The sequence below is a fragment of the Cavia porcellus genome, unplaced genomic scaffold, assembly GCF_034190915.1.
Source record: "Cavia porcellus strain 051 isolate PalLab524CR breed Dunkin Hartley unplaced genomic scaffold, mCavPor4.1 scaffold_31, whole genome shotgun sequence".
Classification (NCBI taxonomy): Eukaryota; Metazoa; Chordata; class Mammalia; order Rodentia; family Caviidae; genus Cavia; species Cavia porcellus.
Window position 1 is genome coordinate 18109352 of NW_026947514.1, and position 72089 is coordinate 18181440.

The window sequence follows — 72089 nt, forward strand, 5'->3', positions numbered from 1 at the left end:
ACACAGAGAAATGGAAGGCCTAGGTCATTTATCTGCTGTAGATGAGCTATTACCTTGTTGGAGACATGGTAGCAATGGACACAGGAATAAAAATATAATTACCACTATGAGACTTTCTCCAACTACATGGTTGACTTTCGCTTCTAATGCAAAACAAAAAGCATATGTTTCTTGTTTTAACAAGTTTAGAGAAACTGAACAAATTTAGATTATGGAAGATTTGCAGTTAGATAGGAAGGTTAAAACTTGCATGAATTCATCTGTTATATTTAATGCACTGTCCAGTTTTCTCACCTTTACAATATTAATCTTGTCTTTGTTTTCTGTCAGAGGAAGCAGTATGGATAATCAGGATAAATCTAGAGACTGATAGCAAACCAAATCATAAATTCAATATTCCATTAGTTGTTTTATACAAAAAATAGTAGGAATAATTATGTAGAAATGAATTCATCATACTTATGAGTACAAGTAAGATAGTAAATATGCATAAGCATTTAAAAATATAAACAAATATTAAAACATATTTAGTATACTATTAAATACTCAGCAGATGTCATGTGTCAATATTTGTTGAATGAAAGTCTAAATCTATAACATCCTTTTAAATTAGAAAGCAGTTAATTAGGATGTAAAAATTCAGGAAATTAAAATTAAATATCTACTTTGAAAGAAAGTGTTATGGGAAATTAACTTCATGGGAAATTATTGATTCATTGATTTAAATTCATTGAGTTGATTAGAAAATTCTCTATATTTTTGTCAAGTTCATATGTTTCATCCAATAAGAAAAACAAAACAAAACAAAAAAACAAGTTTTTTGAAGGCTACTGCATGATTATAAAGTAACATTTTAAAACAGTATTAGAGGTAATTGTATGAATTTTATAATTGCAATAATATTATCATGTACTAATATGATAATGAAATGAATCTATTATCTTGCTAAATTTTTATGTTGTTCTCCTAATATATGAATTCCCTTTTCCCCACACATCACTGAAAAAATACTCTGTTTCGATCTTCTCACACATCAGTGAAAATGTTCTGATTAGATCTTTTGACATCGCAAAACTCCTGAGTTCAGACATAAAGTCAGTGACATCCAATCATGGGCTTCATTAAAACATATTCAAGTCACAAGCACTTTACTTAATACATTTTTTCTAATGATTGTCTACATGTGTTAATTTCATTGGATAGACTTCATTTGTGTTCTCCATCTTTTTTCCAGTGAGATTACCTTGTTGTTTAACTTCAAGTTGGGAATGGCCAATGAGAAGCACTGACAGAAATTTGGAAAGAAGAAAGAGAATGAAGTAATAAATTTGTGGTCATTTCTCCAAAGCAACACTGCTGGCACACAGATTAGACTTGGCTGTGCTTTCCGTCAGTGATCAAGCACCCGTTAAGGACCTATCTCCATTGTTCTCTGGGTCCCACTGACCACTCTATTCCTGTTTTTTTCAAACCTAAGGACTGTAACAGGACATAGCTCTTGCTAACACTCCCATACTCGAAATAATTTTAAATACATTTTTCTTTCATTCACCTCAATTTTATTAGATTTTTCTCATTCCTTTTATAATGAGATATTTCAAAAGGAATGCATTCCAGTGCCATATACTGGGCATTTTAAAGGCCCAAGAATATATATACAAGAAGAATGAGTCTTAAATGATTGTTCTAGGTAATTTGGAACTCATGGATAAAAGCTCAAGAAAGAGTCTTGTGAATATTCATTTCAAATGCATCAGGAGCTCTGTAAAAGAGGAGGTCATGAAAGCTGGAATCATTACAATTACATTATTCTTCAGATCTCAGAATCATAATCTCTTTTCAAGCAAGTGTTTCTCGAACTTTAAAAATAAAATAAAACTATCAGATGTTGTCATGGCATGGAGTGTCTGTAATTTGTAGCTGCAGTTGGATACTGCATGTCTTTATTTGGTTAATATTGGTTTTACCCTTGGATATTAAGCTCTGAAGCAGAGAATGTTTCTTTCTTTTTTTTTTTTTTAACATTTATCACTGTGCATAGCACACAGGTATATCGAGAATTTCCCTTGTTGAATATTTAACTGAGAAAATAGATGATAAAGTAAAATGCACATGGTGAAAAATTTTAATAAAGGCATACTGGAATAAATAATTGCTTAACACAATGTCCTAAATGCATGCCCGCACTTCACATTGGCTATCCCAATGGACAACTTTCTCCTCAGAAAAAGACCAATCAGTTAGGAGTACACTGATCAATACTCAATAATTTGTTCTGTGTCCAAATCAGAATTTCAGCATCATTAAATGGTAAGGATTCCAGATCATATTTTCATTAACATGATTGATTTCATTGTGGAGTGAGGTCTGATGACAACCACAGACCCTTCCTTTGGCTGAAGACATCTGACATCTTTTAAGGCTAATTCAGATTTGCATACTTCCTCTCAAAAGCATGAGCCCCCAAGGGAATGGATGGCTGTGGTCTGAATAGGCAATGGCTGTCCTGTCTTCTATAACAGTTCCCTCTGTTACATGGTTAACAGTTACTTGTCTGTAACTGTTAACCCCGCCTTGTGTTTCTAATCCTATAGATCTACTGATGACCCTAGGTGGAACTCTGACTTCTGTATGCATAAGTTCTGCATTTGCATCTTCACCCACCTTCTGATGAACAATTTAACAACAACAACAAAAAAAGTGTTCATGCTGAACACGTAGAGACTTACTTCCTTGTCATTATTCCTGAGCAACACAGTATAACAACTATATACTGTTATAATATACAAGCCATTATGAATAGTCCAGAATTGATTTCAAGTATTCAGGAAGAGGTATATATGTTATACACAAATACTATATTCTGGGGAAGGGATTTAGATTTTAGTTCCCATGAGAGGTTCTGGATTCACCCTCTCACGAATAAAGAGCAACTTTATGAGAACCCCTGCACTGAGAGAGTTGTTTTCTTCAGAATTCCTATGTATTTATGTACAACTGTTTTCATAACTAATATTATTCATTCACAGAGTTTGTAGTTTTCTTTTAGTCTGTTACTTTGCTCTTGAATATTGAATTTCTGCTAACATTTATGGCAAGATTTCAGTTAATGAACCACACAAAAACAGAAGAAAAATTTCTAACTTTATAAGGAAGACTAAAATAATGTTTTGTGCTTAGTTTTAGAACTTTCTGTGGACATGTTTTTGAAAATTATTCTTGGTGATGTCTTTTCATCCAATTCACTCACTGTCCACTTGTAAGTTTATTAGAAAAATGAAGAACTATTGAAACTAAATATGTTTTTATCATGAAAAAATTCCCTTGATGGGTATACACTGAATTTATTGAATACTTCTTTGAAATATACTCAGATATTTTTTTCCACATAAATGTTTGGTAAAACCAAAGACAGTGTTTAAGTTTCTCTACCTCCCATAAAAAATAGTGTAAACCCACATTCCTCAGGCCGCTCTTAATGCTTGATATTAAACTATTGTGGAAAATCTTACATAAATCAATATGGAAAATATACAGCTATTAATTATAGAATCAGCTTTATGGAAAATTTGCATTAAACAACAACTACTTGATTTGCTTCCAAAGTGATTAAAGCTAGCGTGATCAAAAAACTTGTCTTGGTATATTGTTTATACTATTTTTGCTATTTTTACTTCCACACATAGAAAACTTCTTGCACCTCTCTGTAAGTATTTCCTTAGTAGGACATTATATTGAGATCTTTATACATTGCAATTTGAAGTTTTTAGGAATACTGATTATCTAGTTAATTAGAATGACAAGAACCTCATGCTCTTTCTCATACATGGAAGTTAAAAGAAATTTGACTCAAAAGTAGAGTAGTGCTTGCTTGAGACAAAGGAAGCATGAGTGGATTGTGTAGGGGTTAGAAAGTATGTAGATAAAGATCTACATTTAATAAGGGTCCACTTCAGTGTGCAAATATAGATAGCACACTTCCTTGTTTAATATCTCCAGTTAGTATGTATTAATTTCGCTGTTAGCCATCTATTTTGAGAGCCTACACTCATTCATTTCTATGACAGTAGTATCATACTTCAGTAATGTGCTAACAAATGTCTAAGTTTTTTTATTCCCAATTGATATATGGAGGGAGTAAGATAAAAATGGTTGGTGTCACAGTGATGACAGTGAGACTCCAAAAGTAAAATCCTCTCAGAAAGTGAAGGATTTCTTCACAAGCTTTGCTAAATATTTGAACTCTGGCATTACGATGGGATAACCTTGAGTCCCTATCTGAGTTCCCCCCATTAAGTAACCAGGTGACTTTGGGTTCTCGCTTAACCTCTGCAATTTTCAATTTCCTTGCCTATAATACTAGGTCGATAACAACTCTTCAAAGGATTACTTTGAACTAAATCAGGTATAAAATCTCATACAAAATCCATCGCACAGGGTTGTAACCGATGTTACCTTTGTAATATCGAGACACATTAATTATACACCGTTAAATCTGTTGGCACAGTAAGAAAACTGGAAAAAATAAAGAGGGAGAAACAGAGAACCCTAAAACATTTCCATCCAGTGTTTCAATTTGTGTGTAAAGAGCTACCTGTTTAGAAAGATACCATAAGAAGCAGTGACTCTGGGTCAAAGGCATCTAGGAAACATCTCATGTCTTTTAGGGCATTGAAGTTTTTTATTTTTTAATTAACAAATTTGTGGTGCATAGTAAATACATGCATTGTGGGGAGTTGTAGCACATACTCATCCTATCTTGATCCTTTTTACTTCCCTTTTTCTCCTCTTTCTCCCATAACCCACACACTGATGTCCCCTTCACATCTGCACAAAGTCTGTTTTCCTACGTCTGTCTTTTATTTTGCTGTTTAAAACACTTACACATTGGGCTTGTCCTATAAGATAATCAATGTAGTATTTAACCATATATATTTGATTTATTATGGAATCAAAGTGAATCTCTTTTCCTACAAATGTCTCAAATCTTATCAATATGGTCGAGTAGTACCCCATTATGTAATGTATAATACATGTTCTTTATCCATTCATCTGTTCACGAACATAGGCCACCTCCAAGATTTAGCCACTGTGAGTTGTGCTGCGCATCAGAATGCATACATCAGCCCGGCATGGTAGCACACACTTGTAATCCAGCAGTCGGGAGGTTGAGGCAAGAGGATTGCTGCAAATTCAAGACTAGCCTAGGCTACAAAGTGAACTCAAGGCCAGTTTGAACTGCATAGTGAGACCCTGTCTCAGAAAGACAGGATGAATGCATCATTGCAATATGTCTTTAAATCTTGGGAGAAGATGTACAAAAGAGATATAGCTGAGACAGATGGAATTTCTATTTTTATCCTTTGGAGGAAATCTCCCTACTGTCTTCCCTAGTGATATTACCAGTTTATCTTCCTACCAATGATATAGCAGCATTCCTTTTTCGCAACAAGCTTTCCAGTCTTTGTTATTTCTTTAGTTCTTGATGTTATCCTTTCTTCCTGGAGTAAGATGAGATCTCAGTGTTGTTTTGCCTTGCTGAATAGTTTTTTCATGTAATTATTGAACTTTTGCGCTTATTTTTTTGAGAAATGCATATTCATTACAAATGCTCATTTTGGATTGAATGTTTTGTTTTGGGGCAAGACTAATGTTTTGAGTTTTTATGTATCCTATTTATTAATCCTCTGTGTGAAGAGGAACTGGCAAAAATTTTGTATATTTCTGGGTATGCTTATTTGAATTTTAATATATATGAAGTGTTCTGGAAAATCTTCAAGATATCTTCCAGCCTTTCCAATACTTCTTAAACATGCATCTCATACAGTATCAATTATATTAGAGAGAGTTTTGGTAAAGCACGCCGACCATATCTGACTTCCTGGGTGAAAGTGGGAAAAGAATTACCAAATAATGATGCAAGAAAATTAGAGATAAAACACATAAGAAATTCACAAGCAGAAGGGCCATCCTGACATGCTGCACAATATACCCATCAATACACACACGTTATTCTTCTTTGATTTAAACAGCAATGGAAGCTTTAAAAAATGTAAAAGGCAATTTTATAAGCTTTGGCATGTGTCTGAAATGGTGGGATAAGACAGTGTCGGCACATTGTGCATGGTTAATTGATTGTCATTGTGTATGTTCATTGCAAATGGGGCCTTTTGCTCCTAATCTAAACACCCATTTTTGCCTAATTATATTGTGTATTTACATTTCACATTATCTTTGTTAATGCGTGGAAACCCAGCTGGTGACCTAGCAGGAAGTCCCTTGAAGCCATAACTCTTAATTACCTACCCTGGAGCCAGAGTGGTTTGAATTGAGAGGTAGTCAGAATGTGTTAGAGAAGGATGCTACAAAATTGCACAGATGCGCCAGCCCCAATGCTTTTGATTTGTAAGTCCTTGCTCCACAGTCATGGTAGTTAGTAGGACAGGCGTTAGATCCAGATAGAGCTGGGTTAAAACACAAGCTCTAGTGTTAACAAGCTTATATGACTGGGACAGTTTCCTTGATCTTTCTGTGCCTCAGTTGCTCTATATTAAAATGGAAAAATAATAGTATCTAATACCCCTAGCTATACAAGTTCAGAAAAGTAAAAATATAGGTTATGCTTACTTATGGAAGGTGTTATTTTTATAATTTTAAAAGTGATTTCCTTATAGTGAGAAATGGTTAGTTATAGCCAAACTATTATGCATATTTAAGGGAAGCTTTCATTATTAATAACCAAATGACTAAGTTCAGATCTCATCAAAATGATTTGTCCATTGAAGTCTTCTGTTCTTAACAAAAGTACTATTGCATTAGCTCTTTATTTAATAGTTAATTTTAAAATGTGTTTTCTGTATATTTTAACAACATTCTAAAAAATACAGAATTTTCCCGGGGAAAACTTTTAATTTTTAATTTAAATTTAAATTATTAAAGTAAAAATTAAATATTTAAATTAAAATTTTTAATGTTAATTTAAAATATTATTAAATAAATCACTGAAGTGAAAACCAGTATGCCATCAGAAACATTATCTCTTAGGCAATGATTATTGAAAATTAAATTTCAGGAATGAAGTAAAATCACATAAGGTTTCTGAAAAAAATCAAGAGTTATGACTGATAATGTTATTTTTTTATGGTAGAATTCAAATAATATAATTGTAGGCAGTAACTCCACAGATGCTCTTACAGTGGCTTGTGTTCCATGACAATTTAGAAATTATCAGAATTTAGAAATGTTAAAATAAGCTACATAGCATCATAGCTTAGCCTATGTAAAAGGGATCAGAATAAATATAGCAACCTATAATTATGAAGCCTGTTTTAAAATATAGTGTTGAATAAATTATGTAATTTACTAAATGCTGTTTGGAGAATGAAAAACAGAATGCATCCTTGTTTTTGCACCAGTATAAGCTAAAAGTTATAAACTAAACCATTGTAAGTCAGGAGCCACTTGTATTTATATCTATTATCTTATGTAGTAAAGCCTTGGTCTTTTGAGAATGATATTTTTCATGATTGTCTCAGCTTAGACACTCAATTTTACTGGCCGAGGATTGTGTTAATGACCCTTCGTATTACACTGCTTAAGAGACTTCATAGAACAAACACTGTTTAACCTAATTTTCAGCCAAAAAAAAAAAATCAGGAAGAAAACAAAACAAAACAACACACAGTGCTGAAATTATCTCAACCAAGTACTTCTTTCTTTGGCTTCATTCTGGAAAAAGAATGTGTCCCACTAGACATAGGGTAGTTTTATAAAATTTATGGGAATATTTGTGAGCCTCAACCATTTCCATTTCCTTGGAAATTTTTCATAGGTGGACATTTTCAATTGCTAGATGTGAGACTCTGGTGGATTACCCTCTGTAGTGCTAGTATAGAATGGGTTAGTCCTCTTTCTGAATGTAATTTTTGTGTTGTGTATCTGTAGTGTTTTGTGATATATTTCTTGTCTTGAGAAACTTGCCTGAATTTTCAATGAATGAATTCAAATTGAAGAGATAAAACAGAGAAATGCACATTTTCTTCTTAAAGTTAGCTTCTCCTCTGTTTTTTTGTTCTTGTCATGTCACTCATTATTTTTACTCATCTTGAAAATAACTACAGGCACACTTTTCCATTGTGCTTTCATTTAAATCAAGGTGATTAACCATTCTATCAATGATTTGCATGGGTGAGTAGTTGCAGAAGTAAGAAGTAAGAATAACCCTAAGCCAGTTAACATAAAGTTCCATTCTTGTTCAAAGGAAGCTAAACATACTTGGACTAATAAAAATATCCAACCATCATTTGATTTAGGCTGTTTGTTATCTTGTTACTAAGTCCCTGAGTTTCTTATATATTCTTATATATTTTCCCTTTTATAGGTTGTCTTTTCAACTTTAATTTTATCCATCTTCATACAGAAGTGTCTCAATTTGTTGCAAAACTATTTATCTGTTTTTTGTTTTATTGCTTATATTTCAGGGTCAAGTATTTTTAAAAAAACTCATTGCCTATATCAATGCAGAGAAAGATATCCCTGTGTTATTTTACAAGTCTTAGAATTCCAGATGTTGATTGATTATATTTGATTGTCTTTAATACATTATTAATTGGACTTTATGAATGGTGTGAAATGATGTTAGATGTCTTTATTCCATTTTTATTTTTTTACTAATACTGTACACATTTGCAGTACGTACCTACTACATTCCTTGCATGGAGTTGTGTCATGTTCATAACAAATCTTAAGTATTGATTTCATTTCTCCCTCCCAGCTCATGGTGACTTTTCCTTGGCAAAAGATGTGGTACCCTAATTCCTATTATCTATACTTTACTTTGCTCTTTATTTGTATTTTTGCCTATGTGATATGTAAGCTTGCATGTATGACTTCTTTCAATTAACATTATGGTCTCGAGGATATTTATGTTCCTATGGACATCCATGCATGTCCACTTTTAGGCCAAAGTAGTACTCCATTACATACACATATCACATTTTCTTATATCCATTCATCTGTTCTTCATCCATTCATCTCTTAGTGAACATAATAGTCCACTTCCAACATATTATGCATTTTGCTTCTCTGAGTATGCATAGATCACTACCATATTCTATCTTTAACATTTTTGAGAAGATTCTTAGAAGAGGAATAACTGGATTGAGTGGAATTTCTATTTTTTAGGGTTTTTTTTTTTTTTGAGGACTCTCCATATGGATTTCCAAGTGGGTACACCAGATTACTTTCCCAACAGTAATGTAGAACAGTTCTTTTTCTCTGCTAGCAGTTTTCATTAATTGGTTTCTTGATGACAGCCATTCTTTATGGAATAAGATAAGCATTGTTTTGCTTTTTGTTTTTCTAAGACCAGAAATAATGAACGTTTTTCATATATCATCAGTCATTTGTATTTCTGAAAAATAACTATTCATTTCATTTGCCTGATTTTTAAATTGGGTCTTTTATTTTGAGGCATCCAGGTTTTTTGTTGTTGTTCTTTATAAATTTTAGATATTAATCCTCAGTGTAAAGAACAGCTGGAAATTTTTTTCACATTCTATATCACGATCTCTTCATTCTGTTGGTTGTTTCTTTTGCTTTTAGGAAGTTTTTTAATATGATATGATCCCATTTGATAGGTTTTGTTCATCTGTATACAGATATATCCAGTTTCTCAACATTACTCAAAAGTATCCTTTTCTTCCTATGTGCTTTTGGGACTTCCATTGAAAATCAATTAATAATAAATATTGTGAACGTTTTTCTGGGTCCTTTTTGCAGTGGTAATCATGTATGTTGCCATACTAAAGTTGTGTTGATTTGTATACTATAGCTTTGCAAGAAAATAAACACCCTGATTTAACAAAGAACAAAAATCTGAAGATATATTTCTCAAAGGAAGGAATACAAATGGTTACTGAGTATATGAAAAAATGTTTGGCATTTAATTATCAGGGAAATACAAATTAAACCCACAATGAGATATCACCTCAGATGTTCCAGAATGATTATTGTGAAAAACACATCATAAAGTAACAAATATTGACAAGGTGTAAGGAAAAATTGGTTGTAATCCCTTGATGGAAATGTAAATGACTACAGCCATTGCAGAATTATCATATGATCCATTATCTGGGTTTCATTTCTAATTATACATCCCAAGGACGTGAAACTAGTTCATCAAAGAGATTTCTAGACTCCCATGCTCATTGAATCATTATTAAAAGTAAACAAGATGTGAATTCAAACTAAATGTCCATCAATAGATGAATGAATGAAGAAGATGTGATAAATTTAAATCATGGAATATTACATAGTTTTCAAAAGGAAGGAAATTCTTTCATTCCTGAAAATATCGATGTTCCTGGAAGGTAGAATGCTAAGTTAAATAAGCAAAGACCAGGAAGTCAAACATGATTACATTTACATGTAAAATACAAACAACCATATGTATAGAAGCAAAGAGCAAAATAATGGTTACTAGAGGCTGGAAGATAGGGGTGGAAGTAAGTAATGCTGGTCATTGAATGGAAAGCTTCAGCTGGGGGAACTAATGCACAATTGCCATAGTTAATAACAATATATATTCCATTTCAGTTATTGCTTAGACAATAAATTTAGGGCTAAGGTTCTAATTATTAATGATCATAATTATGTGTGGTTGTAAATATGTTAGGTAGATTGATTTAATCATGCTACATTGTACACATCTATAGTAATATCACATTATATCCCATAAATAGACGTCACCCTATTGCCATTTAATATTAAAAATTTTAAAAATAGCCAAGATAGTGAAGATGAATATATATTAAGAATTCTTAGACATGCTTTTAACATCCCAACTAGCAAAGAAACAAAGGCATAAAATGTAGCTTTAAACTTTAATTCTAGTAGCTACTTGCAGATTAAGATCTTTTAACTTGCTTAAAATTGATTTTATCATAGATGATTGAACAACCAGCCCAATCAAGTGACTTTGTCTAACCAAATCATCAGTTGTGATGATGAAAGATAGATTATACTTATACAGCTCTACGTTTGCTTTGTGAAAATGCCCTTTCTAGACTAATGGTATCCGTGCTCATTTGCATCTATAGAAACGAAACAGTCAGTGAGCTATAAAGCTAATAAATAAACCACTGTTGTTTCTCCAAGCTGTGAGAAATAATACATAAACTACTCAACGAGAAGTTATTGATGAAGATGCACTAGTAAACTGTTAGTCTATAGTTTATTTTAATTCACTGTGAACTTTTTTCCAAAGGTGCAGCTGATAATAAATTGTGTATACTAGCATGTAGATATAGAAGTTATCCTCGTATTTTGTTTTCAATACAATTTATATCATTAAATCCAATAATTCACATAAACAGTGGACACTAATCCTACTCTCCTATGCAGGAACATCAAAAGGATACCTTAAGTAAAACCAGTTTTAAATTATGGAATCATAATTGTCTACAGTGGCTGGAGTTGACATTTTCCCAAATGGTAGATGCTATGACTCTCCGCACTATCTTAAAAGGTTCACTGCTGCCAGAATATTTCATGGGGTGCTCTTAAACATCACCCAACATGGACCAATATATCACATTAACTACAGTTCTGGGAAACAGAAATGGAGATGTTGGGCTGGAAATATACGAGGTGTAGTGGACAGGGGGTGTTCTGATTTTGAATCCAGAAGATCACAGGAAATACACACTGCTCTGAAACTATTTCCGTATGTTTCCTGATCCATAACTTTCAGGACAGGAGACATGATGTTATCTTGATTAATGCCTTCACTATAAATATATGATAAATGGGAACTTGCATTGATTGTGACCCTTTCTCAGTGTAGCAAGATCAAAGCAAGTATATTTTACTTTGCTGTTAATTTTTCATTTTTTTATCTTTTGTAATGCAAAAACATGACCCACTTTTATAAAAGCTCTACTATTATGTAAATCTAAAAAGAAAGAAAAAGATATTTTCTATGGTAAAAGCCTCTTTTCTTTCTTACAATATATTTTTCCCTCTTAATGGGAAAGGATTGTAGAAATCATATCATTTCTTTCTTTTTTATTTATTTATAGTGTGTTTTGGAAAATATAAGAGGTAACATTTATCATTTAGGTCAAAACTGTTTTTTCCTAAATTTCTGCATTCAAAGGTTATTCTGTACTTGCTTATTCTTTAAATATATAAAAATATTTCATAACTTTCTATCAAAAATAATTCTCCAGTGAACATTTATGTACCCATTTACAGATAAATTCTTAGCAATGGGTACCTCTAACTAAACAGAAGGTACGTTTATGTTTGTTATATCTTGAATTCATACTTGACATTAAAGCAATTTGTTTTTTTTTCCTGCATACTCAAGAACTTGATTTAGTCAAAAATATAAAACTTGTTAATGTTTTTGTGTTTTATAACTATGAAATGGCATTTAGTTTAATTTTATTCACTTTTGAAAACTTTTCTACTTGCCTTTTCTTTATCCATCTTTTCCCTATGATCTCTTGAATATTTGTTTTTGGGTTTTTCATCTTTGTGTATTTAACAACTATTTATATAGTATGAAAAAATATGTTCTCATTATTTGTAGTTTTTAAAACAAATTAGATTAAGCTAATTAGGTAATTGATCATTACAAGTGCCCCTTGAAGTTTTGTTTCAAAGAAATTTTTTGTAAGCATACATATACTGTAAATATTTATATAACTTAATCACCTATATTCATTTAGGCAACTTAATGGTTTTATTTTGAAATTTTTATGCAAGAAGAGTTTATCATTACAAAAATATTAAAGGGTAAAATAATCTAAGTATGCACATTAGTATGCACATTTTTAACTCAAAGAAAATTGTTTTTTGCATAAGAAAGGCAGAATAATAAATTTAATTTTCCCTCAAAATGTGTAGCTCCTTTACCCAACAATATTTATCTAATTGCTTATAAAACAGAAACATTGTATTTGGTGAAAATTTCTTAAGGACCCTGAGTGCCAGTTATCCATAAAGTTACTATGATGCTTCTTCACTGGTAAGAGTAAATATGTAATAAAAGAGTCAGTGTGAAAACAACAGTTATCACATAACATTTCTAAATTTTAGTCTAATTTTTCAAATTTTCAAGACTTTTTTATTAAATGAGAAAATTAAATTCAAAGAAGTGATTTTAGTTCAGGAAAAGCTGTATCCTGTATATCAAATTTTTTCCACATGGGAATTTTCACTCTTCTCTAGAAAGATGATTTCCTAGGTAACAATTATTTACTTGCTTCTGCTAACTACTGTCATGGTAGTATAAGGTGATACTACTGATCCATCCTGTGTTGAACACGTGGTTTTATTTAATGACTATGCAATAAAAATTTTCTGAGCCGTTTTCCCTTGTGATATACACTTTGCAACTGAATCAGGAGGCAGGAGATATCCGAGTCATTTTATTCAACTGGATCTCCATGACAAAGTTTGTCCAGCTAATCTCTTGACTATAAAGACACAAGAAGTTGGTAAATAACCATCATTATGATAGTTTCTAAGCTTTTACGATTAAATACCAGGTCTCATTTTACCAGACACTTTTAGTTAAAAATACTTAGAAAACCATTGGACTGTTACAGGGATGGTTAGCTACGAAACTGGGTAAGGTTACATAGACTTTAAAATGCTGAAACGCAGCAGGGTCAGTAACATTCACAATCTATCTATGCATCACATTCTGACTGCCAAAAAGACACAGGCTTTGCAATGCCTTAAGGGAGTTGGAGAGAGACATTGTATAGAAAGGAGCAAGCTAGTGGCCCTCAGGGATATAAGCGCCTGTTATGGATATTGTGATACACACAGTACTGAAGGACATAAATAAAATGTGATGGAAATAGAAAGGCAAGAGAAAGGCTCCATTTCCATGGGGACATATAAATATAGTGATAATATCCTAACAGCAGTTATATAACTTTTTGTGAAAAGCCATTGTAAAGTAGAAAACTAGAACTGAATCTTGTTGAAAACTGAAAGTCATGCTACCCATCAGGTTTTAAAATAGGTGACAGATTAAAAGCTAAATGCTTCTATTTTTAAATTTAAAACCAAATGGCTGGGGTGATAAGCTAAACATGAGGTTGAATGTTAATAAACATTGCTTTATTCTAACAATAGGAATCTGAAATTTGGGTGTGCTGTGCTCTGAGTGGTGTATACTATCCAAACTCGATGTGTTGAAACTTAATCCTCATTGTGACAGTATTACAAGGTGCAGCTTTTTAAAATGTGATAAGGTTATAGGACCATGACTTCATGAATAGATTAACTCCATTAGGAAACAGTATCAGAAAGCTGCTTTCTTTCTCTTGTCTCTCTCTCTCTCTCCTGACTTCTGCCCCATGAGGATTAAACATTAACAAGTCACCACAAGTTAGGAACAGCACCTCTCCAGACATCAAAGCTGTCCTTGCCTGACCTTGAACTTCCCAGCCTTCATATAGTTAAAAGAAAGTTTTTTTTTTTTTTTTTCAAGCTACTCAAATTTGGGAATTCTGTTTAGCAGCATAAGAGGACAAGACAAAGTTTATAAAATGAGCTAATATCGTAGGAGTCATCCAAGTGACTGTATTCTTGTAAGAGATTCAGACAAATTCACCAAGGAAAGACCACATGAAGACATAGAAGATGGATATTTCTAAGACATAGAGAGGGGATCCAATACAAACTAATCCTGCTAACTCCTTAATCCTGTATGTATGGCTTCCAGAATGGTGACACAACAATTTCTGTTACTTAATACGGTCAGGAGTGTTTTCTTTTAGCACCCTTTACAAGTTAATATATCTAGATTCACACATAATTTTATGTGAAGCCTTTACTTTTATATTCAGCATAATATGTCTTCTTTTAGGTTCAGTTATGCTGAAAACTCCTCTATGAAGGTGAATTCTGTTTTATGATTATCAAAATAATAGAGGTTATCATTTTTCTTATGGAGATCAGCACTGTAACAATTGCTTTGTACATCTTACTTCTGATAACTATGAATTATGCATTATTGTTTTTAACTTACTATGAAAATGACAGTAAGATTGCTTAAGTAATTTACCATGGTCACATAGCTTATAAATCACCAAGACAAACACTGAAACTAGACATACCTCACTCCAAAACATTTATTTAAATTACTTTGTTGTATTCATAATTGAATATTGCTTACAAAAGATAGTAGGAAGTTCAAATGGTAGACTGAAAAGCTCAACTGAAAACAAGTTAAGGCTACTAGTTAAATGAAATATCCAAGGATTGCTGCCTGTAGAATTCCAATATAAAGGATTACTGACACACTTGGAAATAAGAACACAAGTTTAAGGCTAGAAGTTTCCTAAGCAAAGCTCTTGTGTTAATTAATTATAATATATTTTGTAGTTAGAGTTTGCAAGGAACACAATGTAATACAGGACACATAATTTATACAATCATTTTATAATACTCACACAAAGAGTCAAATACAAAAAAATGTACAGGAAATCTGTTCACATACTAATGACCCAAAGAATCCAGCTGAGGGGTTGGATCTCATGGTAATGTCCTGCCTGAGTTCAGATGAAGACCTAGAGTCCATGACAATATCAAATGCAAGTCTCCTTCACAAATATGAGCTGGGAAGGCCCAATGATTAGGAGGGGAAGCTAAAAAGTCTGTGACAGCAGAATGAGGGATCTGTGCACAAGGCTAAGGGATCTGCCCTGAACCAGGAAGCAAGGCTCAAACTAAGGACCAAAGCTCTCCCTAACAGTATCACAGACATCTTCAGTGACAAGAAGGCCACAAGCTCCTCCAAAGATGAGAACAGCCAAGTTCTTGTGAGGAAAGAAGCTCAACAAGCTCCTTCAGGACAACCAACACCTCTTCTTCCTCTTTAGTTTCCTTTTTATATTGCTGGCAAAATCCTCAGGTGGGCCTCCCAGGCCCAGAACCATGCTGATTCTGTTCAGCTGGATGTTACAAATTGACAACCAGTTGTCAATCAACCATAATAAACTTTCTATCAGTTCCAATAACTGTGATGAATTTGAACCGCTTTTCCCAAATTGTTTTCAATGTCAGAGTTGCTTCCAAAAAGGACTATGAAATTCTTAGAAAGGCACATGTTAAATATTTCCCCCAATGGATTTTTATTATAATTTTAAGTAGTTGCTAAAAGTTAATATTCTGTCCTCAAAAATACACACTAGAAAAAATAAGCATAAGTACCACAACTAGAATGTTAGTGTTCAAAAAGTTGTATGTCATACTGGATTTCTTCAGTAGTTAAACATAAACTTCACAGAGTTTACAGCATAATTGCAGATAATAGGCAAATGAAATTTTCAATGCACAAGTACACAAGATACAGCAACTAAATGTGACATCTTGCTCATATTTTCAGTAAGAATTCGTGTGAGAAATGGAGGAAATAGCAGCAAAATGAATTAAATCCAGATGACAAAGATGGAAACATAGAGACATAAATAAGATACAAAAAGTGTTGTATGAGTGGGAATTTCTGGTTAGGCTCAATTCTGAGCATGTTTTGAATTTTTATATAAGACCTGCTGCATTTATATCCTTAGTTGTAGGAATTAAAGCCCTTCTTGCTAATATCAAATATGCTCTTTTCTTTATAAGACATATGTAAATTCCTGGGCCTTAGGCAAGGATTATGTCTCTATTTCATCCTTTTCTTGTAAAAGTCTTGAAGTTTCTAAAATTATTGATTTTTTATCACACATGATTTTGTTATCATTGCTATAACTAAATCCCACAAAGTAGGTGAATTCAAGAAACAGAAATTTGCAGTTGCAGGGGTAGTAATCTGAGATCAAGGAGTCAGTCATGTTGGTTCCTACTAGAGGATGAGAAGAAGCTACTCAGTCTTTGTCCATTAGCGTTTGTGGGGTATGGGCATTCTTAGTACCCCCTGATTTGTGAGCATATCATTCCACTCTCTGCCTCAGTCTCCCTGAGGTATTTTTTCCATCACTTTTTCATTTCCTTTTCAGGCACCAATTATATTGAACCAAAGCTCATCTTAATGAATCCATTTTATTTGATTACATCTGCTGGTTTCTATTTCCAAAAAAGGTCATATCCACAGGTACTGAGATTAGAACACCAACATACACTTTTGGAGACACAAATAAGCACCATCTGTCTTTACAGAGAGTATCTTTGTTTTCCACATTTATGTCAGTGATTTTTAAACAAAAATAAAAGAAGGAAGGAAGAAGGAAAACTGAAACAAAAAAGCTTAAAATGCAAACAAAGATTTTTAAATAAGGGAAGGAGAGGGATTAAAGGGAGGAGGAAGGTTGGGGAATAAACAGGGATCAAAATGTATCATATAATGATACTAATTCTCTATGATTAATATGATCATTATGCATATTTAAAATGTACCAATAAACTTAATTAAAATGTAATAATTTTATTTTACAATACAAACCTCCCTGACATCCCTTACCCCCCCCCCATGCTTTATTTTTCATGAGTTAGAAGTTACTTGGCCAGTTCTGCAGTCCTTAAAAGGACACTGAATTCTCACATTACCTCATACACCTGTGGTCAACTGCAGATGGAAAATGTATCTCTATTGTTCTTGGTTGTGTTCTTTCACTTGTCTGGATAATAACTGGTGTTTCTGAGCTCTGTAATTCTGCTCCCCATGTGTCATCCTTGAGTAGGCCAGAATGGAGACAAAGATAGAACCAGAGGCATACAAGTACTTTTCAAGTTTGTGTGTGTCAAATTTATTACCGTCCTATTGGCTAAGAGAAGTTATGTAACCAATCAGAGTGAGAGGACAGCACCGAAAGGCAGAGAGAGACAGGGAATTCTGGGATTCCAACAAGCTTCATAGGTTACCCATTTCATGAATTCTTGTGTTTTCTGTCAGAAGCATCAAATAGGAGCACTGTGGCACAGGAAGAATGCACTATTCTTGTGCTAGAGCACAAGAAGTCAGCATGCAGGAGACAGAAATCTCAGTTTTTATAGTATCTACACGGTACACAGGGGCCTTGTCTCTGGATGTCTTCACATGCAGAGGTGACATTTTAAGTGAGCCTGTGGTCTCCTTTAGCATGCCTCTTTGTGCTACTTATTTTTATCATCTTATGTCTCTGCTTCAGGGTGTATTTTCTACTCGGTTAATAAAGGTAACTATAGTTACTTTCAAACTATTCTATGTATCTATTTTTTGCTTACCACCTGGAATTTGCCCTTTATGTATGGGGAGACTCTTAACTAACATTCGGATCAGAGCTGCCTGCTCATTCGTCTCAGTGGGTTTTATTTCAATGATCTGCCTTTTTATTCTCTTGTTTTTAATTAAAGTTTTTGGTACAATTTAGATATTGCTTTCTTTGGCTCTGGCTCTTTGGTATCTCCAATGAACACACAGTGTTTGAAAGGTGAGCTGATTTTTAACCTTTCGTCACCTGGTGAATTACTGTAATGTTGTAGTCTTGAGCATGGATGTACTTTGTAACTCACCATTCTGCACAGCACAAAGGACTAGCTTAGTTGTCTTAGTTCCGCTAGTTTTCTATAATATTCTAGACTTGTTATTTACCTTTCCTTATGTCTGCTCTTTGGGTTTTTTTTTTTTTTAACTGAAAATTCATCAAGTTTTAATTTTTGCAGGCTGGTGTCCCTGGAGTTATCTTTCAGTTCCTCTCTGTCCTTCTTTATATCCACTCAGATATTTTATTTATGCTGTATTCTTTTAAGAAATATTTAGCTTACATTGACTGTAGGACACTGAGTGTAGCACAATTTATGTCGAAAAGTGAATTTAACATCCTTTCAAATGAGTCTCTCAATCCCTCTCCAATTACTGCCAATGCGACTGCTATTTCTTATCCGGAAGAGCATGTTTAGAGCTGATTTTAGACACAAGAAGTATTGCTTCTTTTAAATACATTTTAGATTTCTCTCCTTTTTTTCCATTTTTTGTGTGTCAAGCTCATGCTCTAATATTTGAAATATTTCTTCCTCTAAATCTAGTGCACACTCTTTCATTCAATACCTTAGCTTAATATCACTTTCACTTTGAGACTTCCTTTCCAAAGCAGCAGTTAAATGGCTCTCCATTACTTTCCTTACTGTTTAATCCCTCTAGCTCTTTACTGCTTGTAAGACTTCGACCTATAAGACTTACCAATTAGTATTTTCCTATGTAAATTAGAACAAATATTTTATGTGTTCTATATTTCAAGGAAATAGATACTATCTTGCCATACAAGGTGTAGAGTTCAATATATATATATATATATATATATATATATAGAGAGAGAGAGAGAGAGAGAGAGAGAGAGATAATTTTTTTTCACAAAATCAAGATGACTTACTGCTTTTTTCTAATTAAAATAATATATAATTAAAATAATATATTTTGCTTTGGCCTGCATGAACCTAGAAAATCTTCCAATTATAAACTATTCCTCAGGGGGATATCTGGAGCACAAAAGAATGTCCTATTGGAGTCCCCTGTCGTGGATTCCTGTCTCCTGCCAGGTGTTACAGTACTGAGGAAGAAGAAATAGCAAGTTGAAATAGCACAGTAGCAGGGATCCGGGCTGACCAGCTGTTTGCTGGGAACAAAAGGCCACGAGGCAGACAGAACCTTGGGACTTATTGGTTACCTCTGTGTCAAGGACAGTGGGTGAAGGGCAGTGAGTGCTTCTGGGAACAATCGTGGCCATAGTGGTGGGTTAGTAAGAATAAAGACTTCTTGCAAGGACAAGCCAGGGGCAATGAGGAAGCTGCAGTGTCCCCAGCTGCCTCATGTCCTCAGCAGGTCTCCTCTTGCCCTGTGCACAGCAGAGCAGTCACTAGCGTTAGAGCTGTGTAAGTACCGAGCGCTGACCGATTCCATCACTGGAGCTCCTGCATTAGGGTTTTGAGCTGCGACCTGGGTCCTGTCTGTCTCTATCCGCCAGACTCAATTCATAATTGATGGCCTCTGACAACCTTTTTCTCAGCATGCTTGTAATTTATGGGAAGAAAAGCATAGGAACAAATGACTAAAATGATAATTTCCAGGACTGAAACATTTGTTAAAACCGTGAGAATATCGAGAGGGTTGCATATTTCACTGGGAGGTGTTCCCTCACAAAGAGAGAGACCAGAATTCTTCAAGCGGAGAAGGAGAGAACATGTGTAGAAGTGTGGAATGATTTGGCTGTGACAGAGACCCCAAACTGGAAATTACAGAACGGTTCATGTTCCTGAGTGCTGATAGAGACCCACAGGAAATGCAGTAGTCTGGAAGCAGGTCTTTGTACCATGGCGATGAAGTTGGACTTGACTTTGGAGGTGATTTAAAGCAGGTATGACAAGGAGACTAACAGGTGCACCTTTTGAAATCTGGAATGAAGCTTAAGTCCCAGTTTCCAAGCTTTATGTGGCGATTAAATCTCATCCACTTTCTCAGTCCCTTACTTTTAAATGTAACAGCTATTCTGAAAGAGTCTGCTGTGTTTTTGTATTAATGGCTTAAAAATATACTTAGTGGACATTTCTGTTTTTCTGTGTGTTTTTGACTGATGGTCTTGTACAGCCAAAGCATCAGCACAAAGAATGGAAAAAAAAAAAAAAAAACTTAAATCTTTGCAGTAGCATCTCAATAACATGAGGAATATTTTTCTAACAAATGTTGAATTTGGTATCATTTAAATCCTAGTGAGGAAGACACTGCAGGCTAAGGGAGCATAATTTTATAAGGTCATTTAAGATACACACAGAATGAAAGTGCCTCTTTGTTAAATTATTTTCAAGAACATTGATTTAAAAAAGCAATTGTAAATAAATCGATATGCTTTTTTCTAAGAACAACAAAGAAGATAAAGTATGTTTTGTACTTTGGAAGATACAGTGCAATTTTTACATTTATTTAAGTCTATAAAATATGGAAAAAAAGGATTTGAAATCTACAGAAGTACAGGCCTGGAAATTAGAAACTGGAAGCAGAATTTATAGAAAAAGTCTACACTTATTTAAAAAACTAGATTAATTTTCACATGCTTATGCATGAAATGCAATTGCCTAACTATTCCATTATATGTACATAATAAAATAATCCATATGTCCCAAATGGACATGTCACACCAATAGAAAATATTTACAATGCCAAGTAAATACCACAATAAATGTATGAAAAAATGCTTTACTGATGGTTTTACTTTGCAAATTCTTTTGATGTTTCTTTCTTTTATTTTATTGGAACACAAAAAGAACAGAGGTTCTATTCTTTAGAGAAGAATTTGGTTGTGGTACAATGTCACAACTGTTCAGTTTATATTTAACCAGAAAGTTAATTTATTCTCATTTGTAATTTTTAAAAATAGGTGGTTAGAAACATGTGTGGCTGAGACTTATTTTCAGAGCAGTGTGTCCTTGAAAATATCTTAAAGGGTAGTACCTGATCTTCCTTTGTAATAAATTAAGCTTTTCCTTTTTCAGTTTGCATCACTTGGAATAAAATTTTGGAAGACTGAATAGCAGTCCAGTTTTTCAATACAATGTTTTTCTTCTTGGCAAGAATTCTTTATCAATCTCTTCTTATTTGAGTCTCAAAAACATTTCAATATGCATTGGTTCAGTGATACACAATTGGGGTGCACATTACCTCTGGAATTAATTTTTGAACGTGTTAATTTCCACTTTTGTTTAGGATTCCTTTAGCCTTGAGGAAGACTTAGTTGACTGCTGACTTGATTTCCTTAATGTTGCATAATCTTTTTCTGTTCACCATACTAACTGACCAGCTTTTCTTTTTTAATTAATTTTTATTTGTACGTGTTTGCCATACATAATGGTCACATTCACCATATTTTAATTCTTATTTTTCCCATTCCTCCTACCTCCCTTCAGCGCTTCTTCTCCTCCCCATTTACTGTGCTTCTTTTGTTTTTCCTCCCATCCTTCTTTTTATCCCTTTTCCTTTCCTTCCCTTGTGTCCTCTCCTGGATTGGTCCCTTTCCCCTTTGAAAATGCTCTTCCTACTCCCCAAATGGTTTCCTCCATTGTGCTCTGCTTTAGACTTCTCACATGAAAGAAGCAATGCAATATTTAAACATGCATCTGATTTATTTCACTTAAAATTATTCTTTCAAGGTGCATCCCTTTACTAAAAATGTCTCATTTTGCCTTCTTTATGGTAGTGTAGTAATCCAGGGTATATAAAAACCACATTTTCTTTATCCATCAATCTGTTGATGTTCATAGGGACTGTTTTGAAGATTTCATTATTATAAATTTCAATACTATAAATATGGGTGTATATGACTGTGGTATGATGCTTAAATTTTGGGGGGGAAATACTTATAAGGGAAATAACTGGGTCAGATGGAACCACTAGTTTTAGTCTTTTCAGGCATCTCCAAACTGGTTTCTATATTGCTTGTACCAGTTTACCCTCCCATCTATAGTGGAGTAGGGTTTCTTTTACATCACTACTTTGTCAACATTTGTTATTGGTTGAATTCTTAATGATAAGCATTTATTGAAAGTGAAATGGAATCTTATAGATGCTTTAATTTGTATTTTTCAAATGAGCAGTGAAGCTGAAAAATTTTTCTCATATATTTATTTGTCATTTGTAATTCTTCATTTCGGAAGTATCTATTTATTTCATATGTCCATTTTTGGGTTAGAATTAGATCTTTAAATTTGGGTGTCTGATGCTTGATGTTCTTTATATATTCTAGATATTAGTCCTATGTCTGAGGAATGGCTGTTTAAAAATTCTTTCTGATTGTATATATTCTCTCTTTACCCTGCTGGTAGTTCCTTTTGCTGTGCAAAGCTTTTAAACATGATGTGATTCCAGTTCTTGATTCTTTATAACATTTCCTATGCAATCAGGGATTTATTCACAAAGTCTTTGCATATAGCTACGTCTTTAAGAGTTTTACTTATTCTATTCTACAGTAGATGAAACATTTCTGTTTTAAAATTTAGAGCTTGGATTCATTTCAACTTTAGTTTAGCACATAGTGCAAGAAAAGTGTTTAGGTTTCATTCTTGGCATGTGCAAGGCCAGTTTTCTCAGCACCATTTGTCAAAGAGGCTATCTTTCTTCCAAGGAAGGTGTTTGGACTATTGTCAAAGATAAGGTACCTGACTACACTTGGAGTAGTTTCTGTATCTTCTCTTTTGATCCGTTGTACTGTACTTTTGCCAGCACCATCTGTTTTTATCACGGTAGGTTTGTAGTTTATGTCAAGAATTGCGATTCCTGCTGCCTTGCCTTTGTTATTCAGAATTGCTTCTTCTATTCTAGTTCTTTTCTGATTTTACATGAATTTGAGATCATTTTCTCTAGTTCTGGGAGGCAAGCAATTATTTTGATCAGGATTGCATTAAAGCTTTGTAACAGATTAGGAAGTGTGACCTTTTTAATTATATTGGTCTATTACAGGATATATTTTTATTTTCTGATGTCCTCTTCTTTCAGTGTACTGTAGTTTTCAATGTAAATGTCTTTTACTTCTTTATTAAACTGCTACATATTTCTTAATACTATTGTGAAAAATGCTGCTACCCACATTCCTCTCTTAGTGAGTGTATTATTCTTGTACAGGAATACTGTTGAGTTTTGAGTGTTGACTGCTATATCACCAAATTTGATTATTCAATTTAGGAGTTTTTAGTGGGATTTTTTTGGGTCTTTTATGTAGAATATCATCTGATCACCTTTTAGAAGATAACGAAGATTTGAATGTATTTGTCATGATGTTGTTTTGCTATCAGTCTCTCTTTTTTCTGTTCTGACCATCTTCCTATCTCAAAGCTCAGCAGAAGAGGGATGTCCAAGTTGAAGTTAAGATATCTTTGTACCATCATTTCCAATTAATAATAATTACTTATCATGTATAAATTGCCTGTAGCCCTGGAACAGTCGCTTTGGCAGGGATAGTCACCTACATTTCCTCTACTGGTGCTATCCTGAGGAGTATCAGTCACTTTGTAGCCAAATTGTTTTTAAAGTATTGTGTTAAGAAATCTATGGGAGGGCTGGGGATTTAGCTCAGCGGCATAAGCGCCTGCCTTGCAAGCACATAGTCCTGAGTTTCATCCCTGGCACAAAACAAACAAGCAAACAAACAAAACCCAAAAACAACAACAACAAAGAAATCTATGGGAGTAGAATTTGTTCCAGAGTTCTTGTTATACCTGTTTACATTTTCTAGAACCTTCAGGTAACTCCTGGAGTAGCATTTACTGATATTTAAAGAACATTTGGTTTGAAATTGATGAGGAAGACTTAGTTCTAACATCAGCTCCATCATTTATGACATGAATGATTAAATTATGTATTCTTTTGAGATAAAGAAGAAAATTGTCAATACTTCTATATTTTTCAATTCTGGAGTAGGTTAATTTAGTAAAAATGTCTGAATTCATAGCGTAGTAAAAATCAAAGTGAAATACACAAAGATATTAAAGAAAGTAAGGGTTGTGGTGGCTCCTGAAATAAAGATCCAGGAGAAAAGTGAGGTAAGTTTGAAATCTGTGGGATCTTTTACTTTTGGCATTTGTCAATGTTGGAAAAGCCACGCTAGCACCGTCGGATCTGAGCAGCTCTTTGAGTGTTTTCAAGGGGTATGGTAATCACAAAATTGATGTCCTTTCATTATTAAGAAAAAATCTGATAAGCTACCTACATTTCTGGGTAGAATCACAACAGGTAACATCAAAAAAGAAGAGTTAAATGAAAAAAAAAAAAAACCAGAAAAGTTGACATTTGCAAGCTCTGAAGTTGACCTACTCTGCAACTTGTCCTGAGCAAAATTTAATCTCCAGGAGACTGACTTTCAGAGACTTAAAATACTTCTAAAATTTTTTAAATTGTATCTAACACCTAATAATATTGATAATAATACTAATAGGACACTAAAGTCAATGGTGTTGTCCTTGAAAGGAAAGATAGTGTTCTTGACCTGAGAGGTCAGCTTGGCCAACAAGTGGTAGAAGTCAGGAAATATTACAGTTTGTAGAGCCTTGTGGGGTCTTATAAGTATTTTAGAAAATGCAGGGTAAAAGTTGGTGCAAAAAGCAAGAGGGCACTAAACAGGGGTATCAGGTTCTACGAGCAATCTCTCTGCCATGGCTTCAATGTCTAGGTCCAGGGACTCAGATTATCTTAATTGAAAAGCCTGAGTGGTCAATACTGGTGTCCTATAGCTGTGTTCAGATGGTGACTGAACATCATATTATCCCAGCTCAGCCTCACACCATCTGCTGTCACACTACAGTTACAACAAGCCCTGAGCTGGGATGAAAAGTCCAGGTGTGACTACGCCACTAGAGAGTGAGCCACTGGCCCACAAATCTTTGAAAATAGTGAGAATGCTTCATGCAAAGTTTATGAAGATATTCATCTATGGTCATGAAAACCAGCCCTATGGACACCTTGCTTCTGGCCACATGTTTTACATTTATCTCTGTCTTCTTTCAGCAATGGCAGCAATAACTATTGATATGGATGGATTCCTTCTGTTGAGAAAAAAATTACACTGAAGGACATGTGGTGTCACTCATTCATAGAGTATTACAAAGACATGTCACACAAATTAAGAAACATAATTAGCAAAATCAGAGGTAAGCAAGTGTCTGCAGAGTGTAAAGGAGAGTTATATCACCAGGGAAGTTCACAAAAGAGCTTTCGTAGTGTCGCTAATTATTGTACTTCATTGCATAAATGAGATGATTTATGTACTTGTGAGTATTTTCACATTTAAATTTTTTGGAAATCAGTATGTTCTTAAATGTTTTAGGTTTAATTGTAGAAACATCTTAACAAATTTGTTTTAGCAAAAGATTACATTTTATGGCTCAGATTACATGTTGAAACTCAAAATTTTAAATTCCTTTTTTATTTAAGGTACAATAAAATATTAAACTACCAAGAAAAAAAATAAATAGTAAGGTATTCAAGAGGAATTTCCTTCAGGGAAAACAAACAAACAAAAAAAGTTCAAATATAGACACATAGGGCGTTCCAGTAAGTCAACTAAAATTTAACTGAAGTAGTAAATTTTTAATGAAATATTTGAGTGGAAAACTCATGACTTTAAAAAAGAAATACGTAAAAATAAGCACCTGCCTTGCAAGCAGGCAGTCGTGAGTTTTATCCCTGGTACCGATAAAAACGAAAAAGACAAAAAAAAAAAAAAAAAAAAAAAAAAAAAAAAAAAAAAAAAAGAAAGAAAGAAAGAAAGAAAGAAAGAAATACGTAAAATTATGGAATGGATAAAAAAGAAAATGACAGACAAGTAAGGTTAGCATATTATAGTGATAGCAGATGAAATTTGAAACGCAGGAAAATTTGATTCTCAGGCAAAAAACAAACATTACGTTATATTATTCATGTAGTACTTTTGGCATTCATGTACTAAAAATTCTTCCATGTAGTATTTCAGACATGCAAAAAAATTGCACCTTACAAGAAATTTAAACTTCACTGAGAATTTTCTATTTTTATATAATAATTGTAGACCTCTCTAAGAGGGATAACTTTTAAAGCTTTAACACAGGTAAAAATAAAGTCAAATATAGGAAAATTTTTGAGAAAGAATTATGGAAGTTTTAAGGAAATAAAATATACAAGAATATGAATAAGATAAGGGACAGCTGACCAGGTTTGATACATGTATGACAGATGTCCAGAATTAAACACAAGAGAGAGTGGAACAGAACAGTACTTGAAATGATAGTCATTGAGAACTAGGAAACATTAGCCATTAGATTCAAGAAAGTCTAGGCATCTCTAGTGGCATAAATAAAAAGACAACTACACTTTCACATCTAGTTAACTTGCTAAAATCCACATTCAAAAGGAAACATATTAAAACATCATGAGAAAAGAGTATGTGCTTAAAAGACGTATACCATGAGGCAAAACAAGTTAAAATTATTGCAAACTAAAACAAATGGAGTATCTTAAGAGTACTGAAAAGAAATGGCAATTTACTAGCTTATACCCATTGTAAAGACAATTTGAGAATAAAGTAAATTAAAAGCATTCAGAACAATACAAAAAAATACTATTGGAAACAAGTAGCCTCCCACTAAAGGAAATCTTAACAATGTTTTTAGGTAAAACAAATACTATTGCCAATAGAATGTCAGAAATAAAAAGAATGAATTGAAGTGCAAAGGATAAATTGGTAATATCTTCTATTATATAAATTTTGGTGTATAAGATAATAAGTCTATTGAAATTTACAAACTATAATGAATTAAAATACAAAACAAAATAACAAATGCAATTAGATGTTTCAAATGCCTCAATTGTTTAGAAACAAAGTAAACATAGCAAAATTATTTTTGATGAGGCAAGGAGTGCTCTAATGTTTTAAAGAAATAACATGGAAATGTATAATGACTCCATTAATATATGTGGATGATCGAATGACTCTCTTCATGATGATGATCAACATCACTATCTTCATAATTAAGTCAAAACAATGTAAGAAAAAACAGAAAGATACAAACAATATAAAGCATGTAATGCTGTTAAATATGCCTGAGTCATTTATATTTATTTGTTTGAAAAATTGTCAGATGAGGAAACAAGAACTAATGTACAGAAAAACTTCAATCAGTCCAGAACCTCTAGGAATTTTAAATTTGTAAAGCTATAAAAATAGCCTGAGAACACATAAAGCAAAAATTGATAGACCTGAAAAAAAGAAATAACAGAAAAAAAGACAAACATCCAAACATTATGAGAAATCTTCCAGCTATTGACAGAAAAATCAGAAAAAAAAAAAAACATTAAGGATAAAGGTGAGTTCAGCGATATAATGAACACATTTAATTGAGCATTTAAAAATTTTACTATGTAGTTAGACCTGAGGAATGTTTTCACTACATTACACATTTTCCTTTTTTTTAAAATTAATTTTATTTATGGAGAAAAAAAAAGCAGAGAAAGGGTACAAGTTATACAGATTTATAGAAAAAAATAAACAGTAGGAAATCACTAGTTAATGGATTACATATTGTCATCTTAGAAATAATTGTTCAAGTCACAAAATTACAAATCTCATTTCTGTATGGTGTTCAGACAAATTAAAAGGCAAATGTTTAAAAAATCTTCATATATTTTGAAAAGGAGAGACAAGCTTTCAAGTCATAAATACAATAGGAAACCACACAAACGAAGCTAGAAAACATGACAACTAAATGAGAACACAATATCAAATCATATGGAAAGCATGCAATGCTGTGCTTAGACAAAAACTTGCAATTTGATAAAATAAAAAGCAAAGAGAGGTTAAGAATCACTAAGAGGAGCATCTATTTTTAAGAAAATATATCAAGAGCACCAAGTCAAGTCTAGAGCAGAAATACTACCACTCTTGATGTTTGAATGTAAATATTTAACTCTAACAAGAAGGATCCCTAAGCAATATTTACTAACCAATCTGAAAACATAAACAAACAAAAAAACCTAAACTGGCACACTCTCTTATTACATTATTTGTTTGGCAAATCCTAAAAAGTCTTCCAACATCTTGTTCTTGATGTTTATACTTTGCATATTTTTTTCTTTTTGAATATGCCTGGAATTGTGTTTTTGATGGATTACACCTTCCACAAGCAGTTTATGTTCCACCGTATAGTTAACATGTCTTGCATGTATAAAGATACTAATTAATTGATAACAAGTCAATAAAAGTGCGAGCACACTCAAAGGGCCTAGACTAAAGAAGTGAATCATTTAAAAGAAGGTCCATGCCTTGCTTGCAAAGAGATTAGAAGTACCTTGACGATTCTTTTGTTAGTCTTGAAGAAATATGCTGCCTATTGAAAAAGGGACTATCAGAGTTTATGTTCCAGGACTTTTTGATGAATTGCCTCTTTGAATTCTAGTGGTCTCCAGCTGACAACTAGAATGACAGTGGGACCTGAGTCTTGCTGTGAAAGGTACGGAGTTCTGGGGAAAACAGTATGATTTTGGCAGAGGACCTCAAGAGCTTGCTAGAATCACTAAATTAAAACAAATATGACGCCATAGATAGGGTTTGTCTTATGCTGCTAAATTTGTGGTAATCGGTTATATAGTATAGGAAAGTAATGTTACTCCAATTGGTTTGTATTTTCTGATGGATTCTTTTGACTTTTAGAATATAGAAACACATTTCTAGAATTGAAAGTCATTCTTTTGCTTGGCTCTAGGGCTTTGAGATTATGTATCCCTTTCCATTTTATTTATTTGTTTCTTTGGATGTCTGGTTGGTTTTATTCATTTCTCATTGGTGAGGCAAAAGTGATTCTTCTCTCTGCAAATTATAACAAGTTATTTGAGATAGCTTTCCCTCACAAAGTAATTATCTGTTCTTACCTCTCCTTTGGAGTCAGATGATCAGAAATCAGACACAAGGTTTACAGTACACTGTATTTGCATATTTCCAAAGTGGTTGAACAATTTATTTTTACTCCATCTGTGTTCTTATGTATAGATATTAGTTGTTGATTGAGTGTGAACTAAAATACACATTTTAAAGTTAGCATCTTCGGTAGTTAAATTCTAATTAATCTGTTTTGTGTGCCATCAATAAAGGAGAGTTTGTGGCTTTCTTTTCAACACGATTAACATAAATATGATTGATTGGCATTTGCTTTGGAGAAAACTTTGCGGTAAACTCTAGCAAGGGAAAGAGGCAGTGAGTCCCGGAATGCACTGAACCAGTGAAGCCCGTTTCCTCAGAATGCACAGAGTGCCTCCAAGTCAGCTGGACATTGATTCCAAGGAAATGGTGACATTCTCACCCAAGGGCATGACAGCTATCCAAACCTGGTTTGTGTTTTCATCATTTGCATTCCAAACTCTGACAAATCAAGAAATTTTTCTCAAATTTGGGAAAATTTGCTATGGAAAAGTGATCTTTTCTTTCGTTGTCATCTGTTTTCCTTCCCTTGGGATTTTTTAAATTGCTGGTGGTGATGATGCTAGGAATATCACCCAGGGCCTTATGTACACTCCACAAATAAACTATCAATGAGTTATATTCCCATTCCCTTTCTTGGGATTCTCAGTGTACTTTTGTCAGATTTCACTTTAGTGATGACTAGAGATTTGTTTTTCTGCTTAAGTGTATTCATGAATATATCAATTTGAAAAATGACTTTATATTGGTAGCCAATAAAAGGCTGAAAATCACTTTAGATACTTGCATAGTATTTATCAGATTTATTGATGCATTTTCTAATTATAATAACAAAACTTATCTGCCTATTTGCCACATGTTTTATATATACTGCCTTTAATCTTAATGATAACTACGAAAGGTAGGTCACATTTTTTCATCTCATTGAAAAACTGAGTTTCACATAGATTAGATACTCTGCTCAGGGACATAGCCAATAACAGAGTGATGTGAATTCTAGCCACATTGGGAGCACCTATCTCAAGCTAGCCATTTTATCTCTTATTGTTTTTGTGCTTGGGGTAGCGGTATATTCATGCATAAAATTTCCTGAATTTGAATCCTGGTTTATTAGGGTCATTAATTATCAGTACTAAGACTGAATGATTATTCCAAGCTTTCAACTTCAATTTATTTATCTGTGAAGCTAGGTTAATATCAAGATCTACCTCTCAGAAGTTTTGTGAAGATCATTTTACAAAAAAAGCCTACGAGTAGTCATTTGGTAAGTATAAACGAGTTGGTAGTCAGAAATTTTAGCCAGACTAACAGAGTGAAAATATTTTCTAACAATCCCTCAGGGATTATTTCTGACTGTTTCCTTTACACAGGCTTCCCATTTACCCTATACCTACTACTTTAAGGGACATGTAATGGATGTGAATATTTCATATTCTCTCTGCCGACTGCAAATCCAAATAGCATAAGAAGAACTTGCACTATCATGAACACAACGAAGTACAAAATTATGGATGGGGAGCCCACTGTATCTAGAAAATATCTCAGACTATAAAACAAAAGACTGAGTTTTCTTGTGTGTACCATAATGATAGATCTCCCTTAATTAATACAGGATATTTTTGAGAAGCATAGCACTTTAAGTGGCACTCACAAACTCAAACAAGACTTAAGATGCAACTCTTAAGCATCCCAAATGTAATAAAGATGCATCAAGAATGTAGGAGAAGCCATGCTGCATAGGAGTTTCTGAGAATTTAGATCCAGCTTCAAGGACCAGTGTGTCTATATTTTTCTTTAGAAATGGATAGGTACTCTGACACTTATGTAACTTTTCCAAGAATTCTGCTGTACTCTTTAAAATATTATTTTGCTCAATCTTTATAACAATCCTTTATGATAAATACTACTTTTAATTTCATCTTGTGGGTGAGAAAAAAGAGGTAGAGAATGTATCTATTCTGAGGTCAATAACGCAACAAATGGTTGAAACCATGGTTGTGTCACCAGCCAAATGCATATCACTAGTACCATTCAAAGCTACAGTGATCCGCCTAGCCTTAACCTGATCTTTCTACACACCAAAATTATACCTGCCTTGCAGCAGAATTAGTTAAATTGCATAGAAATATTTTTTTTTCATTCCCACAGATAGAGAAACTAAGGTTCTGAGACATTAAATATTATACGCAAGGTCTTAAGATTTGTTAATATGTAAAGGACCTCACCAGCCTATTAATAAATTTAAGACTTTCTCCTCCTCTTTAAATTTTATTATGCTTTACTTTACCATTGCCAGTATTATAAAAGGTTCTTAGTATGGAAAGGAGTGAATATATATTGGTCCAATAGCAGATTCAATTGCCTCTCAGGGTGGAATTATTTGATAGATTTTTCTTGCCTAAAAGCAGCCATCTCCCTAAACCTTACCCAGATTCATATTCAGTAAGAGATGCCTAGTCAGAGATATAGACAATTTTATATTTCTTCAATTTATGTATTTCTTTAAATACTAGAAACAAAAAAAGTAGAAATGTGATTTATATGACATTAAAGATTGTGTCTGCTATATCATATTTTTAGATTGAGGCTCTGTGGTGTCTTCCCAGGTCTGGTTTCTTTTATTCTTGCATCTGTAACTGTGACAGATAGAAAATTTAGGGCTATACAAGGATCTGCAGATTTTCACACATCTCCAATTGGCTTCCTCCAAGAAGCTGTGCCTGTTAGCATGCTTTGCAGGATTCCTACTTCAGCACTCAATGAGGCTGTAAAAGACACTCACTCAGGGTGACAGGCATGGGACTGGCTAGTTCCCTGTCCTCACGAAAGCTGTGCCAATAGCCTGCATAGTCATATTGGTCTAGAGAATAATGAAAGTTGCTTCATTCAATCGAGATATTTCCTGGGAAACTAACAGCTTTTTTTTTTTTTTAGCAGTTTCTTCCAAATTAATAAAGAATAGCAGACCTTTATTTATGATCTTTTTCAGAATGTTCCTGTCTCTGGCCTCATGTAAAGATTAACACAGATGTGTAATATTTTGGCTCTATTAGCTATCAATGTGTGGTTTTAGACAAATTCAAAATATGCAAGGATTATTTTCTAGTAATGAGTAGAAAGAACACGCTTGGAGAATGGTACTCTGTTAGTTAGGGTTTTGTTGCTATGGCCAAAGCCTGACACATACAATTTAATAGAAGAAGTGCGGCTTATTATTTCAGAGGACTCAGTCCATGGTATTCTGGTTTAAAGATCATGGAAGCAAGGTGTGCACAGGGAAGCTACTTAGTTCACGACAGCCTGAAAGCATAACAGGAAATCAATGTCAGAGGAAAAGGAACAGGACCTAGGCAGAGAACCTGTTATCCAGCCTCCATGACCTATTGGAGACACACCAAGAAATGTACTTTACTAATCCCAGAGGGCTTTCTTAATTTAATCAATTTGAAATATCATGACTAACAGTCATGGTTTCTAAAAGTCAGGTCTCCTTTGTCAATGTAACGCAGTGTTTGCATTTATAAGCACAACATTTGAATTCTGTCTCTGCTCTGTGTTCTTGACAATTAGCATTTTTAACTACAGTTTCTATCTTTTTGAAACAGATGGCATCTATCTAAATGTTAGCATAATACATGAAAGAGGTAATACACATAGAGCGCTTAGCAAACTGCTAAGCAGATAGTGAAGCAGGCAACCTGTACTTCTTGGTATTTGTTACATTACTGCTACATTTTCTTATTTTTCTTATTTTTACTAGTAAAATAAATTTGTATCAGGAAAACTCGATTGACAAGATTATTTTAATAAGATTCCCCGTGGTATCTTGGTATGTGGTTCTTAATGTCAAACCGAATAATCTAAACCTGTGAATAGCACAGAAGAAAAAGATGAGAAGTCAAGTGGACAGAAAATAAGTAAAAGTAGGAATAAAGCCTGGTGGTTATGAGGGAAATATTAGAGAGACAGAAAATGAAAAGAGGAAAACAAGAAGTTTCCTGAAAGTGAGAATAAAGTGAAGAACGAGAAACATAATTTTCATAAATAAGTTGAAATCAAATCCTAACATTAGGAACTCTAATTGCTATTTATTTGTTCATTTCAGTAGAAAGGATTCTGATGTTTTCTTATGGGTTGTAAAGTAATTCATTATAATTAGTACCTTTATTACTGTTAAAGATGCAGAACACTAAAAAAGTCATAAAAATTGATGTCCATGGTGAAGGTCATGGACTTGGAAATTGGTCTGACGGGCATGAGGAGCTGGAGAAAGCCTGAGCTCAGAAAGGGTAGAAGGCGGCTTGAGGAGTTCTGCTCCCTGAGGGGATAGGACCATCAGGGGCAGCAATCGCCAGAAGTCAGAGTGAGTTTAAAACTCTCAGGTTGCTGTTTTACTAACTCTTCTTCTTTTGGCTTCTCTCTGTAGAACCACAAACACAGCCTGAAAATATGCTAATACCCAGAGGTGAAATCAATGAACTGTAAAGGGAACTGTAGGCTGACCACACAGCCATAATTTTATCTTGCTGTCATTTCTTCCCCTGAACTAGGTGATTTTGACCTTGGGTAAATGCTTAGCCTGTTTCAATATTAGTGTCTTTACCCGTAAAACTGGGATAGTATATATTTCATGCATGGCTTTTTTGATATTTAAATAAAATGAGATACAATATTTAGCATACTTAGAACAGGACTATGTACGGGCTATACAAACTTGGTAAAGAAATATTTATCCTTAATAAAAAGTATGTTCAACACAACCAAATTGAGGAAATTAATAGAGGGCAATTTCCCTATGTATATAATGTGCTTATACTGTAGGTTAAACTGCTAGATTGACTTTCCCATTATTCACTTGAGCTTTTGAGTGCTGAATGGCTGACTAAATTGTTACAAGAGAAATAGTTAAAAAGCACACATTTATTAACAATGAATGTATATGAATTAGGTGTTGTGCCTACAGAGACAGACCAGGCTAAATCCTTGCCTACATATATCAGAAAAATAGTAAGAACACACACACACACACACACACACACACACACACACACACACGCAGAGTCACATGCATATGAGAATCTCTCAGTATATTGGCTTTTGGTATGTAGAAGACAGAGTCATTATTTTCTTTTCTCAGAAAAAAAATCATTTTTTTTTGTCTTTTAACATCATTAAAACTTAGAGATTTCTTCAGCAAGAAAGTGTCAGTTACTGGAAGAAACTTCCTTAACTGTTTGAATTTTATAAGCATTTTATATCCCCAGTCAATTTTAGCTTCCAAAGTATCATCACGTAACATTTATCAAAAGCATAAGTGTCCTTTCTTGTCATTTTAAAGGGAAATTTTCTTAAGAATATTATTTAACTGTAATGAAAGTCTTAAAATATCAGCAAGTGATGGAATATAATTTTATTATATAAGAACTACTGCATGTTAAAGATGGATATATTTCCTAGAAGTTTCAACTTGTTAATAGTTGTATTTGTAGCTTGTATATAGTTAATTAGCTATTTGATGTTAAAATACTGCCACAGAGAACTTGTTAAATCTTACTTTTGTAGCATCAATTATGATTCAGTGAGATTTGCAACAAAATTAAAATGAATCAAGAGAGCTTGTTCCTTGGACCACTACTGTTAGTCATGACAGTGATCATCAGATGTCATACTATTGTTCCTATTTCTTGTGGATTGATTTTTTTCCTCAAATGTAAGTTAGCAAATAAATTCTTAATAAGCTATTCATGAACATAGTCTCAGCAGTGCTATAATTTGGATCTTAAATATAGTCCTGTGTGTTATGTGCTTATTGTCCATCTTGACATGACTGCATTGTGCATGGAAACTTAAGGAAGTGATTCTTAGTGGGAGTTTAAGGTGTTTTGCACCATGGACCAGAAGGAATTTTGGGGATCCTGGGGACCTATGACTCTCCTTTTCCTCTCTCTCTCTCTCTCTCTCTCTCTCTCTCTCTCTCTCTCTGTTTTCTGACTGCCATGCAGTGAGCAGCTTTCTGTACCACATGATCCTGATTTGTTAACTGCCTCACTATAAGCCCAGAAACAAGGAAAACAACTGGCAATTTGTTGCAAACTCCAACTCTTAGTGGAAACAAATCTTTTCCCTGGTCAGTCTCAGGTATTTTGTTGCAGCAACACCAACATGACTAAGACATACAGAGTTTTTTAGAGCCATCTATGAAAGCTGATGTGATATGCTCCAAAGGACTTAACGTACAATATCAACAGGAAAAATTTACATCAGATGGAACTACTCCTGTTGAATTAGGGATAATAGCACTGTTTTAGATAAACAGAGTCCTGACTTTGCCCCATTGTAGGAAAAATTCTATGAGGTCAATGTGTTTGTGCATCTCTGTATTTACTTTTATAAAAAGGAAATAATTACTCCTACAGGATGATTGTAAGTGAAATAACATACATATATATATATATATATATATATATATATATATATATATATTTTAGTAAAATAAGCATGGTCAATAAATCTCAGATACATCTCTATGATCGTATCCAAATATACTCAACCATTTTTATTAATGTAACCCTATCAATGAATTGAGAGCTGGCCTGACGTTCCTTAGCTTTGTGTTATTCTGTTTGCTGAATGTATACCTTAAGCTATGTGGCAGTTACCTGTATATGCAGTGAATATGCTTAGATCAGGGCATGAGTAGAGTCTGTACATCTGAGATGGTCTTCTATGTAAATTTATCCATAGTTTTCCAAAACTTTCAAGTTCATAGTGTGTATATATATAGACAATATGGGCCATACCTGTATCATAGCATCTCAGAAAATAATGCATGTAGAAATAATTTAGAAAAGAGACCAACTCAATCAGTGGCTATAAATTTTCATGTAGTCTAGAGTTAAGCCTGTGTTGATCAGCTGGAAACATCACTGTAACAAAATACCTAAAGTAATCAATTTATGACAAAAAGATATATTTTGCTTATGCTTACAGAGATTTCAGCCCAGGGTTGCTTGGACAGGATGCTTTGGACCTATGGTAAAGGAATTCATTGTGGTGGGGTTTGCATGATGGTGAGAGCTACTCACCTCTCAGTAATTGGGAAGCAAAATGAGAGACAGGAAGAGGCTCGACCCCAAATCTCCTTCAAATATATACCCAGAATCACCAAACTCCCTTCAAGTAGGCCATAACTTCTAGGGTTTTCTCCACCTCCCAAATGTCATAATTAGCAATGAAATTGCAAGACCTTGAAGACCCAAACCTCAATAAATAAGGATGCTTCTTTCAGGGAAACTCTGCACAGCCCTGTATCATAGTGTGATTCAAAGTGTAGTAATTTAGGAAATCTGTAATTTGCACAAGTAAATTCTGTTATGCAGGAAAGATGAACTATTGCTGATAAAATAGTTTCATACAGGCAGTTCCATAAAGCTAGAATTCTTAAAAAGTAGGAATAGCATTCTACATTTTACTAATGTACATGGCTTAATTTCAGAGTAATAGTCCTCACCATTCTGAATTTGGTAGCAAGAACTAGATATAGAAGTGATGAATTCTATACACAGTGAGTGACTTTTATTGATGTTCTGGTGTTGGTTTTCATCAAGCTTTAGAGATTTTTAAGTATCAAATATTCTTGATTTTTAGCTTCTTTAATTTTACATTTTCTCTCCTGTTGCTATTTTATTCTCTTTGTCTTCTCTGTGTACAGAGGATGAAAGTGCTGCCTGTGAACTAGTTTATTTAATTCACCTGTCCAATCCCAATGTGGGGATTTTCTCTCAAAATTCATTTCTGATCACTTGCTTTTATGTACTAGATCACATCTGAATTATTTGTTTTTACCGGTAGAATCAGGAAAGCATTTGTAGGAATTAGATCTCATCTTTTAACAAATAGTGGTCTGCATTTCTTTTTTTTTTTTTTAAATCATACATATTATAACTCGAAAGCAAACTCCTTTTCCTACTCACATAATCTGTTTGATATTTCAGTATTTCTAGGATTTTCACGTTTTTCCAGAAGTTTCTCAGTCCTAACCATTCTCGAAGTTGTAGCAAGAACTAGAACTTTTCAATTCTTTTACACATTCTCGGCCAGGTATGAAGAATGGTATCAATGAATTGTATGTGTTTTCCCTGAACTTCCCCTCGCACAGTAAAAGATTTCCTTTAAACATCAAAAATGATAAAAAGCATCACCATTGACATATGTTTGGGCTTTAAAACTAGAAAGAATAATATTTGAGTTATATTTCAGTTTCTAATATTTCTGCATTCACAAGCTCATTCTTGACTTCACAAAATTTAAATAATCAAAGAGGGTAACATAATAATATTATACACTTTACAGCATTTGTTGCAAATTTATATATAGAAAAATCACATAACTCACTAGGTTTTGAGTATAAAATACATATTAGGTTACTCTATTTTTCTTCCTATTTTAACATGAAGGTAGCAAGCTTATACAATTTAGCATATCAAAAATAGAAAAGATAGAATTTCAGAAAAAAAATTAGGTATGGAAGATTATGCTTAAAAATGGTTATTTAAATTATTGAAGTAAGTTTTATAAATGTTCTTTATTTCATATGTATCTTAACAAAGAACTCAAAGGCAGGTACTCCTGATTTCTATGTCCTTCTGACTACCTATCTCTATCATAATCAAGTTTGATATTTTCTCTAGACAGCTCGCAGAGTGCATGTCTCCATATGGATCAGCCTCTCTCCAGTGTCCTGGGCATGGAATGCAAGGGCTGGTACACAGCAACAACCCCTGAAAGGCCCAGGTGAGTAATGAGGTTCACTGTTACAGATCAGAGGCTGCGCTGCGAGGAGGAGCAGACCTTTCACTGCACCCCTGGAGCACACTGCAATCCATTCTCGAAATGCCACGGGTGCTATTTCCTTATGCTAAGGGCTACTGACTTTTATTTCAAATTCTGGTGGTAATAAAATGCATTTGAAAGTTAAGAGTAACCCTGGAAGAAGTGTTATTTTTTTTCCTAAAGTTGTACTTTGGATCCAATGTATTCAATCACCCTTTTAGCACAGTAGCATTCAAGCCACAATGATGCTGTCGCTCAAATTCTTCTCTAGCGCTCTGAGTGCGAGATACAGTAGGAAGACTCCAGGTGAAGGCACAAATGGATTCTCCCTTTGGACACTGGAACAAATCCTGTAAACAAACTGCACTGTCCCCCGGGACATACATGCAAATGAGAACAGTTAAGAAGATTTTGCTGTTGTATCTGCAGTGTAGGGTGGCAGATAAAGCTCTGCTCACTATATAACTATAAAGAAGTGACTTGGACAGTGATTGGAAACTTTCCATCTTAAGGAAAGAAGAGTCACACAGCAAAAGAGAGAAGTATCCATATAGAGCAATAAAGCAGAAATAAATGGATGATTCATGTACTATCTTCTGTTATTATATTCTAGTTTGCATTATTGTCATATAATTCACAGACCTCTTCATGCAGACACACACACACACACACACACACACACACACACACACACACACACAAATACATTATATTAATGTTCAATGTTCCTGGAGAGCCATGACTGATATAGTATCTGTCTATACTTAGTTAGTGGCATAAGAGATAATTCATTCAAATTGGCTTTTCAATGCAATACTATAACCATTAATACCACATAAGAATTAGTTTCAGGCACTCAGATTAGGGATGGTTGTGCTGGCGGAGTCACTGTGAGAGTGTTGTGTGTATAGTATAAGTTAACATGAATATATAACTATTTTTATAACTTAGAAAATGCAGGGGCTTGGGATGAACAAAAAAGATTCTTACATATGATTTATATGATTAAGAGTTCTATCTCAGTCATGAGGCATTTATCAGTCCAATTTTGTCTTTTGAAAATGCACAAAGGGGCTGGGGATTTAGTCAGCAGCATAAGCGCCTGCCTTGCAAGCAGGCAGTCATGAGTTCGATCCCAGGTACCAATAAAAATGAAAAAGACAAAAAAAAAAGAAAAAAGAAAGAAAGAAAGAAAGAAAGAAAAAGAAAGAAAGAAAAAAAAAAGAAAAGAAAATGCACAAAAATCCAACAGAACTTAGTGTTAGCCATACCATACTATGGTGTCTCAATACCATTTTCCTGCAAAAATGTTCTTAGAGAAATGACTGAATCAAAGTCTGGCCCTCAATTCTTATTTTAAAAAGTGCAGTACAAAATAAACTTAATAAATTATCATCTTCAAAATATGACAGATACTAATTTATTAAATTAGAAATTGTTATTAAAAAAACTAAAGGACATTTGCCCTGACATTTCAAATAGGCATATCACCCCAGAGGAGAAAATTAGTTGGAGAGAAGAGTTTCTTTTAAAGGACCTAGCCCAGCTGAGGAATGAAAAAATAAGTCCTTGAAGTAGACATCATAACATTGAAACCAAGAAACCTAGGCAATGATCACTAGAATTTCAATATTCCATAAAGAATTGACACCAAATCAACAGGCCAACAGCTGAGTTATGCAAAATGGTTAAAGAAGAAAATAGAAAAATCAGAAATGGTGTTTTCAACAATCTCAACTATGATATAACTAAACAGATAGTGAACTTTGAAAAGTGATCGGTAAGCTTTTAAAAAAGCTACCTGAGCCAAGCAAAAATCATATGAAACATCAGTGATCATTTTAGTAAAGTCTTAGAGTCCATGAAACTTTGCCAGATAAATCCAATACACAGAAAATCCCACTGACACAAAGGGCAGCGTACGTGAGGAGAGTCTCAGTGTAGGGAGAGTGGGCTGATGCAGGTGAATCTTGGAAATGACAGACATGAAAAATAAATGTCAACTGCTGGATGATGGGAAGAAGGCTAACCTAGGATTAACTGGAGTTGAGTACAGTTCTTCAAATCAAATGATAATGTCAGTAAAAAAACCAGAACTAGGAACCAAATGAAAGTAGCCAATAGATTGAGCCCAAATAAATTACTCAGTGATGTACCTCAAGGTTCTAGCAAAACAAGAACAATGTAAATCCAAAGCTAATATGAGGAAGGGAATAATATAGCTTAAAATAGAAATTAATAGAATGAAAAAATGTCATAAACAGTCAGTGAATTGAAGATCTGGCTCTTCTAAAGAATAATCAAAATCAACAAACTTTTAGCAAATTTAATGAAAAAATAAAGGACATGCTTCAGTGTGACTAGAAACACACAAATAATCAAAAAGCCAGTTATAATAGACAGTGCCAAAAACTGGAAAATTATTGGCAAATACTTTGAAAAACTCTTCTCCAGTAAGTTAGAGAAAACAGTAGCATTCAGAAAAAAAAAAAAAAAAAAAAAAAGACATTGAAGAAAGCATGAGAAAATGGAAAGACATTCTTCTCTGCTTCTCAAAGAGAAACAAATATAGTCACAAAGCCACACCACCAAAACTACTACATAGATTTAAAACAAGGTCAATCAAAATACCAACAATGCTTTTTACAGGACTAGAAAAAAAGAATAGTAAAATTAACACTTGCATGGAACCAGAACAATGGAAGCAATCCTGGGGCAACAAGCAAAAAACAGGAGTTATTACAAAGTCAGATTTAAATTACATTACACGGCTAGAATCATGAAATGAGTATGGCATTCACACACACACACACACACACACACACACACACACACACACCAGAAATATAGATCACTGGAACAGAACCTCAAACACAGAAAAGAAAAAAAAAAAAACAAACAAACAAAAACAAAAACAAAAACAAAAACAAAAAAACAGGCACATTCAGCTATCTGTTCTTTGAGAAAAGACCCCAAAACTCACCCTGGAGGAACAATAGACTCTTTAACAAATAATGCTAGGAAAGCTGGCTACATACATGCAGATAATTTAGTCTAGCCGTGAATCTCTCACCTTGTGCTAAACTCGCATCAAGGTGGATCAAGGACATGAATATTAAAAAAGAAGCAATCTGCTGGAAAATAAAAAAGTAAAACTCTTAAAGATATAGGCATAAGCAAGAACTTGCTAAACAGATCTTAGATTTAAAAAGAAAACAATGTCAAGAATCAATGAATGGATTCATATAAAATTCAAAAGCTTCTGTGTAGCAAATAGAACAATGGAATGAAGTGATAGCCTACAGAATTTGGAAAAAGTTCCCAGGTTATTCTTTAACAGAGACCTAATATCTAGATTACTCTTAAACAGACACAATAGCAAATAATATTTATACTCTCAAAATAAAATTTAAAAATGAGCATCTGAAATGAATAGATACTTGTCAGAAGAGGAACAAATGACCAATAGTTATAGAAAAAATATAGAACGTTTCTGGTCATCAGAGGTATAAAATTGAAACAACCTTGATATTTCATCTTACTGCAGAAAAACGGGAGTATCAGCATGAAGTGAGTTAGTAACAAACACTGGGAAAAGGAAACTGTCTGCTTTGTCGGAGAGAATGCAAACTGCTACACTGTGGAAATCTCAAATAATACTAATAATATTAAAAATGAGAAATTCCATTCCACCCAGATATTCCCCTTGTAAGTATTTTCCTAAAAGACTTAAAGATATCCTTTTATAGTGATACATGTATGCTCACACTTATGTAGGTATAATTTCTAACTAAATTTTGAAAAAAGTATATATGTCCATCAATAGATGAATGGAAAAAGAGAATGTGATATTAATACACAATGGAGTAACATTCTGTCATGTAAAAGATAAATTTGAGCCATTGGTAGGAAAATGGATGGACCACTAGGCAATGATCATAAGTAAAAAAAAAAAAAAAAAAAAAAATTGACAACAAGCTTAAATACTGCACAGTTTCTGTTATATGAGAAATCCAAAAAGGGGCTGGGGATTTAGCTCAGCGGCATAAGCGCCTGCCTTGCAAGCAGGCCATCGTGAGTTTGATCCCTGGTACCGATAAAAATGAAAAGGATAAAAAATAAATAAATAAATAAATAAAAGATGCATAATAGGAAATAGGAAAACAGATACTTTGTCAATGGGATGGTACCAAAATATGGAAGGGAAGGCAAGAGGGGTATAATGGAATTAAGATATGTTTTGTGCTTGTACAAAACATATCCAGTTTCCACAATGAATGTAATCATTAGTAACTGCAAACCTTTATTAAAACAAAAAGTTAAAAAAGAAAGAAAGAAAGAAAGGAAGGAAGGAAGGAAGGAAGGAAGGAAGGAAGGAAGAAAGAAAGAAAGAAAGAAAGAAAGAAAGAACATTAGAAAAGACATTTCTGCTTTGCAAAAACTCCAACTTAAAGATGATACTGCAAGCACATTTATTTTTAATCATTACAGAAGAAATGAAATATGTACAATAATATATTGGTGGTCTTGGGAAGACAGTCAGAAAATTTGGATTAGGAGAAACACTAGGAGCAAACCAGATCCCTCAAAAAATAAACACTAAAGGCAGAGAAGACATAGGAATGGTGGCCAGCTGAGAATGAATTAGTGTTTGGAACAATTCTGACCATTTAGTGGAAATAATTGAAAGAGGGTAGAAGGGTCATTTTACTATTCTTTATACACTTAAATATGATTCAACCTTTGAAATTTTTCATAATAGTAAAGTTTCAAAGTTTCTCACATGATTATGGTTATGCCAGATGATTGTCAGTGCACAATATAAAAAAAATCAAATATAACTACAAATACAATACAGGTACAAATACAGGTAAAAATTCTACAATACATGTAATTTTACACTACAGGTAAATATTCTAAGACTAGAATTGTGTATTTCAAGAACTGCTCTGGAAAAATGAGTATCAGTAGCAAACTCAGGAGAAAAGTTAGCATGGCCTTGAATATGACTCCAGGAGGCACTAAGAATCTCTAAGAGACAGCACTACATCATACACTCATCTGGAAGAAAATTTGTGCTCTTCTTGTGTTTTAATTATGTATTAATATAATGATCATCAAATAAAATGCTGCTGATTGTGTATATGAATGTATGCACAGAAACACGCAAGTATATGCACAGACCCAAGCACTGGAAACTAATTATGTTTTTATTTCATTCTCATATGGTTTTGGTGGATCTTTGAGGGGCTTTGGCATACATTGAATTTTAAACCTTATATCTTACCTCAGCACACGTCCTTCACTTTACCGTTCATACAGTAATGCGTATTTAGATAAATTGCTCTCATATTTAGGTGAGTTAGAGGCATTCTGGGCTTAAATAAATTAAATTGGATCCAAAAGATGATAGATACCAATGATTAGATAGATAATAGATAGATAGATAGATAGATAGATAGATAGATAGATAACAGACCCTGGATCTGGGGACAGTGGAAGGGTAGAAAAATTCCAATGAAATTGTGGAAATTTTCCTGAGTTATAGAATGTTGATCTAAATAGGTTTTAAGCTTCTACAAATACTCCAAGCTCTCATCTAATGTTACGTAAACATGATTAAATATCATCATGAAAACTAGCCTTATTAAGAGAAGAATTATCACACAGCAGTCTGCCATGCTTGTGTAGAAGGGAAAGGTTATGTGTAGATAACTGTTTCAAGCTTTAAGTGCTAAAGGTGCACCAATAAGCCTTAGCCACTATTTACGCAAAGCTACTTCTTATTTCCAGGCCCACATTAACGCCACAGGACAAAGAAAAGTATTAACTATCATTTTTAACCAATGTCATAAATTTATGTCCAATGCCACTTCACCATCTGCTGTAAAAATTCATTATAACACCTACAAAACCCTAGCAATTAGCAGCATTTTTTTTATGTCATGGCTACGACTCTTTTCGAAGCCAAATCACTTTAATTTTATTCTCCATGAGAATAGCAATTAGGAAAGCATTGCGACTATGTGTAGATGCTTCCTAACAGGAAATTATAGGTGATTTAGAAAGACACCATACCTGAGATTACGAGTGGACATTGTACCTGGACAGACCCCTTTTCCTGGGTTGAACTATATTAAAATTATGTGTGAATCATTGTCCGATGTGGTTGTCATCTCCAGTTTCTAGGGAAAGCAATGCAGATCAACTCATTCGATAAAATAGCCAAAGAGCAGGGACTGGGAGCAGTTGACCTGTGACCTGCTGAGGAACGTTGTCCTCTCCAATACTCCAGCTTATTGTATTTTTTAACATCTTAGAAATGTCATTAATTTAAGGCTTAGACTGCAGCACATCAGTTTCAAGTCTTGTTTTCCAAATAGGTTACATACAGATTTGTTTTCCAAATAGGTTAAATACAAGGATAAGAGCTGTTCAGCACCCTATGAGGACGAGCCACTTTAAGAATCACTTGAAACAATGACACATGTATCAATATGGCACAGTTTGATAGGTGATAAAAACATCACTGTGGCCAGTTGACTCAGCTTTCCTGATGTTTAACTTCGATGTGCAGGTCTTTTGGAATTCTGTGGTGTATTAAACATTTGCAGAATTTGGCTTCATTGTGTGCATGGTCCTGACTATGGGCTTCTGGTCTACCAGCTTTGGATTGGGAAACACGGTCTATTCCCTCCTTTATGGCAGCCGGTACACTGGAGAAGTTTATGCTGTTTAGGACCCAAGAATCTATTTAAGTACACATAGAATACTGGATGTCTCAATAGAAATGTTTTAAATTACCTTGGAATAATTGAGCCATTCAGAAAACACTAGAGTGTTCCACATGGCATTGAAGTCTATGGTATAGCAGTCACCTCATGACATGGGGACATGATGTGAACAAGGACAAATGGTTTCTAAAAACCAAAAAGGTTAAGGGTTGTCAGAGCCTGAATGTGCCTATTGTGTTTCAGTAATTGCCACTTAGTATTAGATTTAATGAAAGCTTAGCAGTAAAGCATGTTTCTGTAGACATGGATGTTATGCTAATTTTTACTACACCCTTCTCTGTCTTCCCAAATTACATTTAGAGACCTCTGTTTTCTATTACAGAGTGACTTTCACTCTTTCTGTTGTCTGCATATATTCCCCAGTCTCTCAGTGGCCTCATTAAAGACAACTATAGTAAATTATAGGGTCTCTGGTTAACTAGCTTGTCCTCTTCCTATCTAAAGATGCAAATTCTATTGTATAAACTGAGCAAAATAGATGCCTGTCCTCCCTTCATTTTAGCCTGTGTAATCTTCTTTACAGAGAACTATTTCTTGGCGAAATTCATTAACTCTTTATAGTTATGTGTACCTTGGAGAGAACCTCTTTGCTTATGTTTAAACACACCTTGTTACATTTTCTCAGCTTTGAACTAGGGAAAGGTCTCATTGCTTCTTGAAAACACCCACTGATAATACTAAAGTTAGGAAGAAGAAACTATATTCATCACTTATAACCCTTCACGTTATACAAGCCTTGGCAGGTAATCCTGGTGGAAAATAATCATTAGAGACACCCTATGGGATCTGAAATTCCAAAACAGGGACTAATTAGCATCATTAGAATATTAGCTATTGCTCTCTTGTTAACTCTTCTTGGACAGATTCCAAAAGTTGAAGATCCAGGGTCCTAATTTATTTTCTTATTAGTACTTGCTTGGCTTTCTGTCCATGGAACAGTTAGACATCATCTGCTTTCTTTACTAACTGCAAAACCACATTGGAGGATGTGTGTGTGTGTGTGTGTGTGTGTGTGTGTGTGTGTGTGTGTAACCAAAGGCAAATAAAACATAAGAGGAAGAAAAGCACTTTCAGTCTTGGCATCTCATACCAAATGCCTTTTGAGGTTCTTAACAGCAAAGTAAATCTATTCTCTACAATCTTGATCTAAATGGCACTGCCAGCAAAAAGGAATAAAAACCTATAAGATTAATTATTCCAGTTTCCAATAGATTACTGATATCTGAAAAACGACAAGAGAGATAGGCTCTGAAGACCACAACTTTAGAAGAATATCAAAGGATTAGAACTTTCTCCTAAGATTCTGAAGTCTTAGTTTACCACTTGAACTCCTATCGAATCACTTCAAACTCTTGAAAAGGCAATTCTGGAGGAGAATAATAATTAACGGTGTAGTCAATAGCTTCAACTAAAACTATTTAAGCATTTAATACATAAACATACTGCTAAAGCTATCATATTAACAAGAGGAAATCACTTGAAACTGGAGAAAAACTTGGAGCAACTTTATTTTTTGTTGTTGCTGTAGTAGTCAGATCTTCATGAGTAGTTTAAATAGACAACTCTTAGGACTGGGGAGTTAGCTCAGCAGCATAAGCGCCTGCCTTGCAAGCACACGGTCATGAGTTCGATCCCCGATACCAATAAAAAAAAAAAAATAGACAACCCTTTCAAAGGTAATTTAAGAAGAATTTAGCAACAAGGAATCAAAAGCTCTACTACAGACTTGGCACTTATGCTAAAATCTAGGGTTAGAGACCCAAAAGGACTAAACAGCATACTCACTGCTTAGCATACTTGAAAGAAGTAGGCTGACATACTTACGCTACGTGAGTTTGTCACATGTTTAAGCAAATTTAGTTCAGGTATAAGTGAAAATATTTTGAACATCTAACCAGTCTTTGGAACAGAGAGAGAGATTGGTTACAGGAACATGTTTGGCAGGTTTATAAAACAAATGATTGATTACGTGAATTTAGAAACTATAAAATCAAAAAAAAAATTAGATCCTGGCACAGCTTTCATGTCATTCACAATGAAACTACTACAACTATTGAATAAACACAGGAAATTTCTAAGGCTCACAATTTTTCTGTCTTCTGTCTTGAATTAATTCATTTCTTCTACCATGTAGTATTCTTAGCACAGAATTTACCACTATAGCAGTTATTTCACTGATAGGATGGAAGATGAATGAAATTTTTAATACATAAACAAAGCCTACAGTTTTTCTACTTTAAATCTGACTGTCTGGTTTGGAAAAAAAAACAGAGAATAACTTCTGATTGCCTTTTTCATCTAGCTGTACAAAGAGAGCTTCTGACATCAGACAGAAAGGTCTGTTCATATACCTTTGAGATGAAGCAAATGAAATCTCGTGCCTGAGACCCTCCGATGGTTTTCATAATGATACGGTGTTCCTTGAGCCCAGTTCATGAGAACACTAGGTAAATAGGGACAAATATTAATGAAGGCAGACAGAGTTTGACTAGTGAACAACCTATGGGCCCATTCCTATTCCTCTTCTGAACCAGTATTCCACACATAATAATAATTACCGGACATCAGAATCACTTTCAGAAACTCTGCTCTTTATCTGTCCAGTCAAAATTCCTTCCGAAGAAGTGTTTGTGTTAAAGATCTTTAAACAAGAGGATTCTTCTGCTTCCAGCCTCACATCTTTCTGGTTACAAGTGTTTTTAGAATCTAGTATTTTTTATTCTGTTGTTTGTTGCACACTTTTATGCTTCACATCATAAATAATATTCCCAATAGCATTTTCAGCAACTTTTAGGCTGTATTGTTTCATTGTTTTTAAATTTGTGTGTCTTCAATACTCTTTGCTTGTCATAGAGATCTTTTATTCTAACACACATAACTTCCAGTGCCGCCAGATATGTTGCAATAAGATGCAGTATATATCTGCTCACAAAGCATTTGAGTGTATTCAGTAGCCCTGTGGATGCTTCTGTAAGGAAGTAACTTGTCTGGAGAGTTACTGGTATTGAGTTTGAAACACAGGTCAAGTATTATGACTGAAATTCACAAGCAAGTTGTACCTGTTTTATGTGATTCATGGGAGAAGAGTAAAAATAAAGCATTGGGTAAAGACACCAAGGATTCATTTCAGGCTCTTATATTGATTTGTTCAACTACTTGAACAAATCTTTTAATCTCTCTGAACCAAAGATTTTCATTTGCTGCTTGAAAGTTTTATTATCTGCTTTATCTGTATCTAAGAGAGCTCTGCAGTTCAAATTAGTAGAAAGTACAATGCAATCATAAGGTATTATTACTAATTTAAGAAAGTACTTCAAGGATCTGCTTTCTTAAACTCGATCAATTTTTTTTTTTTCTTGCTGAACTGTTACATTCTAATCTTCAGTCCTCCTTCTCCTGTGTGCAGATTGAGGGTGGATATCTGTTGTGCTGGAGAACTATGTCATCTTGCAATCTTAAAAATGAAAGAATATAAAGTATAATTTATTTCTTAGTGTTATTGAAAAAAATTATCACAAATTGGATAATTCAAATTAACAAAAACCATACATTTTTGTTCATCCGCTGTCTAGATGTATTGATCCGGTCTTACCAATGGCACAACCCTAAAATCCTTTCCTTTATCTTCTGGTTTGCATGATTGCTGCAATTCCTGATCTTCAGTTTGTGGCATTTAAGTGCAAATTCTGCTTCTATATTCATGGTTGGTTTTCACCTTATTTGTGTTTGTATTGAAATTCTCCTCTTATAAGGACACAGACCATTGGATTAGGGTCCATTTTCCTTGAATGAGACTTTCCCTTAGCTGATTATATTACCAGAATTGTTGATTCCAAGTAAGTCCTATTCATAGTCTTTGGGTGGATTTTTTTTTTTTTTGTGGGAGGAGAAGAATTGAGGGATATGACATAGTATGAAGGATTTTTATTTCTTTTTCTTGAGCTTTCTTTATGTTTGAATTTTCAAGTGCAAAACTTTAGATTTCTTATTAGAAAGTATGAAAATTTAATAGTATCTTATATTTATTTTCCTATTGTGCAAATAAATTTAAACTTAGGAGAAAGATTGGGATCACAGGTTTAAGTCTACTTGAAAGGAAAATATCATTTTGTGTTGGAGAATTAGGTAGAGATGTCTCAGTACTAACAAGAGGAAAGGCAAGACATAGTTTTTTGTAATTAGGCCTATGAGAGATTAGGGATGTTTTCAATCTATTTTTGAATATATTGGAATTAATATTATGCGATTATGAGGCTAACTGGAATCATGCAGCTATCTAGTAAATTAGATGACAGTGGTTAGAAGCTATACCAACTCACTCAGAAATAAGTCTAATTCTCAAAGAGATATTAAAAGTCACATTTACCCCAAATTATTTAATGATTTGTTTATTTTGCTTATGTGTAGAGCCAAAGTACTTATTTCTGTAGAAAATCTAATGGCAAAGGAGAAGGTATAGCCATAAAGTGAAGGGTAAACCATCACAACATTCCACAAGGGATTATTACTTAGATGGAATGTATACATCTATACTTAATTAGAAAAATGAGATGAATATGTCATATTTTTCTTTCTTGTACTATCAGGAAGCTCGCTCTGTTGTGCTAAGATCATATTTATCTTCATGATAATTAATATTATAACAAACATTAGTCTGTTGGAGTTGTGTTCTTATTCATAGTTTTTCTGAAGCTTTAACATGTGTGTGGCATGTGTTTCTCTGTTTTATTATAAAATATGGTGTAGCAAATAGATGCTATCAGTGACATACAGTGTCAAGTTGAACCATGACTGAATATAATTAGCAGTTTTAGTCTACAACAAAGATAAGTGTGTATGGCTCCAGCTGTAACAAATAAAATGAAACAGGAAAATAATACCTCAATTCGAGATTTATGCAACTATTTTTGTTGCCGATAAAACTTGTTAGAACAGTCAATTTCATTTTATTTCAGCCTAACACTTCATGTCTCTAATGTCATCTACTTTTATAATAAATTTATAACAAAATATAGTTTTAGGGGAATTTACCACAAACAAGTTTAATCACAGTTCCTTTTCTGGTAGGCTTGTTTGTGTTATATTTGGGAAGTGCATTTACCATTAGTTCATCGATTATATTTATTGATCGTTTCCATGTATACATGTTATAAAGTGTGATAGTGGAATGGGTAAACAGGTTTGTATTCTCTTGTATAATTTGTGATTTAGTTGGAATGAAATTCAAGTTAGTTCCCTTCTTCTTAAACTTTTAACATTCAAATGCTGTTTGTTAAACCCTTAGGAAACGTCAAATATGATACCAGACAGTGGCAATATTGATTTCAAAACACAAAAGGTGAACTCAACTCTCATATTCCGGAGGTTTAAACTGGACTGAATCACATATGCTCAAAATTTATCTGAAGTGATCAATACATTTAAGAAAAAAGAACGTTAAAGAAACTAAGGGCAGATATTACTTTATTTCATTTTTTAGGCTTCAGTGAACTGTAGGTTTGATGGGAATTCACCAAATTAAGATATGTGAGTTTGTTACTGCCAGGAGAAGGATGTTTGTTTTGGACAAATGAACACACAGAAACTTTTCAGAAGGAGAATGTGGTCGAAATGAGAGATGGGGGATGAAGGCATGGGAATAAGCAAACCCAGGCAAAGGAAGTCCTTAAGGATTGTGTTCTTCCTTTTAAATCCCGTTAGAAGCCAGCATATATCCATGCGGAAGGGTCTGCAAATGTGATTTGCATTTTTAAAGTGCTCTGGTTGTAGATAGGAGCAAGCATAGAGCGAAAGGACACCAGCATAGAGGCAGAGTAGTGGCTGGATACTCAGAAGCTGCCCTGGCAGGGAGAAGGAGAGTAATCGTCTAGAACAACAAGGATTCTCTTAGGACACTGCCGGGCCATAGGCAAGAGTTTATCCCCAGGGGTGCTGGTGTGAATGTAGACTCAGTGATCCTGTCACATAAGAATTTCAAAAGGCCAGAGAGACTCTCACTGCATCTACAGACTTCTGCTACTCCAGCAGGCGGAGTCATCTAAGAGATTTGAAGAAGCACAGATTGAAGGAGAATCTGGGTTTGCTCCCCCAGGTCTGCGAGATTGTAAACTATCTTGTCATTTTGTACCTCAGTTTTCTCTTTGAAACGTGGAAATATAATACATTCTTTACATTTTAGGGAAAAAAGTTTTGATATTATAATGCAGTGTAAAAGACGTTGGACAAAGGTAAGAATACTATAAATATATGCTTTTACTAATTTTTGCATGATTTTTTTACAGCATAGTTCCTTAGAAAATGAGAACAAATAGGACTTAATATTTGCTCTTATGCTCAGAAAGACATTTTTGTCTCTTTTTCCATTATGTAACTCCAGAGGTTTTAATTCTGAGCTTTCTCTATAAAGCTGTATAACCTGTGGGTGCTAAATAATTACTTGCAAACTGACCTATTATTAAAAGTTACTTTTAATCTTCTTGCAAAAAGAATTTTAAACAGGGTACAGAAGGACAGGCTTGATAACCTAATGGATCTTAAAATGCCTCCAAGTTCTCTGTTACATTTGAATGTGTAAGTAATAGGAGCATAATTATTTTAAAGCAAGGGAGTGCTCAATTCACTCTTTTTTTACAATAAAGAATTTTGGAAAAAAAAATAAAGTCTTCCTAGGTAACAATTATTTCTTTCACAGAATGACCTTTTCTTCAAACATCTTTGGTTGAGGAAACTTTATAAGTTTCAGAGGAAAAATGAATTCTATAGAACTGCACCTGTATCATCTTTTCTAGCAAAATAAAGGACAGGCATAATTTTTAAAAATGCTCCAAGTAAAACCCAAATTACACAGAAAACGCCTCAGCCTGAACATAGAACATGTAGTCTCCCATTCACAGCGAGAGTCACTGCTATTGATGGTGACCATGAGCATCAAACCCTACAGGTAGCTGACACTGCAGCCTCTGTGACTGTTCTGGTAATCGGGGTTGAACAACTCAATAATCACTATTCTTTGATTTTTTTTTAAAGAAAAGAAAACAATTTCTATTCATTTTCCAAGAAACAATGCAAGCAAAATCTGGAACAATTTATTAGCTGTTTGCATGCTTGTGTTTCTTTAGGGCCAAATTCTAGATAACTGAACATATCTCCTTAACAGTATTTTCTGAATTCCAGGAAGTTTCTCTGTTCTCTGGATTCTCATAATATCCAACACATACCTGGAGTTTGCAAATACTTTAGCATTAGGATCATGGGTCTAAGAATTAGATGGAAATAAATAATCACCTTACAGGAATAAAGTTTTACTTAAATTTTAAGTCAGTTTCTTCATCTGAGAATTGGGGATATTAGTGAAGCATAATACATATATTTATTGATAGGATTAAAAAGCAAAACTCAGCACAGCATTGAATAGCCTGAACCAAAAACAAAAGTGATACATTACTTTTAAATATATAAGAAACCTACCAAATAAATATATATATATAGACAGAGAGAGAGAGAGAGAGAGAGAGAGAGAGAGAGAGAGAGAGAGAGAGAGAAATATAAATACAGGGTTTGTCATGTAGCTCAGGCTAGCCTCGAACTCACAGAAGTTTTCCGGCCTCAGCTTCCCAAGTGCAGGTATCACAAATATGTGTCACAGTGTCCTGCCTGCCGTATTTTTTTTTTTTTTTTTTTTTTTTTTTTTTTTTTTAGTGATAATTCCAAAGTTCAGTGTCCTGCAAGGGTTTGGAGTCAACATTGTGGCTACCACATATATTCCCAAACTGCTACATGGAATGCTGATTAAGAAACTTGACTAATGGAGCGCTACCAGACAAGGTGGACTTTATGACAAACTATTCAAAGCTGGATTTTAGAACAAAGCAATAAAGATATTGTCAATCCAGTGTCGTTTTACTGGAGAAATTATTAGGTATTCAGCTCTTCATTTATTTGTAAAACATATATATGCACACATATACTCCATCACATGTATACATATGTATGTATATAATATATATTATATAATAAATATTATATAATGTATTATAGTTTATATATTATATATATATTATTATACATACATGATTCATACATTAATGATTTATACATGAATGCATACATGATCCATACATACATGATTCATGAAGTGCAAACACATAAAAAGTTGAACTGCTAACCGTCTTCCACAGGTTTGCAGTTTAAGAATGAAGCCTGCGTCTGACGTCTGGCTTCTACTAACATTATATATATGAGTGAGTATTGACAAAACTCCTCTGCCCGTCTATGTCTTGGAGTTGATATTAATAATTTCTTTCTAGGTCCTACTAAATTGTGAGTCTTAAGACATCATGGTCACATCTACACGATGTATTAATGATCTATGCCGGCACAGCCCAGTATAGTTCTAGAACAACACTCCTGCATTCCCTCATTGCTTCTGTAAGTCATGTATCTGTGCAAGGCTCAGCTGAATTCTTTCTTTAAAGTCTGTATGAGCTTCTGGGGTCACCACAACAAAATACCAGTGTGGATGGCTTAAAATACAAAAGTTTACGTTCTCATGGTTCTGAAGCTTAAAATTCTGAGATCAGAGTTTCTGTCAATTTGATTTGCTGTAAAACTTTTCTTCTTGGTAATAAGAGTCTGCCTTCTCTGAGTCTTACTGGGATATATACATGTGTAATACCACCATGTACATCTATGGTGAAGTCTCATAAACTTCTATGAATCACTTGAGTTTGTGATTTTTTTTTTTGTTTAATTATTTAATTCAGATGTATGTGGTCACTTCCTGGCCTACTGAATCAGAATCTGGGCAGGGCCTCATGACACTTTTAAATGCCCACTGTATTTTAGAGATTGTTTTAGGTCTAGTGATGCAACCAGTGATTCCTACTTCTGTGCACAAAGCTAAAATCTTATTTAGTGAAAATGAACAAAGAATATAGGGTAGTTCCTCCAAAGTAACAATTCAGACTTCACAGTCATTTGTGGGTTTTTTCTTAGAACCCAAATTAATAATTGTTTGCAAAAATGCCCACAATTTCATGGAAACCATAAATGTCCTCTGCATTTTTTTTTTTTGTTTTCTTTTTGTTGGGAGACTTGCAAGAAGCTAATCCCAGAGTATTACTCAGTTCTCCATGCTGTTGCTTGGCTGCTGACCTATAATCCATCTGTGGCAGATGCACCAGCAATCCACATCGTAACAGATTGCTGTACCACAGACAGCTATCTCAGGTGTTCTTGATTTTGTTCTTCTTCAAGCCCTAAGAGCTCCAGGATGCCACCAAAGCACCTGCACTTCCTAAGGCTTCATTGACACATTTAAGACATAGCAAATGCATTTATTACCTCAAACTACATAATGGTGGGAAGCATAGCATATTTAAGGGTAAGCCTTTTTATGACTATATCTGAAATTTGCATTTTTCATAATTTGCTAGTGATCTAAGAAGGTAACATTCATGAAATTGAGGAGTCCACTATAGTTGAAAAATAAATACAGTGTCTGATGTGGTAAGTGCTATTCATAGGCTTAACGTGCATACTATAGAAAGTTAGAGAGGTCCATAAGGGGAAGAGAAAGCTAGCTAATTCAGTTTCAAGTAGAATAATAATGGAAGGAATTGTGAAATGAAAGGGAAATCACAAACACCTGCAGAGGCAAATTCCTGCCAGGCAGAAGGAAGAGGGGTTTAGATGGGAGTTGCTTGATGGACCTGAATATTACAAGAAAATCAGTGTAGTTGGGGAGAGGAAGTCTGGAGAACGAGTGTTGCTGAGTCCATGAAAGAATTCTGGGAAAATAACTCCTGCTAGCAACCACTGTGTGACCTGTCGTGTGACCTTCATAAGTTTCATAATTGCTCTGTCTCCGTTTTTCATCTAATAGGAGCAATAATTAAATCTATCTGAGTGAGCTATTCTCATTGCAAAATGGGTTATATTTGTTTGGACCTTGTGAAAACAGAATAAAAGTAGCTGAAGTCGGAAAGGGAGGAGGTGGAACATTTGTAGAACACTGACTTTTACTCTAGTAGACTCAGGAAACCAAAAGTTTTGAATAGAGGAAATGTAAATTAGACATATATTTTAAGTGGAAAAAATTTTTTGTACATATTTCATTCTCAACAGAAACAAAAAATTACATGGAAAGAAGCCTTGACGTTAAACTCCAACTTTTCCCCCTTATTTTATCTTATTCTCATGGCTTTCAACAAATGAATAGCAAGTCTTTTGTGGTTTAAATGTTTCAAGGCATTTCTAAGGGTTGATGTAATCTTCGCCATCTGTTACCCTAGTAACACACAGGCTCGTGCTCAGTGGCACAAATTCACTTGCAGTTTTGGAGAAGCATGAGAGAAGAGACATGGGAAATGCACAGATGATTCATAAGTAATGTGGATGCCTGTCTGAGCCTTTTAGTCTGAAGATTACAGGTGAGAAATGAGAATCAATGGCAGTCATATTCATGAGCAGCACAGGAGAATAGTATGAGACCTTGTACGCTTAACTATTCTGGGAACTTTTTTCTACTTTGACTATTCATTAAGAATTGGCTCATTTTATCATCAAAGTGTATGGTCCTTCTATCTAGGGTATTGTTTCCATATTCCATTCTTTTGTCTCTTCCTTTTTTTCCTTTTTCCTTTATTTGTTTTTGTCTTTTGTCAGAAGCAAAGCAACTTGGTTATAAAAAGCAAGAGCCTGGAATGGCCAGCTGGATGCTTTTCTTCTAGACAATGACAAAAAGAAGAGGCTGATCAACAACAGCCCATGATGGTGATGAGAAGCAATTAAATGGGGAAATAAGGACAAGTATTCACTTCTGTCAGACAGGCATGAACACAGACACACACACACACACACACACACACACACACACACACACACACACAGAGACACACATAGGCACCCACACATACAAGAGGAACAGGATAAAAACAGAAATCCGGGTCAATCAGACGTCACAAACTGCTTTTCTTTATTTCAAGTACCTAAAGATGCTAGGATTCCTGACATGCACAACTGAATTTTCCCCAAATTAATACCACCACTCTGAAAATAGCCAGTCCTGAAATAATGATGATGTCAAGTAGAAAAGTAGTTCTTAGCCTTAGGGATAAGGAAGCCAGCATTATAGTCATGGAGCAGCATGCCGGCTTGTTAGAATGATGTCTGTAGAAGCAAGATGGTACCTGGAGGCAGTATCTGGGGGAATTTCAGCAAATGGCTTCAATCCTTCTGTCACATTACATCTCCACATAAATCCATGAAACAACATAGGAAAGTCATCAGTAATCATATAGAGTCGATCTTTTTATTAAATCGTTACTGGCATTTAATTTCTTTGTAATACCTACAAATTCCTGCTATCTCACTTTCAATTAATTTAAGAATCTTTTTTAGAATCATTGAGGCCCAGACACCTGCAATTTTAAACAAGTCTATGATTTTTTTTTCAGCTTAACATGGAAAATAATGAGGCTTTCTTTAACTGATAGAATAACAGTAAATATAAAGCTTAGAACAGGGAACCATAGAGGCCTGGATTCAAACCTCAGATTTATGATTAATTGGATCTATTTTATGCAAGATACTTGCTCAAAAAAAGACTCAACTTCCTGAAATGTAAGAAAAGATAGAAACAATATCTCAATAAAAGCCTCTTCTTAGGAATTAAGGGAGACTTATACATAGTAACTAGTACAAAGCAAGTGCTAAGACAAGTTATGTGCAATTATATATTTTAAGCTCAACCATTTCTCATCAATATACTTAAGCATTTTGTAGATGTGAATGAAATTTTAATTTAATTCATTACCAATAATTTAAATCTACAAATAAGTAAAATCCAGGCTAGTAAATTTTTTCTCTTTCAGGTGTCGTATTTTATATTATAATTAAAGCATTGCTTGAGACTAATTATATCCTTGATTTTAATTTCAGTTCTGTTGAAGATGACAGACAGAAAAAAAAGATTTTTAGCACTTAAGATGGGAAAGATAAAATGGCTTAATACTCCTCGACAGAAAAAGGAAATAAGATTTAGCTCATCAGCCAATAATGAAATGATTTTAAATGAGAAATAATTGATTAGGGAGAAAGGTTTGATATCAAATAGATGCCATGGAAGAATCCAAAGCGTGTTAGTCATCCAGTATGAGACATGGCTGCCACAATTTATCTGTCCAGTGTATTTGTGCCTTAACATTCTGGTTTGGAAAATATTTCCACTTTCCATTGTTTACACAACACGGTGAATATTTGAAGCTTATTCAAATGTATTGCCACTGAGAGTTTTACAGAATAAGAGAGCAGAAACAGTAGGGAAGCAAAGTAATTTCAGACTTAGATTCTACTACAACATAAATGTCAAAATTGTGCCAAATGTATCCATGAACTGAAAACCACCGTGCTTTGAAATCAGGCAGTCCATGTTGTGGCTTTGCTGCATATATGAATGCATCTGTGTTCTCTGCCATGTTTGCTTTGTGTTGGTGAACACAGCTGTTATAAGTATTTGGTTACTTTTTTCAGACAATATCATGAATTTCTGCTTGCACAACTTATATGCTCAAATAAAAGGAAAAATAAGTATGTGATTCATTCCCAGGCTGTAAATAAAGGATGCCTGAGCTCACAGACATGTTGCACACTTTTGTGGTAGTGGGTTCTCATGTTTCAGATGGCGCATGCTAACAAGGCTCTTTGTAGTATCAATTGTTGCCAAGAGAATAGAAAGCAAAGCAAATTGCTATTTTCTCAATTTGCTTGTTCCAGTCATGTGAGTGAAGATGAGTTTGGAGGGGTCATTTGAAGAAGAGCTCCACTTTGGAAATGAGTGACCTGAACCTCCAATTCGCCCTACCTGCACACTCTCTTCTTAAATAAATAAGTCCACATAAGAACATATGAAGCCTTTTACAAACAAAGGTAAACATCTTCCATAACTGAAGAATTCTCTTGGACCAGCTCTTAAGTTTAATAAGCAGCACTGAGGATCATCCACTTCTTGAGATCTGTCAAGGAAGAACTGTAACACTTAATAACTACCTTCCTTCACAGAAATTGAAATAATTTCTTGCACACTTGCAAATGATTTCTCATCGCAACCTATAAAACGTTGGAAAGAGTGTTTTTGTTATCTATATCTCAGTAACGAATTTCTCAACTGAAACAAGAGTTGTTTATTTTCTCTGGTCCTGGGGGCTAGAAGTGTGGGCAGAGCTCATCTATGTGGATTGTTTATGACACATGGCATGGATGAGAGCAATAAAAGCCCCATCACAACCTCATTCTCACACCTCACAAAGGGGCTGGAGATGGCTGGCAGTTATGGGTGAGCCTGAATTCGGCACATGGTTCTCTGAGTAGCAACTGCCTGTCTTCTCAGTGTGCTGGCTTGGATTCAAAAAGAGACATTAAATTAACAAAAAGAAGACAACCTTGCGTAGATGATACAAAACCAAAAATCTCATGGTAGTACAATGTCAACATAGTTCAGTTTGGGGCTGGGGATTTAGCTCAGCAGCATAAGCACCTGCCTTGCAAGCAGGCAGTCGTGAGTTCAATCCCTGGAACCAATAAAAATGAAAAAGACCAAAAAAAAAAAATATATATATAGTTAAGTTTTGGGATCCAAAGATTTTTTCTTTGTACTGAGAATCAAAATCAAACCTTGTGCTTGCCAGATAGGCACTGTGCTGCAGAGTTATGTCCTCAGCCGTAAGATTCAACGTTTAAGATCTAAAGTTAAGGGAAGTTTTGGATCCAAAGTTTCAATATCCATAAATATGCATTTTTTCCACTGAAATAGTATTTGAGGAAGAGCCCATGAACATTAGGCTTAGGATGTCATCGTCTTTCTCTAAATCTGAGATGCCAAAATCACGAGCTAAAAATGTGGGATGGGGTGGGAACTACGTGTCTAAATTTATGATTTAATTCCTAAAATTAGTAAATAATCTTTTTGAACATATCTGACAATTTGGTACTGGTGCACCTTTGTTGAGATGGAATCAGGTAAGTCTTAGTACTTTGACAATACAGTTCTGACAAGCCAGGATGCTGGTAAATATACTTAGTGTCGATTTTACTACTAAGTAAAAACAGCATGACTAAACCTTACAGAATCTAAACCATGCTTAAAGATTCCTGTTCCTCCCCATCCCATCATGTGCATTCTTTGTCATCGTTTTTAACTACCAAAGATATCTCTGGAAGGTTATGAAATGTTTTTTATTATTCCCCTTTACCCACTGGGAAAATACATTGGTGTTAACTGATTTGCTCATATTTGACACTACAAAGAGCAATTAGTTGAAATACTCATCTCTTAACTATGAGGTTATTACCCACCCACCCCCAACACACTATCTCTTTTTCTGGTAAATACACATCAGAGTCATTATGTGCAATTAAACAAATTCCCAAGAGAACAAAACATTACCTTTAATTAATTAATGATGCCAAATGCAAATTCAAGACATGTGAATAATGCTAATTACTAAATAGCTAGAGAGGTTTCTTAAATCAAGGATAAGGGCCTCCTGATCTTGATAATACAGTAGTAGAGATCACTGAGGCTAGAAACACTGACAGTATAAACAATCTTCAGTCATTTATTTTGTTCCCCCTCTTTATATGTTCATCAGCCTCAGTGTGAGGAGAGAGATCAAAAGAGACACATTTAGATGCTGAGAAATGGGGAGCTCTTGGCCTACATAAATGACACTGTTATCAGTGAATTGTCATGTGGCCATATGAGCCCAGAGTTGCCCCATCTTTGTATATTTCAAGAAAATACAGAAATCTAGGTATTGTATGCACTTTTATTTTTAAAATATTGCCAATAACTCAGATTTAAACAGTGTGCAGCCATTTTTAAAGACAACATTTCCACACAAATATTCACAAGGGCATATGAAATACCATGCATGAAGTTTTAGTTTAGTCTTAGTAGCTTTTGCTTCCTTTATGAAAGCAAAGACAAGATAGTAGATATATTTCCCAGTATTGATTTATTGCCTAAGCCCTAAAACAAAACATACATAGACACAAAATATAAAAACAAAAATGTACAACACTCACACACATGCAAAATACTATGGGTTTTCTATAATGTTGTAGATTTAATGGTGCAGTTGATTCCAAAAGTGACCACAAATTCTTCTGTACCTATATGTGCCTTCACATTCATTTTTCTCATCCCCCATTATGAGGTGAAGTCTATTTCTCTATAATTGACTCTGAACTTAACCATATGACTTGTTTTAGCTATTGAAATATTAGTAACTATGACAAAAGCAGAATTTTCTAGAGTGCTTAAGTATTGGGTGTTCCATTCATGGGCTTTTATGGAAATGTTTGCTATCCTACTAATGAGTCCATGCTGATCTGGTAGAAGAAAACAAATCACTTGAAGAGAAGATCCCGATTTTCCAGCTGGCCAGGTGTGTTTAGGTGAGACACCCGAAACCTAGCCATGTATGAGGTGAGACTAATAAGTCCAAATGAATGACCTAGTTGACTACAGAGCCATGAGAAATGCATGTTATATGAAGCTATTTTCTGAGTCATATATTCAAGGAGACATAGTCAACTTTTGCATAAGATAGTTTATAATTTCATAGTGGGAGAACCTTGGGAAAATTTAGCCTCCCTAAGTTTTACTTGCCCAAGTAAAATTCCACCTAACGTATCTGTATTAAATGACATATATCTATATATCATGATCTTTGAATTATCCAATCATTCCTCTATTCATCCACTTAACCACTTGTCAATCCATTTGCCCTTCATATCCATCTGTTTAGCCATTGGTACATCTATATATCTCTCTGTCCATTCATTCATGCATCCATCTTTAACATAGTTTCTGGTGTTCAGAATCATAGAAAGCATTCAATAAATATTGGTGACCTTTATCCTCTGCTATCTGTAAAGTGTTCTATAGGTAAAGTTACTAATAATATAACATTTTTATAACACTGGATTTGGTTCCAATGTGTCTTCATAGATGTTTTTATTTATTCTTTGCAATGACCTTGTTTATTATGTGTGACATTCTTTAAATAAGTTGATAAATATCAAAGCTAAAGTTCATAGAGTTATGATAATTGGTTCAGGAAGCAAAGCTAATGATTGGGGAGGCGCCTGAAATGAAATGTGTTGCTTTAAACACCTTGAAATACAGTACTTGTCCTCTAACTCTACAGTGAAAAGTCATAATGTTTAGGTCTTCCACAAATATTACAGATTTTTAAATAGCTTTAAAGGTCTATATTTTGAGACTGAATATGCCAAAGGTCTGGTTTCATAGATGTTTTTAGATGCATGCAAGGAATAAGACCATGAGCGACAATTTAAGTGTCTCATGATAATCAAAATCATAATATATTAAAGAAATGTTTTTTGCAACATATATTCTCCATTTTTGAGTTCTACTGATGGTCAAATTAGAAAAAAAAACATTGAGTATATTTAAGAGAGAGAAAGGAAAGAACAACCATTTGGGCTTTAGAAAGTAGACACTATTTGTGTTCATTTAAAATCTATGCATGATTTTACATCAAAGTTGTTGCTATTTTCACCCTTGATTCTTTATGGGGTTTACCTCTCACCAGCCTTCCAAACTTTGGCTTGTGTTTTATCTTCCACCTGTCATGTCTCCTCTTTTCAAGTGTTTTACTTTAAATATGCTCTTTTATTTTTTCTATTCATCTTCCAGCCTTTTTCATACTACTCCCCACATGTGGTCTGTAGCTCAACTTTTCTTAATAAATCTTCTTTTTCTCTTCCACAGTAAAACAGCATGAACTCAACTACAACCTTACAAATAAAACTTCAAGTGTATCTTTCCCTACCCAGATGTCTAAAGCTAAAGTCACTGACAGCTCTGCTCCCTTGCTTAAATTACGACGAATATTCTCTAATCTTTTTCATTTATAACTTTGATTTGGGGATATTGTGGAACCAAGATTTGATTTTAAAGTAATTGTTTGTTATGTAACCTAGTTATGTGGATTTTGTGTTTGCTGTTTATTAATAAACGTGTGTTCAGCTGATAAAGTATTTCCTTTTTCTTTCTTGTGCCCCCCAAGTGCATGTGGGAGTTCCTTGCTATAATCAACATCTGGTCTTTTCAACTTACAATTTGAACTATAAGCTTGCCTACAAAAATACACATGCTCCAAAACACAGCTGTCCATAGGTTTCTTTTGATCCTACTGTAAAAGGAGCTATATGACATTTTCTTGATTTGAGGCTTTTCAAAGTGAGGGAACCAGCAGATCCTGGACTTCTCACCATCAAGCTTTTCTTCTTTCTCTTCAGGACCCAGCATGTGTGAGAACTGTGGGCAACAGAGTCCTCCACGCAATGTTGATTATATTGCATTCTTGGCAGAAAAATAAGTTTCACAAACTGAGGGGAATTCTGTGCTCTTGGTCACTTTCTAACCACACTGTGAGCCAGTTTCAAATGTGCCTTTCCTTGTAAGCTGCATTTCTGTGGCGATACAGAAGTATTATGTGGACTTCTTATGTAATTATCATAATTTCAGCCTCATCCTATAGGCAGATGAAGCTTTGACATTTGTGAAATCATCTACTCATGAATAAACTTTTATGATTCTTTTAAGATTTAAGGAAATTAGTATCCAAGTCTTTCTATTTTTCCTTATTTAAGTAGAAAATAACAAAAACTAAAGTTCAAAACACCAAACTTAACATGGTAGAAACTAAGATACTGCAGTAAGTGTAGACATGTCGAATCTTACTATTTGAATAGGTAAGAATAGAAAAAAAATGCCTATTTTCTTCTCATAGATGTTAAAAGATAATTTCATTTTCTTCACACACATTTTCTCTAGTAAGGCAAGAAAGAAACAAAGCAAAAAACAATTTTCAAAATTGCCCATAGATGACTTTTTACAAAAAGTATGTTAAATGTTTAAATTTTTTTTTCTTTAGAAGAAATTTAAATCATGACAGATCACATAAATTTTGGCAACAATATTAGATGGATTAAAAATAATTTTATGAATGAACAGAATCTAGAGATTTTGCTTGATAATTCTTGTCTCATTAAGTAGAATAAATCAGTACTAAGAAAACTTATTTGTTGTACATCATAAGACATTTAAAGTACTTTAGTAATTAAAGACTGACACAAATTTTTACACCTTGAGTTATGGGAGAAAAAGATCCATTCTAGATTCTGTACATTAAAAAGTGGATTTTGCTTTTTATGGAAACTGGTGTGAAAACAGAATAAGTATGAATTTTAAAAAAGGGTATTTTTTAGCATTTATTTTTTATAAATCCTTATTTACTTACAAACTGAAATCAATACATTTCGGTTGATAAGCTCAAAGATCAATTCAATAAAGTGACAGATTTAATATGATAATTTAAAATATTTACTGGATCATAAATTTGAATTTCCAAATGGTAATGTTGAAATTCTCAAGTTTTCCATTGAATCACAGTTTCCAATATGATAATCTTGGCTACATTTTTTTCTGCCTAAAATAAATTTACCATTGGATTGATATTTTTATTATTGCTAAAACACTCGAGTTTATAGAAGGAATGGTTTATTTTGGTTCACAGTTTGTGGAGGTTTCAGTCCATATTAAACTGCTTCCGATGTAGGGTGACCAGGCAGAAGATCATGGCAAAGGAGAAAGAGCACATGGCAAGGCAGGCAGGAAAGAGCAAGGGGTTAATGAGGATGAAGGATATACTTAGCCATCCAGCCCATGTCCAGTGACATACCTCTTCCCACCAGGCTTTATGTTTCAACATCATATCCAGCTGTAAGCCATCAGTGGATGAACAATGTGTGACTAGTCACTTCATAAAAGCCCTATTTAATGAGTGCAGAAGGTTTTGGGGAACAATCTAGATATAGCAATTAGATATCATTGAGTAGTCTTAGTCTAGGAAGACCACTCAAAAGAGTCATAGGTGGTAAGTTTAAAAAGCGAAAATCATGAGTCAGACACAGATGGTACACAAAGCAGAGGTAGGAGCAAGGAGCATGGAACTAAGGAACTGAGCTGACTGTCAGAAAGTGACTTTCCACTATGGACCAAGAAGAAAGAGTGACTTTTATTCACAATAGCAACATCAACAATGATTAAACCAATAAAGCCTCACTAAATAAGAAGGTACAATGGAGAGAAGTAATCTGAATTAGCTTAGAATAATTTGTTATTTATATTTCCTGAATGTAGTGTTGTTTCAATTAGAATAGTAAATGGATTGTTATTGGCCACTTGTATATCCTTTGTTATGGTTTGCATTTGGATGCCCCCCGCTGCCAAGTCTCATGCATTCACACAGGCTGCTGAATCAGGTATTTGTGATTGGTTGTTGTGTGGTGCTGGGATTGTCAGTGTGAATGTTGCACCCACCCAGGGACAGGGAGCCAACATATAATGGAAGGGCAAGAAACAGGTGTACTTTTCCCTTTTGTCCTTTGGTTCTTGTCGCTTGTATCTGCCATGAATAGCCACCCCACCCTGCCTTGGAATCAGCTGAATATGAGCTGAAACCTCCAAAAAGTTGTAAGCTAATTAAACCTTTCTTTGCTTCACTTTGGATGTCAGGGATTGTCCCAGCAAAAAGAGAAAAGTAACCAAGACAGTCTTCCTAGAATAGATACAGATAATCTATAAATAGAACATTGAAAATATATTCTATGGTATTTATAAGTAAGTGCAATGAAAATAAGAGATAACTTTCAGAAGTTATAATAAAACATTTGCATAATCAAAGGAGGGAGATATTATTTATAATTGGGCTACAGCAATAATTAATCCCCTAAACTGATATTTTACCATTTGAAATCAAAATTGTTGTTGATCATTTAACATAGTTATATTTCCAAATAATTGATACTTGGGGACAGCCCCACATTTGTGAAAGTTAAATCACCAAGAACAAAACAAAGCAATATAACAAAATTTACTCCAAAACTACTTCTGCTACTTAAAGATCATGAAGGCTTTGGCTCTGAATGTCTACTTACTACTTTTTCTTAATGAAGAAAAACTATTATATACAATCACATATCTCAGTGTAATTCAGCTTTTCATTTCAGATATTGAATTGTAATCATTTCCTTTGAGTGCAGAAAGAGTTCTATTTATTTATTTATTAATGATTAATAGAAAAATACACATTGCAGAGTATGAACCACCTTTGAATAGAGATAGATTTCTCCCTATGAATATTATTTATTTATGATTTGTAAAAAACACGATGGTACTTTGGTTCACAAATGTAATCCTCACTACAAAACTGGTCATAAACTAACTTGCATGAGAACAGAATCAAATTTCCCCATAAGGTTAACATTGAACCTAACCACTGACTTTGATTTGGTTTTTATCCAACTCAGTTTGGAAGCAAAATCATGGAAAAAAAAAAATCAAGTCTGTGAACCAAGGTACCCTTGTAGTCATTACAAAATTTGAAGCAGGACAATTAATTATTTCAAAAAGTACAAACAGCATTTGATATTCAGCAGAAAATCTACTTTTTCAAAGCATCCAGCCATGCTAGCTGAAAATTTAGTAGATCAAGTTTAATGATAAGGATGCATTTGGCATTGTGGGACTACATTGGATTGTCATTTGATTGATATTTATGATGGAAAAATTCAGATAAGACTTGATTCGCAACTCACTGAAAAAGGAGCAGTGCTTATCATGAAACTAAATGAGAAGGTAAAGAAGACACAGTAAACAAAATAGATATTCAAGGAATTCTACTCAATTCAGTGTTGGTGTAGTATAAATTATGGCATGCCAAAAATGTGGCAGCTAACAATGAAGCAGAGTGGGTGGGTCATTTTAGTTGTGTAGTCCTCTGAAGAAACATAGACATTCTGGAAATAAGACGTTGAAATGCTCTAACGAAGGCTCTTTTAGAGATTCTGTTCAACCCTCTGATGACTTATGGAGACAATGCAGGAATCAGGGCAGCAAACGGCTGTGTTGTGGGAAGATCACTGAGATTTGGAGTTGGAATGGAATTGGATGGTGGGGAGAATTGAAATGAAGAATTTATCTGTAAGTAATATCAAAACACATCAAAATATTTTTTATGTAGCTCTAATAAATCTGACACTTGAGAATTTACATATAAGGGAGCTTCTTTTGGTTCAGAGAAAGGGTTCCCAACATGGTACCCATGTCTGCTCTTGACTGGTGAGGCCCTCATGGTGGACAGTGGAATAAAACCTGTACAGAAGAGCAAAAAGATGATTGATTTCCTCTAACAACCAAGTCATTCTCGGGAGAAAAGTTAAAGATTCCAAACAACCTTTATAGGTACTACTACATTTTAACATCATTATATGGAAACAAAACACTGTCAACAGCTGTGGTGGGACAAATCACATTGTACCATAGAAGAGGGTGATTGAATATGGAAGGAAATTATGGGACAGAAGTCATTCAATAGTGAAGAGGATATTAATTAAACTAAAAGCTCATAAACCAACAACATATTTTGCTATACAAATCTTAAAAACAGAAATAGTGCAAAACACATTTAGTTCTCTACAGTGTATTTCTAAAGGTACCATACAGACTACTTAATCTTACATGAAACATTGCTTTTTCAAGGTTATTCAACAAACTGTAATACTAAGTCTATCAAAGACGCGATGATTGTTTTACTAAAAATGTAAGATTAATAGTCATCTAGTGGGGTCTAACTTATTTGCAAATTAGAAACACTACAGAATATACCTTCTTACGAATTTTCCACACACAAGCACAATCAATAGATTTGATCTGGAGCAGGATATTATCATTATTTTGAGATCTACTTAGTCTTTGAAATCCAGGCACCCTTTTTGGTAGCCTTTCACTCCATATATCCTGACTATGAAGTGGTTATTTTTGCCCAGGCAGAGATGTTTTAGTAAGTGATCTTATGGTTGGCATTTGTACAGATTAGAAAGTAGACCAGCTGGAGGTCACACTAAATTAAAGTTTTTTAGTATCAAGGACAATGTCTCAGATTGCATCAGTGCAGGGAAACACAGGTGTCTACATCAAAAGATATTAGTTTACTTCTTATTCAATAAATGTGAAAAGTATTTCTTGGTCATGATTTTTTGAGCAATGAAATCGCATTTTGCATGGCCTCTGTTAGTATTAACAGGTTTTATCTTTGTTTGCCTGCTTACTTGGGTAAATAAAGGAAATTATTACAGCACAGATTTTTGCAAGCTATGCATACTCAAGTTATTATGTAAACAACATGTGGTTTCTATCAATAAAACAACAGACACTAACATGAATGACTGAATCCTTTGTTCATTGCATAGTTGGATATTGACAAGAAAATTTTCCTTAATGGTAATTTAAAAAATATCCTTTGCCTCAAAGTTGACATTTCAAAGCCGTGTATTAAGATACTCAAGGATTAATATAGGAAGATGGACCTTTGCAATAGAGAAAAGGACCAAGAAACAGAATGAGAAATACAAAACAAAAGACAATAAAACAAGAATTAAGATGTGTAATGTATATGTTCCAATATCCCAGGAGGAAATGGCTCATTATGTAATATTTACCTCTACTAAAAACAATAAAAGTTGAAATACAGTGATTCTCACATAACATATATTTTCACTATATTTATGTAGATATTTAATTATTTGTTAAATATATTTAAATATATGAGTATATATTATAGATACATGAGCAATAAATACATATATTTTGGTGTTTTTTAGACACATGGATTTTTTCCTGGAGGGACAGGCATTTTGACACTGGTTTTACACAGGGTATGGGTTCAAGGAGAGGGAAAAGCACAATGTTTATTTAATCTCATAAGAGATAGTTTCCAAGAGTAAAAAACAGGTTGTATTCTTGTTATCAAAAGGCAACATAACACAACCTTCATAAGTTCTCATAGTCTGCCTAAGCTATGCATGTTTTCTTTGTGAGAGGGTCTTACTAGGTAATCCAGACTGGCCTTGAATCACTATGGTTCATAGCTTAGACGGCCAGGAACTTGCAGCAATTATTCTGCCTCAGCCTGAGATCAGGAATCACAGGTGTTTGCCACAATACTCAGCTCCGAGTCTCTGTTAATTCATACCATAACAGAGACACTGATACTATAATCATATTGTTGTAAGGAAAATATCGAATATTTTGTCTGTAGCCAGAGAGCCATAGATACCAATGCAAGTCTCAATAGATGAAATAATGTATTTGTGTGATCATCCCTTTCTCAGTACAATGTTAGGCTTTCTTTAGAAATCATTTTTAAACTAAAAAAATCATTTAATTTGTTGGATATTATTAACTTATGCATCCCCAACCACTATCACTGCTTGGAACAAAATATATTTTCAGTACACTTTGTTTGGATGAATGAGTGGCTGTATGTTATGGTTTGTGTTTGGTTGTCCCTCAAAGCATCATGGGGTCAGGGAGCCGGGCTTTTGAAGGTGGCTGGTGATTGGTTCATTGTCTAGTTCTGGGACTTGCAGTGTGAATGCTGCACTCACCCAAGAGTGGGCAGGCTGCATACAATATAAGACAGGGAAGGCAAACAGCTTCTCCTTTTTTCTCTTTTTCTCTGGTCACTATGTATCTGCTGCCACCTCCATTACCCCTCAGCCATGCCACCCTGTCTTATAACCAGCTGAGTGTGGACTGAAACCTCCAAATAACTGTAAGCTAAATAAACATTTCCTTCCTTCATATTGGGTGTTGGGTGTTGGGTATTTCATCTCAGCAACCAGAGGAAAGTAACCAAGACACTGAATGAATGACCAGATGGACAAATAGGTAGATAAATCAGTGACTGAAAATGTTCTAACAGGAAAACTACATATGCTTCTATCTCATCAGTTTTAGTGGGGAGGGATTAGTCAGAGAGCTCAAAGGAAGTGAGTACCTTAATGTAATAGAAGGGAAAAATCTATTGCAGTAACATTTGGGTTTCTGTAAAATCAATTTGGTCTAAATCATTTGACTACCAGTTTTCATTTCCCCTGAATTGCTAAGTACCACCCACTCTACTGATTTAGAAGAATTTCTTATACATGAGATGGGCATATGCAAATTAAAATATCAGTGACTAAAGTGACATATGGCTTAATCTTTGCTTTAAATGCAATCTTATCAGGCATAAAAATCTTTAACTGGAGATAGAATGCATCCTGACAGAATGCACTTTATTTTTTTTTTCTTTTCCTAACAGCAGTGACTAGTTTATCGTAAGTTTAATCAGAGACAGATTAAATGTGTTTGTTTTATACCCTCGCAGCAGTCAACCTGCTACCACTAGAAGAGCATATTGGAAACATAATATGCGGTGACATTCTGAGACTGATGCCTGATTCTGTCCACCTGTCACCAGGTTAAGTGCATTTAGGCAGGATCTCAAGCTGTTTGCAAAACCCTCTCAGGTACAGAAAAGATAAGAGGAGCTTTTAAAATATACATATGGTAGCTATTCACTCCTCCTTCTTTCCACAACAGTCTATCTTTTGACTGATTTCTGTCAATTTTTCTATTTGGAGACAATTAAAACAAAACTGCCTTTTCCCCGCGTTCTCAAAATTTTATTTCAAGAAGTTAAAAACTCAACACAACTTCCTGTTTTTCTGGTTTATGTTATTTTTCCTATGTTCACTGTCCATGCATATGTTCTTTTTTTCAAGGGTTTGTATTAATAATATCACTGTTCTGATTTCTGCAGTTAATGTTTTCAGTAACTAAATATGAAGTTCCACATACCTACCTTATGTTTATTATTTTCTAATTAATAGTAGAGAATTAGGGGAGAATGGAGCAAATATAATTTCTTAAAAATCATAATGAAGCCTGGTATCTTCATACACTATTCATTTCTGGCAGTTTGGCATGTCTCTCAGCTCTTGGATGGAACACGTTTCCTAACTAGGCATACAATGTACCTTTGTAGGTAATGGTACTTAATAATCACACTGTCACTTACAATATCGATACACTCTGATACATGAGAAAAAATTATGCCCTATCTCACCAAATATGCATAGTTGAATTAATCATGGGATCTATTATATTCTCTTTGAAAAATGGGTATCTTTGTCTTACATGGAAATAGCTGAGAAACATAATTTGGGTTAAGAAGGAATTAGTGCATGAAAACCGTCCTCACATATGTGAAAGTGCCAAAAAGAAAATGTAAAATCAACCAAAGAGTATAGAATCTACACATGTAGTTTATGATACATAAGCACAGATTAAATAGTATAGCCTTGTATTCTGTGGGTTAATCTTCATTTTCTGATTACTAAGTAATTTTGAAGGTATTTTCTGTAGTCTATTTTATTTGTGTATTACTTGTTTGTTCATATTTTGTCAGGCATTTATCTGATAGACTCAATTAAGGAAATTAAAATTTAAATGTTGAAAATATTTTAATGTTAAGAATGTTACTATATTTTGCAGGAATTTATCTGGAAAATTCTGTTGAATGATTTTTTTCTAAATTTAATTAAAATATACTTACAATAAAATTGAACAGTGAGTTAGTGTTTGCTTAAATTTAATACTTTCTACTGTCAGTACATTATAAGTGAGTTTAAACATTGTCTAAATGTGTTTAAAGTCACCTTAATGCCATTTCTAGGCAAGGTGGGAGATAAAGCATTTTCAGGTCACAGAGTAATGGATACCTGAGAATTAATAGAAATTCTTGCCCTTACCCTAGGTTAGATAATCTCCATGCTCATGGAGGTGAAAGGTTAATGTTAAGTCAATTACTATGCCACAGGATTTCTTGATTCACAGTCTGTTATGTTTCAAACATTTTCAGTTAAACTGTCACATATGATGTTAACTTATTAATCCTCTTACTGCCCTTCCTCTGCCAAAGGTTGTTGTTTATCCTCCAGTGAGTTCAAGACCTCAAAATAAGACACTGAGGTGGTTTTGTTTTGTTTTGTTTTTATTTGCATCTCTCCTTTCCTCACTGGTAATAAAATGAACTGAGTAAGAGTTCTGTAGATTGGAGTGTCAAGATTACTTTGCTCATTCTGTAAAAGAATGGATATGTAATGAATAATTCTTTATATAAATAAATACACTGTAAGGTAAATATGTCAGATAAATTTTTCCCTTGTTTTTTATTCTTAAGATGTGTGTTATAGTTGGGATGGATAGGGGATAGTCTTAATAACTGGGCATATACACTTATAGGATTATCTTATAATTTTTAACAAAATGCAGAAGAGGGCAAGTGACCTCTCGGGGGCTAGACACCTGAAGAATCCAAGGGAAGAATCTCAGGGCACTGTCCAGCTGGAGTCCAGCAAAGGCTGAGAGCTCATGGCAATGTCTCATGCAAGTGTTTGCAAGGATCTGCCCTGGAAAGTCCCAAAAGCCAATGGAGTAATCTAGAAAGTCTGAACCCTCAGGGTGAAGGATCTGTACCAGAAGGCTGAAGGATCTGATGGGAGCCAGGAAGTGACTCACTAAACAAAGGTGCAGACAGAGCTCCCTGGGAGAGGACAGCAGCCATCCCCAGTGACAGAGTGACCCTGAGCTCCTCCCACCACTTCAAATCAGGAAAACTAGCTGCTCTGCATCTTCTCCTGGGAAATCAGGAGCTCGCGATCGATCTTCCCCTCCAGTCTTTTTTTGTCATTTCAGCAACAATCTTGAGGTGAATCTTCCATATCCAGAACCAAGCTTACTCAGTTTAGCTGGTGTTCTCACTCAAATTGACTATTCATTAATCCACCATAATATGTTTGATCAAATTAGGCCTAGCAAACTTTCCTGTGAACTGGTTGTGAAATAATTTATACCGTGTAATGCTTACAAGTTGCATCTCTGATCAATAGGATTAAATTTATTATTTGAGTTCTATTTTATTCTTTACCATACTTACAACCATCATAATAAATAGGTAGTTTCTGATATTTAGTACCTACTAATAGAGTCTCTAAGAATATTAATAAAGCTCTCAGTTTAAAGTAATGTAATTTTATTGGTAGTTCTTACATTTAA